This window comes from Loxodonta africana, chromosome 10 (assembly GCF_030014295.1).
Source record: "Loxodonta africana isolate mLoxAfr1 chromosome 10, mLoxAfr1.hap2, whole genome shotgun sequence".
Taxonomy (NCBI): Eukaryota; Metazoa; Chordata; class Mammalia; order Proboscidea; family Elephantidae; genus Loxodonta; species Loxodonta africana.
Window position 1 is genome coordinate 22,344,686 of NC_087351.1, and position 72,089 is coordinate 22,416,774.

At 41.0% G+C, this 72,089-nt stretch overlaps 1 protein-coding gene across 1 annotated transcript; it reads right to left on the reverse strand.

Moving 5' to 3' along the window:
* Positions 1-30,325: 30,325 nt before the first annotated feature.
* LOC100664018 (transmembrane and coiled-coil domain-containing protein 5B-like) lies at positions 30,326-42,229 on the reverse strand. The gene is given in 12 exon segments (XM_003418727.3): positions 30,326-30,590; positions 31,255-31,298; positions 31,605-31,680; positions 31,968-32,113; positions 35,297-35,359; positions 35,963-36,022; positions 36,803-36,859; positions 38,299-38,367; positions 39,029-39,079; positions 39,621-39,735; positions 40,021-40,170; positions 40,860-42,229. Coding segments are annotated over 12 exon segments (1,065 nt in total). The 5' UTR covers positions 40,895-42,229; the 3' UTR covers positions 30,326-30,391.
* Positions 42,230-72,089: the final 29,860 nt, after the last annotated feature.

The following is a 72,089-nucleotide window of genomic DNA, read 5'->3' on the forward strand; positions in this document are numbered from 1 at the left end:
GTTCCCAATATTTTCCCTCCATAAGCCAATTGACTTATCTTTTTTTTTTTATTAACTTTTATTCAGCTTCAAGTGAACGTTTACAAATCCAATCAGTCTGTCACATATAAGTTTACATACATCTCACTCCTTACTCCCACTTGCTCTCCCCTTCTTGAGTCAGCCCTTTCAGTCTCTCCTTTCGTGACAATTTTGCCGGCTTCTCTCTCTCTCTATCCTCCCATCCCCCCTCCAGACAAGAGTTGCCAACACAATCTCAAGTGTCCACCTGATATAATTAGCTCACTCTTCATCAGCGTCTCTCTCCCACCCGCTGACCAGTCCCTTTCATGTCTGATGAATTGTCCTCGGGGATGGTTCCTGTCCTGTGCCAACAGAAGGTCTGGGGACCATGGCCGCCAGGATTCCTCTAGTCTCAGTCAGACCATTAAGTTTGGTCTTTTTATGAGAATTTGGGGTCTGTATCCCACTGACCTCCTGCTCCCTCAGGGGTCCTCTGCTGTGCTCCCTGTCAGGGCAGTCATCAATTGTGGCCGGGCACCAACTAGTTCTTCTGGTCTCAGGATGATGTAGGTCTCTGGTTCACGTGGCCCTTTCTGTCTCTTGGCCTCTTAGTTGTCGTGTGGCCTTGGTGTTCTTCATTTTCCTTTGCTCCAGGTGGGTCGAGACCAATTGATGCATCTTAGATGGCCGCTTGTTAGCATTTAAGACCCCAGACGCCACATTTCAAAGTGGGATGCAGAATGATTTCATAATAGAATTATTTTGCCAATTGACTTAGAAGTCCCCGCAAACCATGTTCCCCAGACCCCCGCACTTGCTCCGCTGACCTTTGAAGCATTCATTTTATCCCGGAAACTTCTTTGCTTTTGGTCCAGTCCAATTGAGCTGACCTTCCATGTATTGAGTGTTGTCTTTCCCTTCACCTAAAGCATTTCTTATCTACTGATTAATCAATAAAAAACCCTCTCCCACCCTCCCTCCCTCCCCCCCTCGTAACCGCAAAAGTATGTGTTCTTCTCAGGTTTACTATTACTCAAGATCTTATAATAGTGGTCTTATACAATATTTGTCCTTTTGCCTCTGACTAATTTCGCTCAGCATAATGCCTTCCAGGTTCCTCCATGTTATGAAATGTTTCAGAGATTCGTCACTGTTCTTTATCGACGCGTAGCATTCCATTGTGTGAATATACCACAATTTATTTACCCATTCATCCGTTGATGGACACCTTGGTTGCTTCCAGCTTTTTGCTATTGTAAACAGAGCTGCAATAAACATGGGTGTGCATATATCTGTTTGTGTGAAGCCTCTTGTATCTCTAGGGTATATTCCGAGGAGTGGGATTTCTGGGTTGTATGGTAGTTCTATTTCTAACTGTTTAAGATAACGCCAGATAGATTTCCAAAGTGGTTGTACCATTTTACATTCCCACCAGCAGTGTATAAGAGTTCCAACCTCTCCACAGCCTCTCCAACATTTATTATTTTGTGTTTTTTGGATTAATGGCAGCCTTGCCGGTGTGAGATGGAATCTCATCGTAGTTTTAATTTGCATTTCTCTAATGGCTAATGATCGTGAGCATTTTCTCATGTATCTGTTGGCTCCCTGAATATCTTCTTTAGTGAAATGTGTGTTCATATCCTTTGCCCACTTTTTGATTGGGTTGTTTGTCTTTTTGTGGTTGAGTTTTGACAGAATTATGTAGATTTTAGAGATCAGGCGCTGGTCGGAGATGTCATAGCTGAAAATTCTTTCCCAGTCTGTAGGTGGTCTTTTTACTCTTTTGGTGAAGTCTTTAGATGAGCATAGGTGTTTGATTTTTAGGAGCTGCCAGTTATCGGGTTTCTCTTTGTCATTTTTGGTAATGTTTTGTATTCTGTTTATGCCTTGTATTAGGGCTCCTAGGGTTGTCCCAATTTTTTCTTCCATGATCTTTATCGTTTTAGTCTTTATGTTTAGGTCTTTGATCCACTTGGAGTTAGTTTTTGTGCATGGTGTAAGGTATGGGTCCTGTTTCATTTTTTTGCAAATGAATATCCAGTTATGCCAGCACCATTTGTTAAAAAGGCTTTCTTTTCCCCAATTAATTGACACTGGTCCTTTGTCAAATATCAGCTGCTCATACGTGGATGGATCTATGTCCGGGTTCTCAATTCTGTTCCATTGGTCTATGTGCCTGTTGTTGTACCAGTACCAGGCTGCTTTGACTACTGTGGCTGTATAATAGGTTCTGAAGTCAGGTAAAGTGAGGCCTCCCACTTTCTTCTTCTTTTTCAGTAGTGCTTTGCTTATCCGGGGCTTCTTTCCCTTCCATATGAAATTGGTGATTGGTTTCTCTATCCCCTTAAAATATGACATTGGAATTTGGATCGGAAGTGCATTAAATGTATAGATGGCTTTTGGTAGAATAGACATTTTTACTATGTTAAGTCTTCCTATCCATGAGCAAGGTATGTTTTTCCACTTAAGTATGTCCTTTTGAATTTCTTGTAGTAGAGCTTTGTAGTTTTCTTTGTATAGGTCTTTTACATCCTTGGTAAGATTTATTCCTAAGTATCTTATCTTCTTGGGGGCTACTGTGAATGGTATTGATTTGGTGATTTCCTCTTCGGTGTTCTTTTTGTTGATGTAGAGGAATCCAAGTGATTTTTGTATGTTTATTTTATAACCTGAGACTCTGCCAAACTCTTCTATTAGTTTCAGTAGTTTTCTGGAGGATTCCTTAGGGTTTTCTGTGTATATAATCATGTCATCTGCAAATAGTGATAACTTTACTTTTTCCTTGCCAATCTGGATACCTTTTATTTCTTTGTCTAGCCTAATTGCCCTGGCTAGGACTTCCAGCACGATGTTGAATAAGAGCGGTGATAAAGGGCATCCTTGTCTGGTTCCCGTTCTCAAGGGAAATGCTTTCAGGTTCTCTCCATTTAGAGTGATATTGGCTGTTGGCTTTGCATAGATGCCCTTTATTATGTTGAGGAATTTTCCTTCAATTCCTATTTTGGTAAGAGTTTTTATCATAAATGGGTGTTGGACTTTGTCAAATGCCTTTCCTGCATCTATTGATAAGATCATGTGGTTTTTGTCTTTTGTTTTATTTATGTGATGGATTACATTAATGGTTTTTCTGATATTAAACCAGCCTTGCATACCTGGTATAAATCCCACTTGATCATGGTGAATTATTTTTTTGATGTGTTGTTGGATTCTATTGGCTAGAATTTTGTTGAGGATTTTTGCATCAATGTTCATGAGGGATATAGGTCTATAATTTTCTTTTTTTGTAATGTCTTTACCTGGTTTTGGTATCAGGGAGATGGTGGCTTCATAGAATGAATTGGGTAGCATTCCGTCATTGTCTATGCTTTGGAATACCTTCAGAAATAGTGGTGTTAACTCTTCTCTGAAAGTTTGGTAGAACTCTGCAGTGAAGCCGTCCGGGCCAGGGCTTTTTTTTGCTGGGAGTTTTTTGATTACCGTTTCAATCTCTTTTTTTGTTATGGGTCTATTTAGTTGTTCTACTTCTGAATGTGTTAGTTTAGGTAGGTAGTGTTTTTCCAGGAATTCATCCATTTCTTCTAGGTTTGCAAATTTGTTAGAGTACAATTTTTCATAATAATCTGAAATGATTCTTTTAATTTCATTTGGTTCTGTTGTGATGTGGTCCTTCTCATTTCTTATTTGGGTTATTTGTTTCCTTTCCTGTATTTCTTTAGTCAGTCTAGCCAATGGTTTATCAATTTTGTTAATTTTTTCAAAGAAGCAGCTTTTGGCTTTGTTAATTCTTTCAATTGTTTTTCTGTTCTCTAATTCATTTAGTTCAGCTCTAATTTTTATTATTTGTTTTCTTCTGGTGCCTGATGGATTCTTTTGTTGCTCACTTTCTATTTGTTCAAGTTGTAGGGACATTTCTCTGATTTTGACTCTTTCTTCTTTTTGTATGTGTGCATTTATCGATATAAATTGGCCTCTGAGCACTGCTTTTGCTGTGTCCCAGAGGTTTTGATAGGAAGTATTTTCATTCTCGTTGCTTTCTAAGAATTTCCTTATTCCCTCCTTGATGTCTTCTATAACCCAGTCTTTTTTCAGGAGGGTATGGTTCATTTTCCAAGTATTTGATTTCTTTTCCCTAGTTTTTCTGTTATTGATCTCTAGTTTTATTGCCTTGTGGTCTGAGAAGATGCTTTGTAATATTTCGATGTTTTGGACTCTGCAAAGGTTTGTTTTATGACCTAATATGTGGTCTATTCTAGAGAATGTTCCATGTGCGCTAGAAAAAAAAGTATATTTTGCAGCAGTTGGGTGGAGAGTTCTGTATAAGTCAATGAGGTCAAGTTGGTTGATTGTTGTAATTAGATCTTCCGTGTCTCTATTGAGCTTCTTACTGGATGTCCTGTCCTTCTCCGAAAGTGGTGTGTTGAAGTCTCCTACTATAATTGTGGAGGTATCTATCTCACTTTTCAATTCTGTTAAAGTTTGATTTATGTATCTTGCAGCCCTGTCATTGGGTGCATAAATATTTAATATGGTTATGTCTTCCTGATCAATTGTCCCTCTTATCATTATATAGTGTCCTTCTTTATCCTTTGTGGTGGATTTAAGTCTAAAGTCTATTTTGTCAGAAATTAATATTGCTACTCCTCTTCTTTTTTGCTTACTGTTTGCTTGATATATTTTTTTCCATCTTTTGAGTTTTAGTTTGTTTGTGTCTCTAAGTCTAAGGTGTGTCTCTTGTAGGCAGCATATAGATGGATCGTGTTTCTTTATCCAGTCTGTGACTCTCTGTCTCTTTATTGGTGCATTTAGTCCATTTACATTCAGCGTAATTATAGATAAATAAGTTTTTAGTGCTGTCATTTTGATGCCTTTTTATGTGTGTTGTTGACAATTTCATTTTTCCACATACTTTTTTGTGCTGAGGCGTTTTTCTTAGTAAATTGTGAGATCCTCATTTTCATAGTGTTTCACTTTATGTTAGTTGAGTCGTTACATTTTTCTTGGCTTTTATCTTGAGTTATAGAGTTGTTATACCTTTTTGTGGTTACCTTATTATTTACCCCTATTTTTCTAAGTAAAAACTTAACTTGTATTGTTCTATATCGCCTTGTATCACTCTCCATATGGCAGTTCAATGCCTCCTGTATTTAGTCCCTCTTTTTGATTATTGTGATCTTTTACCTATTGACTTCCATAATTCCCTGTTATGTGTATTTTTTTTAATTAATCTTAATTTGTTTGTTTTTGTGATTTCCCTATTTGAGTTGCTATCAGGACGTTCTGTTTTGTGACCTTGTGTTGTGCTGATATCTGATATTATTGGTTCTCTGACCAAACAATATCCTTTAGTATTTCTTGTAGCTTTGGTTTGGTTTTTGCAAATTCTCTAAACTTGTGTTTATCTGCAAATATCTTAATTTCGCCTTCATATTTCAGAGAGAGTTTTGCCGGATATATGATCCTTGGCTGGCAGTTTTTCTCCTTCAGTGTTCTGTATATGTCGTCCCATTCCCTTCTTGCCTGCATGGTTTCTGCTGAGTAGTCTGAACTTATTCTTATTGATTCTCCCTTGAAGGAAACCTTTCTTTTCTCCCTGGCTGCTTTTAAAATTTTCTCTTTATCTTTGGTTTTGGTGAGTTTGATGATAATATGTCTTGGTGTTTTTCTTTTTGGATCAGTCTTAAATGGGGTTCGATGAGCATCTTGGATAGATATCCTTTCATCTTTCATGATGTCAGGGAAGTTTTCTGTCAGGAGTTCTTCAACTATTTTCTCTGTGTTTTCTGTCCCCCCTCCCTGTTCTGGGACTCCAATCACCCGCAGGTTATCCTTCTTGATAGAGTCCCACATGATTCTTAGGGTTTCTTCATTTTTTTAAATTCTTTTATCTGATTTTTTTTCAGCTATGTTGGTGTTGATTCCCTGGTCCTCCAGATGTCCCAGTCTGCATTCTAATTGCTCGAGTCTGCTCCTCTGACTTCCTATTGCATTGTCTAATTCTGTAATTTTATTGTTAATCTTTTGGATTTCTACATGCTGTCTCTCTATGGATTCTTGCAACTTATTAATTTTTCCATTATGTTCTTGAATAATCTTTTTGAGCTCTTCAACAGTTTTATCAGTGTGTTGCTTGGCTTTTTCTGTAGTTTGCCTTATTTCATTTGTGATGTCTTGAAGTATTCTGTAAATTAGTTTTTTATATTCTGTATCTGATAATTCCAGGACTGTATCTTCATTTGGGAGAGATTTTGATTCTTTTGTTTGCGGGGTTGGAGAAGCTGTCATGGTCTGCTTCTTTAAGTGGTTTGATATGGATTGTTGTCTCCGAGCCATCACTGGGAAACTAGTTTTTCCAGAAAATCCGCTAAAAAAAAAATGCAGTCAGATCCCTATCAGAGTTCTCCCTCTGGCTCAGGCTATTCGGATGTTAATGAAGCCGCCTGGGGAGGGTGGGGGAGGGAACAGAGAGATAGGAGAGTAGCACCTCAGAATATAGCCAGAGTTGCTTGTCTTGCTTGGAATGACTATCATATCTGAGATTCCCGGGGGGCGCGTCGCGGATGTGTGCTGGCTGTGTGGAGATTGCCCCCGGGGGGTCTGGCCCGCTGGAGTCACGGTCAGATCCTCCGCTTCCAGCCCCACGCCCAGCGTCAAGGCTCCCCTACTGGGACGGTGCACTCTCGACTCCAAAATCAGTTGCTGCCTCCTGGGGACTTCTCGTCCCTCCAGCCGCGTTGCCGTGCCGCCTCCGCGAACCAGTTGGGCCGCCTCCCGGGGTTAGTTCAGTTGGGTGGAGCAGGTCCCCGTGCTTGTGCCGTGGCCTAGTGTCCCGGCTGGGACGCTGTTCTCCCCGGTTCAAAACCAGTTGCTGCCTCCCGGGGACTTCTCCTACCGGCTGTGTCCCTTGCCACCCACGGAACCGGCTGGTCCCCCTCCTGGGGTTAGTTCAGGGGGGTGGAGCAGCTCTCTGTGCTTGTGCCGTACCTGACTGGTATGCTGGCTCCAGGCTCTGAAAACAATCGCTGCTTCCCCTTATTAGTTCGTTCTCCGTCTCTAAATCTGTGTTTGTTGTTCAGGGTTCGTAGATTGTTATGTATGTGATCGATTCACTTGTTTTTCCGTGTCTTTGTTGTAAGAGGGATCCGAGGTAGCGTCTGCCTAGTCCGCCATCTTGGCTCCGCCCCCAATTGACTTATCTTTGATGAGATAAAGAGATTACACTATTTTAAAGAGTTGTTGCGATCTGAGTTCTTAGAGGAAATGGGGAGGCTTATCAATTTTTAGAAACCCCAAATAAACAATGACATTTGCATAAAGTTAATAGTAGGCCAAAACTTCTTGTAAATAACCTTTTTTTTATAATGTATATGCGGACAATTAGAACATTTCACCGTTGAATTTTACCACTAGGCAATTTTTATCCTCCTGCATCCTGAATGACTCCTCTTCCTCTCTCTTCATCCTCCTAATGATGATTAAGGGAAGATGCTACACCTCATCTTTGAGCTCTCGGGAACCTAGGATCTGCCTGGTGATAAAACTGGTGAAAGTGCACCCTGGGCCCTAAGGCCTAGGGGATTTAACCGCACCCACAGTCAGTGCCCAACTGAGCTAGCAAATCCAGTTGAAATTTAACTCAGCTGTCCCAGATCCTTAACAAACCAGATCCTAAAGATGGCCTCCATTGGCCTATCTGAAATAGTCACTTGAGTGAAAACCTGCTAGACAAAATAATAAATCAAAGAGGAAAGTTGTGCCACAATTTGACTTATATGGGTGGAGCAAAGTTCATTTCTGTTTTGTTCTTGTGCTTAGGTTTGATTTCTAAACAATCTTAGCTGGGAAGAAAAACCCTGAATAACTTTAGATTAATAATTATGGATTTCACTAAGGTTCGTTGTTGTTAGGTACTGTCAAGTAGGTTCCAACTCATAGTGGCCCTATAGGACAGAGTAGAAGTGCTCCATAGGGTTTCCAAGGAGCTGCTGGTGGGTTTGAACTGCCAACCTTTTGGTTAACAGCCGAGCTCTTAACCACTCTGCCTCCAGGATTCCAGAGCTAAGATTGAGGCACTGAATGTTGTGGTGGGGGTGGGGAAGAGATAATCTCACAGTGTTCCCAAAAGCATTTCCCAGCAACCCTCCAGAAGCAATGTGCTCATCCAGAGAGCCTGAGAAAATAGCCCTTGAATTAAGATTAATATCAGAGCACATAAAGGATAATAGCTTCACTGAGTATTCAATTATAAACCAAACTCCCTCTTTCTAGTTGAGAAAGCCTTCACAATCTCATAAAGATTTTGAGATTAAAGAGTAAGGGACAAGGAGCAGTATAAACTGACAAGTGTATAAAAGTAGAGCATAGAGGATCCTTATTGTCATTGTGAAGCTAAAGACAAAATAAAAGGAAAAGGAGCTGGGGGTCAGGTTCAAAAGTGTTATTTGTGCATTTATATAACATTCAAATTAGATCATAAAAGATCTTATTTTAGGAGTCTAAGGAAGTAATTTAGTCCATTTCCTTGTCTTTGGAATCATACTGGAATTTTTTTCCCCAAGTTTTATATACCCAGTTGTCCTCTTTTCAATTCTTAGGTAAATGACATATGATGTACGACTAGCCTTCCAAGACACATTGCATTTCTCTCTCAGCACCTCACACTTATCCATTATGTTTACAGAACTCTGATTACATTACGATTTACTTTAGCCATTTCATCATGTGTTCTGCTTCCATGTTTTATACATGTATAACATCAGCAAGGGTAATTTTCTATAACAAATTTACTGAAAGCCTTCTAGTTCTTATTTGTTTTGCATTTCATTTCCAAATAAGTCAAATGCTTCAGAGTTTTCATTTTGCTGGAGTTTAATTATCACTAGTAAAATATGTATACCTGTGACTATGGATCTTTGACTGCTCCATTTAGCTCCCCTGAATTTTAACTGCCATTCAACTTAACAATGAATAATAGCATGATCATCAATACAGATAATATTTATTGAAAACCTACAGTCCACAGACACTATGCTAAGCTATTGGAAGAAGCAATCTGCCATCGGCCCTGCGCATCCCTGCATGTTCTTGCAAGGCCCTGACCACCCTTTAACTAGTCCATTCCTCAGGGTTGTGTTTGCAGCAAGTAACATTTAAGGATGAGGTCATGTTTCTCCCTGGACAAAGAGCAGGCTTCACTTACTAAAAAAAGTGGTGAATTTCAAGATTAGTGTTCCTCTCACTATGTCTGCAAGCACCTATCACAGGCCTTGTGTTGCCTGTGTAGATCTCAGGACATAGATAACCAGTGCAAATGAGCATGAAGCTCTGGGTACTGCTTTTGCTGTGAGTAATACAGTCCTTTATCTCTGACCCAGGTGTCTTGTGTCTTTGGCCAGCATCTCATGCAGGCTAACTTGTTAGTTTGAAAGTAGGGTAAAATCACAGACCCTGCACAGTTCCTGACCAAGTTTTGCACACTAATTATCATATCTAATTCTTCAAAAATCTCTATAGGAGAACGCTTATCCTCCACTTTTCTAAAGTTATCAACACCCTATTGATCCCACTTTCCTTCATTACTAAGTCTGAATTCCATTGTCAATTCTTGGTCAGCACCCTCAACTCCATATGCTTCCCCTGCAACCACCAGGTAAACCCCATAAAGCTGATCCAGTTTCAGTTCAACTTGTGTACACCTGTGCTGTTGAGAGCAATCCTGTGTCTGCAGTCACCAAGATTTGCAACATCCAACCTCAGCTGAGCTTCAAATGCCCTGTATCCTTCCTTTACTTGTCTTTGAACAGCTCCTGCCCCCATTCTTCTCAGAGGCCAGAACTTCACTCTTTCTTGAAAGCCCCTCCTCTAACTCCTAGACCCAACATCCTATTTCACAGAAAGCATGAACTTTCACAGGAAATAACTCTACCAACTCTCCCACGTGCAGATTTTAGATTACACCTATGAACATTGCCCCTCATAACCTACTTCCTTAAAAAGCCAAGCTGTTCAAGTCAAATGCTGACTCCATGCTTTTGATCTAGCCTCTTCCTATCCATCACTATGTTCTTCCACTCAGCCTATAAACATTTCAAGTCTCTCCAGTCTGAAAACAAAAACCTTTAGTCAAGATTCCTTTCTCAGAACAACTTCTCCAACTTTTCTTCTTTTCACAGCTAAGGTTATCCCTCCCTCTTTCCTCACTGCCCAGTCCTCTACCATGCTTCCATCCCATTGCTCACAGAAGTGTTCTAATGAAACTCAGCTAGAAGCTCCTAACTGCCCAGTCCAGTGGACCTTTTCGCAACATACCTAGGCCACAGGGGTAAGAGGAGGGGTAGATTACCAGAACCTGGGAGGAGCAGGGTCACATTTATTTGAGGAACACAATTATCCATAGACTCTGTAAATAAGAACATTTTGTTGAGGGTTGAGCTGGAGGCCACATCACAAGGAGTGGCCTGAGAATAAATATCCTGATCTCACTCTCTTCTCTCCTTCTTATCTTTTGCTGGGTTCCCCACTGACAGAACCCAGCTGGAAGCAAAGGAGTCCTATTTCTGCAGTCCATACAAGTCAACCATCAGGGCCAGGACAAATAGGGTGGAAAAGAGTGAGAGTTGACTGGGAAGGCAAATGGAAGCTACATAGCACAGCCATGTCTTATATATCTCAGATCTCCCTAAGCACAGCACAACACACTGCATGAGAAGGTATTAGCAATTTTTTTTTTCAATTCTTTAACAAACAATCTGAATTCTTCTTGTCTCTGAAGACAAGAAAAAGGGAAGGCCACATGAGGCTATGTGGGCAGCTCCTGCCTGGAGGGGAAATGAGAAGTCAGAGGGGCACAGAAGCTGGCTGAATGGACACAGAAATACAGGGTGGAGAGATGGAGTGAGCTATTTCATTAAGGGGAGAGAAACTGGGAGTATTAGCAAGGTATACATAAATTTTTATATGAGAGACTGACTTGATTTGTAAACTTTCACTTAAAACACACTAAAATTTTTTTTAAAAGATGGGGGAGGCAACATATGTGGTAATCAAAACATGGCACAGGACCTAAAACTATAGATCAAAATAAATGACTAGACTTTCTGTATTAACACAGACAAATGTACCAGTTAAATGTCTAACATGATTTCCAGCCAAGTAACTGTAATATTAGTCTAAAGTGTATGGAGTTGACATTTAAAGAGGCTAAAGGGAGCCCTGTTGGCACAGTGGTTAAGAGCTTGGCTACTAACCTAAAATTTGGCAGTTTGAATTCACCCACTGCTCTTTGGAAACTCTGTGGGGCAGTTCTACTCCATCCTATAGGGTCACTATGAGTTGGAATCAACTTGACAGCAATGGGTTTGGTTTTTAGTTAATGAGCTAATAGATTACTTATAATAAATGACCTTCAAACAGGACTTGTTGGGTAACTTGTTATGTAGAGAAGAGAATGACTGAAAATGTTTTTCAGTTTGGAGTTAACTTTGATCTATTTTGAATACTATTTTCATCATGTGCTTGTCTCTCTTGAAGTAGCATGTAGCATACCCATCACTGTTGTTAATTTTCTTAGAAACTTAGATGTTCATCTTAAAGTGCAAGGGTCAGATGTTCCTTGACCTCATGACTTTCCTTTGCTGTACCCTGTATTTAATCACTTGAAAACCCCCTCTCTTATATGCCATGAGCAGATATAAAATGTGAGAGTGGAAAGGATCTTGAAGATAACTGAGTTTAACACCAACATTTTATAGATTAAGCTAAGGCCCAGAGATGGTACAGGAATCCCCCAAGACAAGGCAGCAGTTATTAGGAGAAAGAAGACAAAAATTCAGGGTCCCATTACACTTAACAAAAAATCTGCTGCTGTTTATACTTCCCTTGAATTTGCAACGGGAAGCTCAAAATGTGGAGCAAATATTTAAATATTGTTCCATCACCAAGACATTTCTTCAACTGGAAGCAACACAGAGCAGTACCTGCTGGGCAGCAGTGAGCATTCAGAAATCTGTATTAGAACTCAGGCTCTAACACCAACAGCATGTGTGTCCTTGGGAAAACCCTTTTATCTAGCTGGGCCTTAATTTCCCCTTCTTTAAAAATGGAGGTAGAACAAAAAATTCCTAAGGTCTTGTTCATATCTAATTTTGCACAAGTACGTAAACTAAAACCTGAATTACTGCTGTGGGAATTTGTTTTATGGAAATAATGATGCGGGTGTCCTATATCTGGAGGGCATTTTAAATCTCTCTACAGATTTTCAAGGAAATTTCTCAGAGTTACAACTTAACACCTAAGTAGATTATATTCCTGTTTCTCAGAGAGGGATTCTTGGTGAACTTTAATAACTTCAGATCAGAATTGCCAAAGGTATTATATGTCCACTTCCAAAGTAAGCAGATTTTCACCCAAAGATTTTAGTGATCCCAAGGACTAAGACAAAAGTAATTGGTCATGAAGTAATTATGACTATATTCTTGTTCAGAAATTTGGGGAAAAACAGTAGAAAGATTTTTATGTCCAGGTTCTCCAAAAAGCAGACACCAAGACGTGGTTAAATGTGCAAAGATTTTACTGCTTACGTGAGAAAATGAGGACGGAGCCAGGAACAGCTGGGAGAGTCATCGTACTAGCATACCAGTCTGACCACAATTTAAGGATAGAGAGAAAGAAGGTTAAGTGGAAGCTCCCACAAGAACAGTGGTAGGGGGTTGGGAATGGCCTTGAAGTAAATGTGGCAATGAATTTCAGAGAATGGGGGCTCCTGGTCGGTTTATCTTCCTTTATTAAAATCTTTGAGGTACGTTCTCAAAGCCTCCACAATTTGCTATTCCTTTGACTTTTTAATATATTGGGAAGTCTTTGCCCTATGTCCCAGTTATTTTACAGACCCTGTCCTAAAAGTGATTCATAAAAAGATGAATATGAATTCTAATTCTTCTGGAATTAATTAACTTTCTCCATGCATAATGCTGGCTTTCCTCATTGACCTGTCTTTTAAAAAAAAATTACTAATAAACATTATTGGAAAGCATCTTATAGAAAAGATCATAATAATTGGTTGGGGTACAGAAATTGCCACAAACATATTCTCATTTATTCAGTGGTTTAGAAGGTTGTGGAGTATTGAGATAGTATTTTCCTTTGTGTCTTGAGGGCTGGGTCTGGCCTGGTCTTTGTCCTCAAACCCAAGTCATAGGAGCCACAGTGAAGATAGTGAAGACTCACGGGGGTAGTTGGAAAGGACACACCGTCACGTGTATATACTTCTGAAGGCCCAGCCCTCCAAATGTCAATTAGCCTTGCGAAAGAAACCTTGTCTACAGGGTGTTAGGTCCTCTTATCTAGATCTTTACAGTTCTTCTTCCACACCCCTCCTGTTCTGGGTGGACTTTCCTTTATATTGAACACCTTTATTACTAATTGCAGAAAATATGTATCCTCTAATGTCATGGTTCAGATTTTAAACCTAGAGTCCTCATCAATTATTTTTAGAGAAAGTTGCTTTCTTCCAGCGTTCTCTGTTAAATACCTGCTGCTGGTTTACTGTCTCTCTGGGAATATGTTGATAATGAACGTAAACCAATTTGCTCACACACACTTTCTCAGGTACTTTTGAACAAAGTATGGTAGTCGCTGAGACGTTTAAATTGGCTGAGGGTTAACATCCCCCTGGCAACCTTCCTACCAGATTTTAAAGAAAGTGAGTTTCAGACCAAATTCTGCCACACGTACATTTATTGAACAAAGCTGTTTTTACAAACAAGTAAAAACCACTTCATACAATCTGTTCTGTAAACCTGATAAAGTCCCAGCTCTTTGTTTTTTTAGGTGTTTTGACCACAGCTTAAGTGACCCTGTTCCAGAGACAGGATTCTATTACCCTTAGGGTCAGCATTAGGGAAAGAACAATCCTCTGTGGCTGGAAATAGGATCAATTTGGGACCAAGCCTGGGTTCCATTTATAAGGTACAAGCTGCCTATCTCACTGGATTCTTATTATCCACCCACATTCCTGCATTAGTGGAGCAATTTAAAATATTTTAGCCAGTTCACAAAATTGCATGTCTTTAATTTTACCACTAAGGAGCCCTGGTGGTGCAATGGTTAAGCACTCAGCTGCTAACCGAAAAGCCGGCAGTTTGAACCCACCAGAGCCTCCTCGGGAGAAAAAACCTGGTGATCGGCCCCCATGAAGATTACAGCCTAGGAAACCCTATGGGGCAGCTCTACTCTGTCCTATAGGGTTGCTATGAGTTGGAATGGACAGTACACAACAATCACAATTTTACCATTAAAAGCCAAATTCCTAATATTTAAGTGTATTAACTAGCTATTAATTTCGAAATTCATCTTATTAGCAGTGCCTCTGGTGTTAAGGAGTAATCAATACAAAAAGTGCTTGTAGTGGTTGCCTTTATAGTATGGGCTTCCTAAGGAGGATGCTAGCTAATCATCTCAGCTAGCTGCATTCATAATCAGAATACCAGCTGAAGCTGAGTTGTAGTTTAACCTAATCTAATGTAGACACATAATATTGCACATGTTGAAGTATCTCAAGGAAATTCAGATGTAATCAGATGACTCATCTTTTCCCTTAATGGGATCCTAACCAAAACCAAACCAAACCTATTGCCACCAAGTCAGTTCTGACTCATGGTAAACCCATGTGTTATACAGTAGAACTGCTCCAAAGGGTTTGCTTGGCTGTAATTTTTTTTTAATCTTTATAGAAGTAGATTGCCAGGGCTTTTTTTCATGGTACAATTGGTGGGTTCAAACAGCCAACCTTTGGGTTAGTAGTCGAGCACAAATTATTCACACCTTCCAGGGATTTCTTTATTCTTTCTATCAGCACTTCTGGCCTATGTGGGAATGCGAGCTGACTTTTATGCACTACTCCTTTTGACAAGAAGTGCCTCCTCTCCCTTCCAACTTCATTTCCCACCCATTTCTCCCTTACTCACAGCCTCACTGCTCCTCCCACCCAACCAGTTCTTTCCAGGCCTTTGCCCTTGCTGTTCCCTCTTCTTGGAGTGCTTTCTCCTGGCCCCTTGCCTAACACTTTCTTACCCTTTAATTCTCACCTCGAATATCACCTTATAGAGTAACCTTTATAGTTTTCTCCATTTAATTTGAAGGAACTTTCTACCAGTTACTTTTTATAATATCACCCAGATTGTTTTCTACATATCACCTTTCATATCTGTAAATATTTTGTTTTGTCTTATTTATTTTAAGGGCCAAGAAATCAGGTACAATATCTATCTTATTTACTATTGTCTCCTTGGTGCCTAGACTAGTGCTGTACCTAGTTAAGTGCTCATTAAAAATTGGCAAAAGAACATATATGGTCCCACCCACTGGGCAAGAGACATGGACTTTATGATCCTTCTTATATAACACTATCAAACACTTCTGACAGCAGCCAGAATTCTCCTGTTTATTCATTTCAGGATATGAAGTCTTTGGAGTTTTCAAAAATGTTTTTTCACACACCACTTCATCCTTCACTCCCAACAAACTGTCTGCGAGAGCAGAATTGCTCAGCCTACCACTTATGGCTCATACAGGTATTTTAAGTACAGGTATTTAAGTCCTTGTGCCAGTTACAGATTTTTTGCCTCTGGGTGCCAGATTCACCCATTTTGTCTCCTCTATGAAAATGTATCTCAGCCCATTACGTATCTTTCCTTTGCCAGGTAGCCGAGTACCAAGTTCTGTCAAGAGAGGGCGCTGGAGAGACGTTGCAGGAGGAAAGGTTTGCTTCCTGGTTTGGTGTGCTAGCTTGACAGACTCCTTCAGAGCCCCACTGGCAGCTGCTGCAGCACCAGGCTCCTGCAGTGCACAGTGGTGGCCAGCTGTACCCAGCAACCAGCAGCTTCCCCCAGGGCTCCCTTGCAGATTTGTAGCAGACTACATCTGGAGGTTGGCAGTTCGAATCTGCCAGGCACTCCTTGGAAACTCTTTAGGACAGTTCTACTCTATTCTGTAGGGTCACTATGAGTCACAATCGACTCAACGGCAGTGAGTTTGTTTTTTGGGTATCAACACAGCCATGCTTGTTCATTTACATATTGGTCCTTTACAGAAAAAGTTTGCTGACCCCTGTTACATAATATTATATCTGCTATTACATATTACGTATATCTACTATTCATATATTCCTTAAAGGATCCCCGGCCATGCAGTGGTTCGAGTGCTCTGCTGCTTCCTGAAAAATTGGTGATTTGAACCTACCAGCCTTTCTCCAGGAGAAAGGTATGACAGTCTGCTTCCATAAAGATTACAGCCTAGGAAACCCTGTGGAACAGTTCGACTGTCCTGTAGGGTTGCTATGAGTCAGAAGCAATTTGACAGCTTCGGTACAATGAATTACTTAATAATGGCCCTTCTAGCCATGGTCTTTGTGACTTACACACAATGACAAGTGGGACTATGCAAATAAGGTATATGGAATCTGTGATGGTTGGGGTTATGTGTCAACTTGACTAAGCCATGATTCCCAGTATTGTGTGGTTGTCCTCCATCTTATGTGTTGTGGATTCTGACTTCTACTTGGTGATGAGGCAGGATTGGTGTAAGTGATCAAAGTTAACATTACCAGTAATGGGACAAACAGATATTATGTGCCTCTTGATATGGCGCACTGTGAAGGATACAATATCACTTCTGTACTATGTCTACCAAAAACCCAAACCCTAAAGCTCATCAGTAGGAAACAGTAAAAAAAAAAAAAAAAAAAAAAGAAGAAGCAGTAGACATACCCAAATTTAGAGATAGTCTAAAAATATCTGGTCTATAATCCTCAAAAGTTTCAAAAAAGTCTACAGAACTGTCCCAGATTAAAGGAGACTAATGGAACATGATAACTAAATGTAACGTGATCTTTTATTGGATCTTGGACAAGATTTTTTTTTTTTTCTTTTTGCAGTAAAGGTCATTAGTAGTCTAATTGGCAAAATTTGAATAAGGGCTGTATTATATTATACTATGTTTTATATCATACCATTGTTAATGCCCTGAAGTATTTGGGGGCAAAGAGCTCTGTGTGTGCAAATGTGGAGTCTAGGTAAAGGATGTGCAGGGATTATTTTGTTCTATTTTTTAAAATTTTCTGTATCTCTGAAATTATTTCAAAATGTTTTTTTTAAAAGGGAAGAACACTAAGCTGAGAATGAAAAAACTGGACCCTAAATCAGGTTTTTTCTTTACCAGTTAATGTATTGTCCTTGGACGAGTTACTTTATTTTTCTGAGCCTTAATTTTTCTGCCTAAAAAACAGGGAAATTAATACAGATCTCACAAATTTTTGTGTAAGGGATAAACAAAGTACTATATCATAGGACTTAAAACTTTCAATAAATATTTGCTAAATCCAAACCATAGAAATTCCTGTTTTGGCCTCTGTTAGCAATAGGCTGTCTCACAATTAACTTGTCTTTTTGAGCAGCTTTGCTATCTCACAATGTAAAAATGGTGTGTGTTGCAGGGGTGGTCATTTGACCCCCTCTAACTTCACAACAGGGGAGGGAGAATCAAGATTCACAGCCCAAGGCCAGTTCCTGTGAGGTGGAAGTCAGACATGCCTCCTCTCTCCGCCATCTTTACCAGTTCTGACACCAACTGTCCTCGCAGCACTCTCTACTTCTCTGCTGAGTTTAATAATTCATTGCAATGGCTGCACAGAACTCACAGAACATACTCAAAATTATGGAGCTTATTAGGGACGTAACAGTTTACAATTCAGGTTCAGAAACCCTCAGGATACAGTTCTTCCATCAGGACAGCCTCTTCCCAGACATGCTCACAGGCAGGTCTCCCCCTGGTCCTCGGCCTCTGTCCTGCTGAGGCAAGTGTTACAAAGCTTTTTTAGCTCTGCTGATGAGTGCCCAGAGGCATCCCACTCCGCCAGTAGGCCTCAGCCCGAAGGCACTCAGCTCTCTCTCCGTGGGCTGCAAACCTGGCTCCACCAAGTGCCTGGAGGCACCCTATGCCACCAGCAAGCCTCATCTTTCTCACTCCCTGGGCTGAGAAGCCCACTGTGCCATCTCCTGCTCCCAGTCTTTCCTGCCGCCATTTCTCTGCCACCACTTCTCTGCCACTGCTTCTTGCTATTTTCCATGTTACAGTTCTTATTTCTCTCTCTGTGGCTCTGTCTCCTGGCTCTAGGAGCTTCTCGGCACAGGGTTCCCGGATTCAAATGACACTCTCTGCTCTTGGCTCTCCTTCCTCAGTGGTGGTGGGATCCTCTCTTTCCTACCTCTGGGGTGGCTTATTTCAGGCCCAGCAGGTGGCAAAACTGACCAATCCCCTTGGTGGGCCACAATTACCTTATTTGCACAGTTCCACCCAGTCACTTGGGTGGGAGTTACAAACTACGGCAAGAAAGGCCACATAAAAGTGATCCATCCCACTGCACACAGATTCACTAGATCTAGTCACCTTGTTGAATGCTTACCCCAAGGCTGTTGACAGGATGGCACTGGATAAATATTACAGTAGAATAATGATGTATTCCTAGTCTTAAATTCTAGAGTAAGAGTTTAGCAACTCAACAGAGCTGTTTTGTACGTATGCTTGACCTTGTGCCAAATCATTCGTTAACAAAGTTTTTTCCAACTTGTCAAAACATATTGATGTTGCAGCAGAGAATCTGTGACCCTGTTTCTTTTAAAAATGGTGCAATATATAAACAACTCAGAGAGGCAAAATCCATTAAAAAGGAATTTATTGAGAGCTTCTTTGTAATAAACCTTTCAATAGAGACTACAAAAGAATAGGAACTAAATCAAAGTAACATAGCAAGTGCAAAGTGACAGATTTTTTAAAATGAATACCTGGATGAGCATCTTGCCTGGATGCTTTCCACTCTCAACAATATCTTTACACACACACACACGCACACACCCACACACACACTGAGTTTTGTAGATTTTGTGAGGATTATCCTTTTTCCTCAGAAAAAAAGATACAAAATAGTTCCATAACTCCAGAATTATGCTGTTTTACTGTGCGTCTCAAAGTAGATTACCCACACGTGGCTGGCTAGTGGCTGCAGTACGGGGCAGCACAGTGTTAAGGGCTCCAAACAAATAGAAATGTTTTAAAGTAGAAACATTTTGAAGAATTTGCTATCTTTCTCCAAAGCAATATAAGAGTTATCATTTGAGAAATTGGATGTCTTCATTTATTTCACAGTGTTTGAATTAGAAATGGTGTGTGGTGTGTATGTGTATGGCTGTATATAATTCTAACCTTCTCAGTGCTTAGAGCCTCAAGAGGTCTTAACCCATCCCAGTTGCAATTCTGGCTGTGTCATTACTAGCTAATTTTGAATGTGTTATGGTAGTCATTAATTCTGATATAGCTATTTTTTCATATTTAAACACTTAAAAATGACAACATCGATGACATATCATAGTTTAGTTAGCAGTGTCTTTTTTTCTTAGTGACATATAATATAATGGTCCATCTCATAATGAGTGACATTTTAGAGTGTGTGAAATACAAGACTTAACTCTCAGAGTCTCTAGTTCTTCCTGCATAAAATGGGGTCAATAAAATGATCTATGCAATAGAGTTTTTGTGAAAATTAAATAAGGTCAGACCAAAAAAAAAAGAACTCATTGCCATTGAGTCTATTTTGATTCACAGCAACCCTACAGGACAGAGTAAAACTGCACTCACAGGATTTCTGAGGCTGTTTTAATCTTTAGAGAAGCAGACTGCCACATCTTTCTCCTCTGGAGTGGCTGGTGGGTTTGAACCACCAATCTTTCAGTTAGCAGCTAAGTACTTTAACTACTGTGCCACCAGGGCTCCTTACTGTATTAAGTGCCCAATAAATATTAGCTATTACTACTTTGGGGGCCCTGGTGGCACAGTGATTAAGAGTTATGGCTGCTAACCAAAAGGTTGGCAGTTTGAATCCATCAGGAGCTCCTTGGAAACTCTATGGGGCAGTTCTACTCTGTCCTATAGGGTCGCTATGAGTCAGAATTGACTTGACAGCAGTGGGTTTGATTTTTGGTTTATTGCTATTTTTATTCATTCACCATTTACCTCTAACCTTTGATATATTAGTTTCATGTTGCTGCTGTAACAAGTCACCATAAATTTAATGGCATAAAACAACACAAATGTATTATCATATAGTTCTGGAAGTCAGAAGTCCACAATGGGTTTCATAGGGCTAAAATTAAGGTGTCTGCAGGGCTTTTTCCAGCCTCTAGAGGCTGCTTGCATTCCTTAGCTCATGGCCCTCTTCCGTCTTCAAAGCCAGAATTACGTCATTCAGACCTCTGCTCTGTCATCACGTCTCCTCTAACTCTGCCTCTGAATTTCCTCTTTCATCTATGAGAACCCTTGTGATTACAGTTGGTCCACCTAGGTCATCTAGGATAATCTCCCCACTTCAAGATCCTTCACTTAATCACATCTGCCAAGTCCCTTTTCCCATGTAAATTCACATATCCATGGGTTCTGGGACTAGGGGTGAGCCTCTTTGGGGGACCATTGTTCAGCCTGCCACATCATTGCTTTACCCTGTTCTCTGTAGTCACCCCACAGCCTGGAAAGGACCCAGTTTGTTAAAAAAAAAAACTGATAATCAATGTAATGTAAGGTAGGTAGTAGCAAATGTGGACCCAGTTGGAATTCTTCATGACAAGCAACTAACTATGAACGGAGAATGATCAGGAAGGGTAGCTTCATATTGAGGTCAACTTTCTCTCCCTTCCTCTTTTCCCAATTTGGAATTAGCTCTCTCACCCTTAAGGAGACTAGAGGTTGCCATAGTGTTTTTAGACAGGGCTTTGAACTGGTTTGGTCTGGTTCAAACCTCTGCTGAGAATTTGCATTTCTAACAAGTTCCCAGGCCATGCTAATACTGCTGGTTAGGGACCAATTCTGAGAACCACTAGTAGAGCACCGGTTCTTGAAATTTATTATACATAAGAATCACCTGGGGATCTTGTTAAACTGTAGATTCTGATTCAGTATATCTGGTTTAAACTGGTTCGAAGCCCTGCTTTTAGGGTAATGGTTTGCAACTTTGGCTGTGCATTGGAATCACCTAGGAGGCTTTCCAAAAATAACAATGCCCCCCCAATGAAATTAGGATATCTGGGGTTGGGGGCCAGGTACCAATATTTCTAAATATTCCCAGGTGATTCTAACATGTTACTAGGGTTGAGAATGTCTGGTATAAGGGAAGTAACTGCATTCCTCTTCCATAGGCCCACAAAGTGTTCTTTTCCCTTTTCTTTTCATTACTAAATAATGTTTCTCTTTGGTCTGGTTATCCCTGGTAATCAGTGGCCTTGAAGGTTTAAGAATTTAGAAAGTTCAACCTGGAAGGGCCCTCAGGATTATCTGGTGCATTTTCCTTCCAGTCATGTCAATACCTAATCCATTGGAGACAAAGGTCTATTGATTCTCTTTTGAGCTCTTTCTTGCATACCAAATGTAAGTGAATAATTAATAAAGTCTCATGAACAAGTAGTAATGAGGCAAGCTGCTGTTAAAAGAGTTTTTGGTGCTGGGAGAATTTTCTTTCAATATCCAAAAGATTAGTGAAGCTCCAGCCTCTCTCAGGGCAGCTTAGATTAGTTCCTTTAAAAGCCTCAGGGAGTATTTGGCTCTCCATCCCCCATTTTCCCTCAGTTAGAAGGTTTTTCCTCCTCCATCTCCATGGGATGAAATCCCATCTCTCTTTCAATGCCCGTATCACGTAACACCCCCTCCGTTAGCTATTTCCTGTTCTAGATGTAACCTTTTTCCTTTGAGCCTCCTTGTTACTCAGGTTCTATTATTGGTACTTCCCTCACTCTTTGTATTATGGCTATTTAGTACTTTGCATTTTCCTCACTAGTAGATTATAAACTCTTTCAGGGTAAGAATCACATAATAAAATACACAATCCTGTTGGCCCCATCTTTCTTAGAACAGTAATTTGCAAGTAGCTAAAATATGAAAATTTGTTGAATCAAGATTTTCTCCTGTAAGATCGGTCAGTGGTGACCTGCCCAGGGCAAAGTCTTGGGGACAGGATGAGTTGCCCATGACACAGGTAGTCACTGGTACACTAGGGGTGAGGCCATGTTGACTTACCAATTTCCTAGACCAGAGCTACTCAGACCATTCCCGGAGAGGCAATTGGACCATTCAGCTTCTAATGGCAGATTTACTTCTTCTCTCCAGACTGCAGTACTGAATGTGAACTGCATAGGGTTTAAACTGCCATGTGGTTTTAGGTAAAGCTCACTGCAATTGTAGCTCAGGTTTAGCTGTTCTAGGAGGTAGGGAATTTCCTAACCACCTACATTTGCATCACGGAAATTCTAGCAAAGGGATGAATCCACATCCTGGAAGTCCATTCTCTTTCCCATCAGACCCTCTTGGACATTCCCCACCCCCCTAGCTGCCCTAGCTCTCACCCCCACCCAATCTTCCCACCCCCTGGATTATAACTTTCTCAAAGATTGCTGAAAGCCACTGCTAGAGTTCCTTTCACTCTTCTGTGTCTTAGCTCATTGAGACTGAGAAATACAGGATCTGAAAAGTCTCAGGTTAGACCTAGGCTGAACCAACCCTTCAACAAACCTCTCAGAAGAAAAATAAATACCACACTCCAAGCAGGGTGTCAGGCTCCCATGGACTCCTGGAAAATCACCCCTCTGCTATAGGGTCCCTATGAGTCGGAATTGACTCGACGGCACTGGGTTGGGTTTGGCTTGGTTGGCTGGCAGAGGTTAAATGGCCACCCGCAGGGGCAGCTTTGCTGGCTGAGAGCCATGAAAACAGCAGCCCAAATCCTTCCACCAGCACAGGCAAGTGGAGCAAGAAGTGTCTGCCCATTCCTCATCCTGCCACAGAGCCAGTGGAGCCCTCCAGGTATCAAACTCATTGAACCCCAGAGGGGACAGCTGAGGCTGTTCTTTTAAGCTGGCACCCACACACAGGGGATGATGACCAGGGCATAAAGGCCAGCATTTTGGAGGAGCTGAGGAAATCCTAACTGGTGAGCATATATGGAGCATGGGACAAAGACCCACCATGAGTATTTCAACTGGGCCTTGCAAGAGAGCAGCCCGCAGGGGATAATGCCACCTCTGAAGTGGGCTGGGCTCCCTCCAAGTCTAATTATTTTTATACTAAAAGCTAGAACATCAGAGTGACATGGGTATGTGTGAGAACTAAAGCTTTTACGAGCCCCCCAGGGTTGGTTCAGGCAAAGCTGCTCTCCGTGGATTCACCATTCTAATGATCACTTCCGTTTCTCCATTACTCCCCCCAACCCCCGTGATTCAACACCCTCACACACTTTCAGGTGACAGTGACCTCAATTATTTCCTATAGGTCCCTTCTATAAAATCCAGCTCTCACACCTTTAATTCATACTAAGGTATGGTCATAATGCCTTAAAAAGTATTTATCCAAGGCATCTTTTTTTAATGGAAATTGTCAAACTAGAAGAATAATAAAGCTCCAAAGTAAAATTTAAGACAGTGGACGCAATGGTTTTGGACCTCTCCCTGGTGGTGGAATGGTTAAGAGCTTGGCTGCTAACCAAAAGGTCAACAGTTCGAATCCACCAGATGCTCCTTGGAAACCCTGGGGGGCAGTTCTACTCTGTCCAATAGGGTCGCTATGAGTCAGAATTGACTCGACAGCAATGGGTTTGGATATTTTTACACTAACTTTAAACAAAGTTTATATAGGGGAGAAAGAGAAATAGCTGATGGAAAATAACGGATTACAATTACTGATTCAATAGTTGTACTGATTTGCAGACTAAGTTGGGTTTGCAGATGACTTCAAAGGTCTTTATTACATTAGAAACATGAAAAACATGTGTCCTGGGAGAGTCTAGAGGTGGGCGTGTGAGCCCTGGCCCTGCCACTTACTAGCTGGGTAATCTCAGGGTCTTCATCAAATTCAAATCCGCCAGGCTCTCCTTGGAAACTCTGTGGGCAGCTCTACTCTGTCCTATAGGGTCGCTATGAGTCGGAATCGACTCGACAGCACTGGGTTTCTGGGTTGATCAAATTATAAAGTGGAAGCCAAAGTACTTGGCATTCTAGTGTCTGAAAAAGATGACATATGAAAGTATCCAATGCAATGTCTGCAGTTCAGTTGATGACCAATGAATGTTGTGGTTATTGATAGTTCTGAGCCCTCATCACGCCAGCATTTATACCTCAGAAAAGTTTCATAGTCCCCTCTAACCTTGATGTTGAAGGATGGGATTTGCACATAATTGAGAGTCTTTAAGGGCAGGACTAATTGCTTATTTTTTTAACTGTTCCCCTCCCCAAGCCCCCCCCCCCACCCACCCCTGCATGTCATTGTACAGTTAAGCCTGGCCCATAAAACCAAAGCCAAAAAAACTCATTGCCATTGAGCTGATGCCGACTCATGATGACCCCATGTGTTTTAGAGTAGAACTGCTCCACAGAGTTTCCCCGACCACAGTCTTTATGATAGGAGCACTGGTGGCGCAGTGGTTAAGAGCTCGACTGCTAACTGATAGGTTGGCAGGTCAAACCCATCCAGTGGCCCCACAGGAGCAAGACCTAACAATCGGCCCTGGTAATGATTACAGCCTAGAAAGCCCCATGGGGCAGTTCTACTCTGTCACACGGGGTCTCTACGAGTCAAAAAATCAACTCGACTACACCTAAGAACAACAACAATCTTTATGAAAGCAGATCACCAGGCCTTTCTTCTGAAGCACATAGTAGGACTCAATACATGCTTGTTGAACCGAGCCTTTAAACTGAACTGCTTAGCCCATTCTTAAGAAATGCTATTTCTTCTAAGGAAGATAGGAATTATAGGCGCATCGCCTGCTGAACTCCTAACAAGGACAAGTGGTGGCAGCACTTCTGGTCCTTCCAGGGGAATCCTTTGGGAAAGAGGTGAGGCAGGGCAAGAGCTAAGACCGCTGGGAGGGCTGGAGCCTGACAGGCTTGAAGAATGATTCAAAGAGGGTTGTTCTCATTCACAGAAGGCCTGAATGGACTAGTTCACAGAGTCAAATAGTATCAGCAGTAATGATCTTAGAAATCACGTGGAAATCAACCCCAGGTCCAGAGAGGAGTGTGGCTTGCATAAAGTGAGATAAATAGCAAAAGAGCTGAGACCAGGATCCAAGGGTTGACTCCTTGTTCAGTGCTCTTTTCAAGACAACACTGGGGCTTACAAAAGCTATTATAAGTACAATTTTTTAAGACACTTTTTTAAAAAATGTTATTTTATTCTGTTTTTTCATGAAAGCTTACACACAAAATTAGGTTCCCTTTTAACAATTTCTATGCGTATTGTTCAGTGATATTGGCTACATTTTTCGTAAGGTGTCAATATTCTTATTATTTCCACTTTGGTTGTTCAGTTTCCATTAATCTTTTCATAATTGTTTCCCTGTACCCCCCTTACCTTCTCATCCTTTTTTTTTTATTGTGCTTTAAGTGAAAGTTTACAAATCAAGTCATTCTCTCGTACAAATTTATATACACCTTGCTATACACTCCCAGTTGCTCTCCCCCTAATGAGACAACACATTCCTCCTCTCCACTCTCTCTTTTTGTGTCCATTTGGCCAGCTTCTGACCCCCTCTGCCGTCTCATCTCCCCTCCAGACAGGAGCTGCCCACATAGTCTCATGTGTCTGCTTGATCCAAGAAGCTCATTCCTCATCAGCATCATTTTCTATAAAAATAAAAAAATTAAAAAAAATCCCATAGTCCAGTCCAATCCCTGTCTGAAGAGTTGGCTTTAGGAATGGTTCCAGTCTTTGACTAAGAGAGGGTCTGGGGACCATGACCTCTGGGGTCCTTCTAGTCTCAGTCAGATCATTAAGTCTGGTCTTTTTACAAGAATTTGAGGTCTACATTCCACTGCTCTCCTGCTCCCTCAGGGGTTCTCTGTTGTGTTCCCTGTTAGGGTAGTCATCGGCTGTAGCCGGGCCCATCTAGTTCTTCTGGTCTCAGGCTGATGTAGTCTCTGGTTTATGTGGCCCTTCCTGTCACTTGGGCTCATAATTACCTTGTGTCTTTGGTGTTATTCATGCTCCTTTGATCCAGGTGAGCTGAGACCAATTGATGCATCTTACATGGCCACTTGCTAGAGCTTAATTTTAAGACTCTGGACACCACTCTCCAAAGTGAGATGCAGAATGTTTTCTTAATAGATTTTATTATGCCAATTGACCTAGATCTCCCCTGAAACCATGGTCCCTAAACCCCCGCCTCTGCTACGCTGGCCTTTAAGACACTTTTGATGCTGTTTGGAACAAGGAGAAATGAAAGGGATAGGCCGCTCCTTAGGGCATAGGGTATAATGATGATAGATAAGAGTCCTGTTTCACATCAGCCTTCTCTATCAAGGAAACTGATCTTCAGCAGATAAAAACGATAGCTCAAAAATAGTTAACACGTAATTAAGTCTTAAGATAGATGAGAAGATAGAGAGTTCCTAATCCACTTAATTGAATTAAAGCCTACAGACCCAAAGAAATTCCACTGCAGAATTCTGACAGAGCTTTCAGCTTTGGCCACACTCCCCCTGCCGGGGACAGCATTATTAACCACTTTAAAGGAAGGGTTAGCAAGCTGCCTGAGGTCACACAATTATTACCAGGGGACTTCCCACCCAAGCCTCTCTGCAACCAAAGTTCAGCAGTTTCCACTCACTCAGGTGTCTGGTCACTAGTCAGCCAGTTAATTCCTTCACGGCATTGGTGTTTTGAAAGATTGCAACAGACCAAAAGGAACTCAAACCCACAAAATGAAATTTAACAGAACAAACGGAAAGTCCTGACTTTAGGATTTTTTTTTTTTCAGTCTGCACAAATACAAAACAGAAGAGAGGTAGATAAAGAACAGTTCAAGTTCAAAAGGGTTAGGATTCTTGATATACTCCAAGCTTAGTGTATCTGTGTGATTCAGTTGCCAAAATGGCTAACGAAACCGTAGGCAGCATTCATAAAGGCATAGTGTTCAGAATAATAGAATAGGGCTATCGTACTTGGCCAGTTTGACCTCGTCTGTAGTGCCCTCTTCAGTTTGGTTGATGTCTGGGAAGGGTAACCAAGATAACACAAGATCTAGAATGCTGTCATGTGAGAGCTGGTTAAAGGACTTGGGAATGTTTGTCTTGGAGAACAGGCTTTTCAGTATTCTTGACTAAAATATGAAGGAGGAAGTCATTTTTCTGTGTTACCACATAGGACAGAACTAAGATTAATTAGTAGATGAAGGTGAGCTTTTATTTAACATAAGACAGAGGGAACTAGTGTTGGTTGAATACCCACACATGCCTCTTGTTGTGCTAGGTACTTTCTGTTATTTTATTAAAACCTTGCGGAAACTGGGGACTATTTGAGGAGATGGTGAGCTCCGTTACCGAAAGATGTCCAGCCCAGCACTGTTTTTTTATAGCAGTGATAACTCCTTGTCTGCTTCAAAGACTTGGCAATGCCACTCAGGTCCTTCCAGAGCCAGCTTTCTACTCGAAGGTAGGCTCCCTGGGGGCAGCAAAGGGGACTGTTGCTTCTGCAACCTGGATTTCCAACACGGCTTCAAGGTTCCTCTGCCCCACTGGATCACCTACTGCAAGTGAGGGGCTGACTAGTCCATATTTTCCCAACTGATATTTCCTAGCCAATCTTCAGTGTTGACATGAGGCCATGTGTGTCTGTGGATGTGTCTGTGGTAAGGGCTGGTTGGTGGAGGAGAGCCTAGGAGATCTATAGGTTTCTGAGGGATTGTATGGCAGGAGAAGGGATTGAGTCAGGAAATACTGTTTACACACTTGTTGGCCAGTTGCATCCCTTTTCCTCACATACACCTGCAGTCTTACGTACACCTTCACCCAAGTCCTGAAACCCTTTAGCTTAAGGAATGATCTGGCCAGTGAACAGTGTATCTATCAGTCAGGGTCCTGGCAGGAAACAGAACTCAACTCAGATGGTTCAGATGAAGAGACTTAAATGAAGGGGCCATTACCAAGGTGAGAGCAAGAAATCAGCAAAGAACCTCAGATGCACCAGGCACACTCTACCTACCCTCAAGACTATCCCACTATCTGTGCACCACCCTGCTTGGTACCCACGTGGCTCCTTTCTCTCATTCAGGTCTTTCTTCTAATGCCACCTTCTCAGGAACATTATGACTGTTTCTCCTCAGCAGTCCCTCCCTGCCTTTCTTTTTTATGCCACTTAACATGGGCTGGTATTTGTGCAATTCAGTGGTCTATTTATTGTCCAGCTCTGTCCACTAGAATGTGGGCAGAGGTTATTGGTTTGTTTGTTGCTGTAATCTCAGCACGTAGAGCACTGCGTGGCCCAAAGAAGGTGATCAGTAAATATTTGTTGAGTGAGTGAAGACTAAGTGGACCTAGTAAAGCTCATAAAGCAATTTGCAGAGAAGTGACACCTAGTCCATCCTCCCTGCTTCAACTTGCTGATCACACAGCCTTTTGGGTGAAGCCATCTGAATGCAAAGAGCATTCATTTGGCCACAAGAGGGTGGTGTTGATCGGTTTTTCATTTTTTAGTAGCCTTTTTCTGAGACTACCCTCTCCCTTGCCCCCCAGAAAGAAATCATGGGACAGGGCAGCATCCAAGGTCAAGGCAACATACAGTATGCCCCTTCCACCTGACACTTGTCCACATGAAACTCAGTTAAAACCAATATCAAGAACAGTCTGGAAAGGAGAAAGGTCACCAGAAAGCAAGAGCCTGAGGAATGTGTAGGAGGGTACCTCTACCACTTAGCTTCAGTAACCATGGAGATGCCACCAGCTGGCCAGATGCCCTAACGCCTTGTGCCACATTTGCCTGTCTCCCTTCCTCTGCACCACCAATGTCCAGTTGACTGTACTGCAAAGTGTGAGATCTCACAAGACAGGCTCTAGGCTCATTGTCCCAAATTATCACCCTTCAGATACTCTGAAAAGAAATACCAACTATCCAAGAAATTATTCCCTCTTTTACTAAGTATCTCATGAACACACTCTGCTAGGGAGCCACATGGGATGATACAGAAATAAGGGATCATAAGACCCGCAGCCAAGGAACACAGTAATGACACTGCAAGACAGAGTGGGCAGGGCAGAAAGGGAAGCCTCGGAGGGTGCTAGGAGCATTCGGAAGAAGGGGAGGGAGGCTGTCTCCAGAGGGTAGGGATCACAGCAGGCATTATACAAGGAGATGCCATTTGAATAGGGATTTGAGCTATAGGTGGGGCGCGAAATTATGTTTGGCTAAATCTAAAGCACTTTCTGATTTCACACACTACCTTTTATACGGCAATTGAATTTTAGGGTGATTGAGTTTCTTTTGTGACTGAGTGTAAGTAACCATCTGTGTACATGGAAAAGGTCAGCTTTTCAGGCCATCCTACTCCTATAAAAAAAATCCTACTCCTATAAGACAACATAATACAAAAAGAGCTATCGGGGACATAATGTGTTATGAAGATAGTAGAAAGGAACAAGCCTTACGTACACCCAAATGGTTCCACAATTGAATGTCCTTTGTGTCCCTGCTAGGTAACTAGAGGATCTAACAAATGAACACATTTTTTTTTTTTTCTTTTTAACACGAAATGGGCTAGAAGTCCTCATGGAGGTTTACGGATTCAATTGTGTTCCCCCAAAAGTTGTTGAAATCCTAACCACTGGTACCTATGAATGTCATCTTGTTTGGAAATAGGGTCTTTAAATATGTTATTAGATGACATGAGGTCAGACTGGAGTAGGTTGGGTCCTAATCCTATAAGACTGGTGTTCCTTATAAAAGAGAAGATGAACAGAGATAGACAGAGAAAGGATGACCATGTGAAGGTGCATCTCCAAGCCAAGGAATGCCTGGAACTCCCAGAAGCCAGGACAGAGAAGAAAGGACCTTCTGCTACAGTCTTTGGAAAGAATGTGATGTGACCAATATGTTGATTTGGGCTTCTAGCCTCCAGAATTGTGAGACAATACATTTCTGTTGTTTAAAGCCACCCAGTTTGTGGAATTTTGTTAGAGCAGCACTAGGAAATTAATATAAAGAGTGTTTTGTTAGCCCACAACTTTTCTCAACAGCGCAGGCAGGAACCTGTAAGTGCCTCATCTCTGAGCTTCCTCATTTGGCTGAGGCTCCAGGACTCACAGGCCAAATTCATAGACCAAAACAATGGACTCTGGTCAAACATACATATATATATATTTTTTATTTCAAAGAGACACACTCCAGAGGGAAAACAAGGAAAGAGAATGAAATGAAGATGAAAACATAGTAACAACTGAAGGCTCCACTCCCTTCCTGGCCCATACCTCCATGTGGGGCCATAGCCATACTTCCTCCACTCCCATGTGGTGTGCGGACCCCAGGCCACCAGAGACTAGTGCGGCAGAACTTCCTCCACCTCCAGAGTGAGGAAGGGGAAAAGGAAGTCCCGCAACCTCTTCAAGGTGCCCCTGCTCATTACCACGGGCAGGATGTCCACAAGAAGGTGACAGTTTATGTACTGTATGTGGAAAAGCACACAATCCAACAACCTAATGAAGATCGTGATCATGAAGACAAGACACCGAAAATGCCTGCAAAGAGACTTTCATTAGCGTGGGGGAGAGAGACAGCTCAGCGCAGCAAACCTCACACTTACAAATGTCTGGGGTGGGAATTGCTATGGTCTCCAGCTTTCTTCAGACAAAACTGGTGGGATGCATGGGATGGAGGTAACAGAGGATAAGGGTAGAGGACAGGTGATAACAAAAAACAAACAAAGTGTTGTAGTGGAATTGAATACAGCTGTCCTGACATTTAAGTCCTCCAACAGAACAGACCTCATTATAGAGAAGTTGGAGGTACAAAAACATAAAGACTTTCCAATCACTGTATATGGGGCAAGCTTTTTGGATGCTGTCATAAAACGCCCAGGACCATCACACTTGAGAACATGTGACCAGTGGCCCTCTTCAAGTCCTCTATAGCAAGCAATTCTAGAATTTTACCAAGGCTGAGCCATCTCTGACATTAAAATCTAGGTAAAATGACTAGGATGGACTTTTTTCTAAACATCAAGTGTGGGAAGATACCAACCCAAACAATAAAAGGTGTGTGTGTGGGTTGTGTGCTGCCTGATGTTTTCTGGGTGGTAGATGCATTTATTCTTATTCCTTCTGCCCTTCTGCATCAGGTCACCTGCTTCTAGTGAGTGAATGTAGGCTAGACTAGGTAAAAAGCCAAGATTACACCACTTACCTGTGCCCAAAGATCCTTCTCTGTTCCTTAATGATGGTCTTCTCCTGTGGGAAGCAATAAAAGCCACAACTAAGCCTGTCCATGTGCTCACAGAGAAACAGTACAGTGGGGTGGCCAAGAGCACAGACCCTGGAGTCTGGCTGCCCAGGTTGGAATCCTCCCTCTGCCACTTCTTAGTGGCTGTGGTGTGGGGCAAGATGCTGAGGCTTATTTCTTTCCCTAACCCTAGAGTTATTATAAGGGTTAAGAGATTGGGGTGGGGGGGAGGGTAGAGAGACGAGAAGGAAAGAAAAAATCCAGGGGAGGGAAAGCATGGAGGAAAACCCCCAACTGGGGCAGGGAAGACTTACCACGTTGGTTTGGATGGTCTCCAGCAAAACTGATCCAGGTTTCACTATTTGGAAGGTGTCGTTCTGGGCTTTGGATCTGCTAAAAAAAGGTTAGACCAAGGTCTGTGTAACATAATTTAAGGGGTTGAGGAAAGGGCTTTTCTAAGTCATGTAACAGCTATGAGCTATTTCCTAAGCTTTTGACAAAATTGACAACGTTCAGCGTTCAAAATTGCTCAACATACAAAGAATCAGGAATGTGTAACCCATTCTCAAGAGACAAGAAAATCAATGGAGATCAACCCTGATGTAACCCAGATGCTGGATTCAAACTGCAAAGTCTTGGTGGCAGCTGACACTTCAGGTCAGATCTTAGTTCCTGGCCTGTGCTGCTCACAGACTTCCTTGAGGTTGCAGGGTTTGGCGTCATCCAGATATTTGGGGAGAGTTACAGACACAGAATTTCGGACTCTCCATCTCTGACTCTCAATTTTCTTTCCAGCAGCTTTGGTTGTCTCAAACTCTGCCCTCTGTTGTTTTAGCCCAGAAAGACTCAGGTTTTTTGTTTTTTTTGTTTTTTGTTTTTTCTGGGTTTTCACTTTACCTCACAGCACCTAGCTTGGCCTGGCCTCAGGCCAAAAGTGATAAAAATGGGAAAATACATCCCTTCTTCCAAGTGTCAACTTCCCTCCAGAATCTGCCTACTTTTACTCCTCTCTTAGTGCCTTCTAGGCATGGTTTGTTCATTCACTTTGTTGTATTTTTTTGTCCAGATGGACCCTGCGGTGGGTCAGATCCAGTAAAGTCTCACTCAGCCTTTTTGTGAGAATTTCTTTTTGTAATCATCAAATAAAGGAGAAAAGGGAAAAATAGAACAGACTTCTGGTTCTGATATTGTAAACTCATGATGGAGCAGCTTATATCAGACTAGCCCACCTCCAAAGTCAACTATAAAAACTAGACAAAATACATAAAACAGCAATTTGAATGTATTGGAGAATAGAGTGAAAAGATGAGAGGGTACAAGCACTCTCAACTGTGAGAAGTAAAGCACACTGAGGTGAGCTCCTCATTCATCCAGGCTTTTTCCCAAGGGCATTTGCCAATTTTTTGTGCAAAGGAATAGAGTCCAAGCAACAAGCGGCAGCACCAATTGGCTGAGGAGGTAGAATATGGCATTCAGGACTGTTAAATTTACTATGCCTCAAGCAGAAAAACAAGAGAGGAGGAAACCATATAGAAGTGAGTCCAAATGCCTACAGAGGTTTTCTTCTCAAGGTGATAGCTGTCTCCTACACTGTACGCGTGTACATCAAGATTCTAAAACATCCACTATCCCTGTACCTAGCTAATAGTATACTAAAAGTTGTAGCTAATCCAATAAGGCGAGAAAAATAAATAAAAAGTATGAAGGTTGAAATAGAAGAGATATAATTATCATTATTCACTGTTGAAACTCTAAAAGAATCTACAGATTACTAGAATAAGTGGCTTTAACAAGGATGATGGATACAAGTTCAATTTATAGAAGTCAATTACATTTAAATACACTAGTAATGAACAATTAAAAAACCAAATTAATAAACATGTCATTTATAATAGCATCAAAACTATCAAATACTTAGGAGTAAATCTGATGAAAGACGTACAAGAACACTGCACAGAAAACTAAGAGAAAGTAAAGACCTAAATAAGTGGAGAGATATATTATATTCATGGATTGGAAAGCTCAATGTTGGTTAGATATCAACTATCCCCCAAATTGATCTACAGATTCCATGTAATTCCAATAAAAATCTCAGTATTTTTTTGTGAAAATTGAAAAATTGATTCTGAAATGTATGTGGAAATTCAAAGGGCCAAAAATAGCCAAGATAATCTTGAAGAAGAACAAAATTGCAGAACTTAAACTATCACACACCATGACTAATTATAAAGCTACTTTAATTCAAACAGGGTGGTATTAGCACAAGGATGGACACACAGACCAATGGTACAGAATAAAGTATACTGAAACAGGCTCACAAATATATGGTAATCTGACTTATAAAAAAAAAGCTTGGATGTATGGTCTCGTCAATAAATGGTACTGGGTTAGTTGGCTATCTATATACGGGAAAAAATGAATATTCATCACTACCTCACACCATAAAAAAGATAAATTCTAGATGGAAGGCAAACTAAACGTAAAAGGTAAAACAATAAAAAAAAATTCTGCAAGAAAGCATAGCATAGTTTTATAGCCTAAGGAAAGCAATAGCCAAAAAAAAAAAAGAAAAGACTGGTAAATGTGATGAATTATATTTATTTAAAATTAACATGGTTGCTTATTGAAAGATGTCATTAAGAGAGTTAAAAAGGTAAGCAATAGAATAGACCGTAATACATATATCTGACTAAGAACCGTATCAAGAAAATATACGGAACTCCTATAAATCAGCAAGTAAGAAAAAGACTGACAACTCTTCAAATGCAGGCAAAAGACACTTCAGGAAAGAGGATACCCAAGTTTCCAATAAGCATTTGAAAAGATACACAATGTCATTAGTCATCGGTGAAATGTATTGTCAAAAACCAAAGTTAGCTTACCACTACGCACCTGCCAAAATGGCTAAAATTAAAAGGGATTGGAAGTACCAGTTGTCAGTGGGAAGGCAGAATAACTAGAACTCTCATACATTGCTCGTGTGAATGTAGAACGGTTTTATCTAATAAAGCTAAAGATATGTGTACCTTATGTCCCAGCAATTGCACTCCTAGGTACATACCCAAAGGACATAAGTGTATCTGTCCATCAAAAGAAGTGACCAAGAATATTCATAGCAGCTTTATTTTTAATGGGCCCAAATTATAATTAACAAAAATATTCATCATCAGTATAATAAATTGTGCCATATTCATACAATGAAAAACTATGCAGCCATAAAAAAGAACAAACTGCAGCTGTATGCAGCCACGTGGATGAATCTCAGTAAAAGATGTCATACTCAAAAGAGGATACACTGAACAATTTCATTTATATTTATAATCTCATTTATAATTTCAGGAAGATAAGAAACTAAAAAATGATAGCAGTCATATAGGATCAGAGAGAATTTACCTTTATAAGGAGGGGGCAGTTTTGGGGTGCTCAAAATATTCTGTGTCTAAATCTGGGTAATGTTCACATGTGAGTATACATGTATGAAAATTCATCAAGTTATGCACTCTGTATTGCATCATATACATAATGCAAGAAAAAAGTATAAACAGACAAAAAGGAAAGTGTGTTAAGTCCTAAGACATACAAGTCTATGGATACGGAGCATCAAATCACATCACTGGGGCTCCCACTCAGTCTGGTGGGTCCCCCATGTCCTGGGGAAGGGGACAGCACGCACATGTGGAGAGACATTTCTGGACTCGTTGCTCTCTTTTTACGAGGATACTTCCTCTCTGAACATAGCCTGAATCAGTTTTCAGGAATGACACTCAACTCAGGGCACATGAAAAGAACACACAAAAAGAGATCTTTTTTAAACACCAATTGCTGAGAAAGGCAGGGAGAAGCTTGATTTTTTGGTCTGGGACATGGAGCAGAGGCTGATAGGGACGACTTGGTGGGACCCATTTAACACAGGGATAGAAACTGCTCTGAAAAGTACTCCACCCTTCAAAGATGTCCTGGGACTGTCACTTCAGCCCCCTGAGGAGGTCATTTTGAAAACTTAAACTTCTTTTTCAAGAAGCACCATCTCCTTTTCCTTTTCCACCTTTCTCAGAATTTCCTGGTATTTCTTTCCATAAAAATAAAATATATATATATATATGTTTGTCATAATTGAGAATTTCTGTGCATTGTATTACAATGGCATTGATTAAAATATATAACAAATTTGTCTTCTAAGACTAACTTTTAATATTCCAAACAGTAGAGGTGTGTGTGCGTGTACCTGTGAGTGTGTACACACAGGCGGGGAGGTGTTCTCATAGAAAATTAGGAGAGCTTAGTGACCAGAATGGATATACGTGAAAAAAGGGCTTCTCACTGCCTCTGCTTGTGTTCAAATCCCAGCTCTGCCACTTACTAGCTGTGTTTCCCAGGGTATGCTCCCAACTCTTCCAAACCTCAGTTTCCCCATGATCATGACAGTATCATCCTCAGAGAGTTACTGGGCAAATTGATTTGAGAAAAAAGTACCACATGTCCAGTACTTAGCACAGTGCCTTGCACAACATAAATCCTTAACTAAAGTCTGTTTTGTTATTGTTGTTCTGTAAAAGGCACTTTACCCCGGCAGCAGATTTCAGCCTAACAAGAGGCCAAGGGACCCCTTGTCCAGTCACGGCCTTGGAGAAATTCTGCCTCTACTCTGATTTTTTCCCCAGAAACATTGTACCTTTATGTAGTGGGCCTTGTCCTCACAGAGCTGATGCACAGATTGGTAGTCGTTTTCTGTCTAGAAAGAAAAGAAAATGAACAAATCCATGCCTTAAATCAGAACCACGAAAACATCTGTCTCCACCCAAGCCTAGGCTGTTCCCTGGGGCCCCCTCACTGGTGCACTGGACATTTGGCCAGTTCCCTAGCAACTCCTGACCTGAGGGGAAGCAACCACATCACAAAGCAGTGATCTCATCATTCAGGCTCAGGGTCTAATTTTAAGCAAAGGAAATTGTTTCCCAAGGTTGTGATATGCCTCTCAAGTGAAGCATCAGGGGGCTGTTTCAGGACACCTGGGTTTGTGATTCAACAATATATCTGAGGTTGCTATGAGTCGGGATGGATTCGACAGCAACAGGCTTGGTTTTTTGGTTTGGGTGTTGTTGTTAGGTGAGAGTCGATTTTGACTCTTAGTGACCCCACATGACAGCAGAACTGCCCCACAGAGTTTTCTTGGCTGTAATCTTTACAGAAGCAGATCTCCGTGTCTTTCTCATTTGGAACTGCTGGGTGGGTTCGAACCGCTGACCTTTCAGTTAGCAGCTAAGTGCTTTAACCATTGTGCTACCAGGGCTCCTTATATTTGAGGTAAGAGAATGTTTAAGAAATATTAAGACTAGTACTTTTAATATAAGCTTTCTTTCCCTTCACCTGCATGTGAATCAGAGATTCATTTGCCAAGTATTTTTGCTCCTCCAGTGCCTAAGCCTCAAGCAATTCTGTTTCTGAGATCTTTGGGATTCTCTCCTATTTGTATCCTGGGCTAGACCCTCAGTGGAAGGAGTATTGCCTCTACCTTGACCAGCTTTTTTTCTTGCTTTGCACAGGACTCTGTTGCCTTTTGTAGTCTCAACTGCGGAAGACAGGGACAGGGGAAAGTTAGTAACATTCTTTTGTGGAAGATAAAAAGGCACTTTTCACCCAGCAGAGTGCATGATAATGATGGCTGTCATATAGCGAAGACATGTGATAATAACAATCTAATTTTATTTTCACAACAATCCTATCAGGTGGGCACTATCATTACCCCCATTTTACAGATGAGGAAACATAGACATGGAGAATTTAAGTAATTTGCTTAAAAGTCACAGTGGCGGAGCCGTGGTAGTGTAGTGGTTAAAAGCTACATCTGCTAACCAAATGGTCAGCAGTTCGAATCTACCGGCCACTCCTTGGAAACCCTATGGGGAAGTTATATTCTGTCCTATAGGGTCACTATGAGTTGTAAACGACTAAACGACAATTGTTTTTTGTTTTTTTAATCTGACTCCTTAGTCCCTGGCCTAACCATCCCCCTTCCTCTAATCCTACTAACTCACCAGCCTCTTTCTCCCACTCATATTCTATAGGTGTACTGGCATACCCTCTGAATCACAGAGGGAGCAAAAGAGAAATTTCATTGCTCTTTTTTTTAGAGAGAAAAACAGGATGGTGGGGCTACTGTATTCTGGAATCAGCGAAATAGCCATATTCTTCACATAAATCTGCAGAGGGCTTCCCCAAAGGGTTTTGCCTCCTACTGGACATCCATTGGAAACCCTGGTGGAGTAGCCGTTAAGAGCTCCAGCTGCTAACCAAAAGGTCAGCAGTTTGAATGAACCAGGAGCTCTTTGGAAATCATATGAGACAGTTCTACTCTGTCCTGTAGGGTCACTATGAGTTGGAATCAACTCGATGCCAATGGGTTTTGGTTTGGCTGGGCATCCATTAATGCATTCAGCAAATATTTATTGGGTATCTTCTAGTGCCAGGCACTGTTCTAGGCCCTGGGGAAATAGCAGTGAACAACACAGGCAAAAATTCATGCTCTCACTGGGTTTATCTTCAGATAGAGGAAAAAGATAAAAACAAAATTTCCTTGGCCTATGAGCCATGGGTTGGAAAATCAGATAAGATCATTGCCATATCCCTGTATGATCATGGAAGGTAGTATTTGCTTTGTGCTTGAATATCGGTATTTGTGTACCCTTCTCATTTAGATATAAACTTGGGAGCCAGTGCACATGGGCATTCAGAATGTGTGTTATATTGACTGATAGGTGGTGAGGTCCCTAGAGCAAGTCCCCTCCACTCTAATGCCATTGCAGTTGTCTCTGTTACTAGCATGACACGTATGTTCTAAGCGCTCTGTGGTCCGTGGAGCTAACTACAGGGAACAAACGAGGTCCGCCCACCTTGGACAAACACAGAAATGTACTAACCTAGGACAGTCCTTGAAGACTTTCCCCCTCCTGGGACCTAAAATTGACAAAACGTCTCCCAGAAAATCTCTAGATTTGCTTTTCTACTCACCTTCAAGTCTGTCAACATCTGCCTTAAGGTTTCTTTATCAAGGCCAACATCATTAAATTTCCTCAAAATCTGAAATTCCATTCCAAAAGTCATGAACTAAGTAAGGCACAGAAACACGAACACCTGGAACAATACCAGACTTGGGGAACCCAGGGCTGCAGAATAGTGGGTGGGGGTGACTTATTCAGGTCCCAGATGGAAGCTAGCTTGATGAAAGCGTGTCTCCCTTCCCTCTGGAAGCTGTGTGACTCCATGCTAGATGGACAGACCTTTTTGCTCCCTTAGCCAATGCAACCTGTGGTACACAATGAGGAGAGGGAGGAAAGAATGGGCAGAGTGGCTGGGGGTAGGAAGGGCAAATCTTTTCTCCTTCTACAGTCCGTGAACTCTCTCGACACAAGCCTGTAACTCCCAGTGGTGTTATGGGCTGGGAAATTTAGAAGATGGCAGGGGAGAGGGAGCAGACAGGTTGTGCAGGTTTCTCCCTCTCCAGTCTTTCTGGCTGGAGTGTTCAGGAAGACACTGAATCGTTGGGATTCCTAGGAAATGACCCTTGTTTCAAGAATGATCATTATGGGGTTGAAAACAGCCCTTCCACAAGTGTGTATGTATTTCTTCATTCTGAAAGTAACCAGTCCCTCTCTCTCATGCTCCCAGCCCACCCCTACCACCCTTTCGCTTGTGAAGACCATGTTCTGCGGATCCTGGGAACCTCGAAACCCCACCTTACCTTCTTCTGAAGCTCCAGCACACTCTTGGTTAGAATCTTATTATTTTTTTCCTGCAGAAAGAAGGAAGTAAGGGGACAAAACTGCACTACTCCTACATCCTCCCCCTTGCTGGGCCACTGAAATTACATCTGGGTATAAGTGTATAGGAGTCCCTAGGTGCTTCAAATGGTTAAGTGTTCAGCTGCTAGCAGAAAGGTTGGAGGTTAGAGTCTACCCAGAGGAGCCTTGGAAGAAAGGTCTTGCAGTCTACTTCTGAAAAATCAGCCATTGAAAACCTTATGGAATACATTTCTATTCACACATGGGTTACCATGAGCCGCAGTCAACTCAATGGCAGTTTTTAAAAATATCTGCATATGTGTGTGTGTGTGTGTGTGTGAAGTGGGAAAATTGCACTCTGGCCCCACACAGCAGACCTGGGAACAGAGCCCCTATACCCAGAGCCTTAGTCACGGAGCATAATCTTCAATGGCTGCAGCTTCTACAGACATGGTTACAGAAGAAATGAATGTATGACAATCCCCTGGGGAAGAGAGAGTGCAGATTTCGAGCAAAATGCGTCAGATGCTCCTTTCCTAGACACCTCCGTACCAGTTTTGCTGTCTCTAATTCCAAGTCCCTCAGGGCTTCCTCCTCAGATACACTGTCATTCAGCTACTCCTTCGCCTTGGCTAGTTCTAGTGACAGGGCAAGCTCTCTTTCTAGACTGAAATATGAAGTCAGTAAGCATGGATCAGTCTAAGGAAGCTGCAACAGCACTGGGTCCTCAGCTGGGGAAACTACAGTCAAAGGTCTCGGGGGCCTGAAGTGACTACCAAATGCAGTGGCAATAAAATGTCGACCGAAAGTGGAAATTTAATAACGAAAGCCTTTGAGGGCATGTTTCAGGATTTAAATGACACACCAAGGTTCACCGGTAGGTGAACCTCCCTCCTACCTTCTCTCCATCCTATGAGGAGGAGCCCTTCTCTCACCCACTGCAATGTCTGACCTTTCAATAGCTTCTTCTTTCTCTTGAATTTTTCTCAGACAAACCTGATTTACCTCATCCAGCCTCTGCAGGTCCTTTTCAAGGTAGGAGTTCAGGTAGTCAAGGTTCTGTTTTGTGACTTCTAATTTTGGTATTTCCATCATATCATACCTACAGGAAAATCATCTTTATACTAAACAGGATAGGAAAACATGAGCCCTAAAAAGACTCCACCCCATAAGCTCATTCATTCTTCTGTCTTTGATTGTTTTTATACTTAACTCAGCCTATACTTTTTTCCCTTTCTATGACACAATGATTTCTACAGTTTGCATGAAATAAATTCCTGGAGTCGTATTACATTTTAATTTTAAGTATTATAAGTGGAACTCACTGAAACCCAACTCTTTTGAAATCTTTTACAAAGCGAAAGCAACCTTTTTTGTATGAGTAATTATATTCTAACTTACTTGTTTTCAAAAAATTTTTATGTGGAGTATGTGTGACTCCAGTCACACATATAAAGCATTTAAAGATTTGCAAAGGAGAGGGATGTCTTCAGTCTCTGTTAACTGCTTAAATATCTTCTAACTCAGTTAGGGAGGTGCAGGGGCCAGGTGAAACGGGGGAAGTGGGTTTTTTCTCCAAACAAGATGGATTGGCTGCTTGAGACATTAGGTATATCTGAAAATCCCACCATTAGTCTGTAATAAAAGAAATGTAACCAAAGGCTTTTCTCCCCAGGAAGCCTCCCCAGGCTTGAGGAGATAATGTCCTCCACAATCAATACAATTCTTCCTTACCACTTGGATACAGAGACTATTATTCTACTGAAATCTTCTATCATTCTCATGACTTACACATTATCCGATGGGTCCTGTCCAACTTCTTTCATGGTCAATTTCCTACAATGTTAATACACACAGTTGTTATGGAAATAAAGCCTCTACTGACTAATGAGTAATGGGCCAAGGAAGGAGCAGCCAAAAGTTAGACTTTTTGTTCAGGCAAGACAGCCAAGAGGATGCCTCCTGTAGTCTCTCACTTTCCAGGATCAATTGCAGTATTTTGCATGAACTAAATTTCAACAAGTCAAATCCAGGGCGCTCCTGAGAAACCCTATGGGGCAGTTCTACTCTACCCTATAGGGTTTCCATGTCAGAATCGACTTGGTGGCAACAGGGGTTTTTTTGTTTGTTTTTGTTTTTTTAATTCTCCTAACTTAGTTATTCTCAAAATATTTCACACTTTGCTACCTTTCCTCTTCCTTGACAGCATTTGCTCAGCTATGGCTAAATGCTAAGTGGATGCAAGTGTTTGTCTATTGGCAAATGCATTCACTAACCCAAGCCCTCAGGGAAACTTAGGGGAAAAAATGGAAGAGGCAGAAGTTATCAAAAAAGTCAGCTACCTGATACCGTCATCCTACTTTCTAACAAACTCCAGGTATTACAGGCTAAGCTGTTGTTGAGTAGCGACATAAATAGCAGCCTGGACAAAAGGATACAACTTCTGGAAAGAAGGAGCAGATGTCAGGCTTTCAGGGCTGGCATCTCCTAACCACTGTACCAAAATCAAAGTTCAGGACCAAATCCAATTTAAGAAAAGTAGAATCCCAAAACTCCCTTCTACTTTCACATTCCATCTCTACTTTTCTCTTTCCCTTGAAGCTTTTTGTTTTCATTGCTTTCTCAATTCCTTCTCCCAACTCTTTTCATCACTCTTCCTTCGGTTTTCTTTTCTTTCTATTCTTTTTACACACAAGTTATCTCAGCCTATGATGATATCATCTGAGCTCACCCTTCTCTTTCCTGGCACTCCTCCCAACCAAGACTTCCAACTGAACATCAGAACTTTCAGAAAAGGCATCTCCTTGCTGATTGAGTTTTCATATATAGCTAGACCTATCCTCTCTGGCTGGGTGGGGCAGCATGTCACAGTGGGTGGGGTTGATGGGGTGCTGACAACTCATGGTCATCTCTGTAGGCAGAGCGGAAGCAGGGTTCAGAACTTTAGGGCAATTCAGATCTCTTTTGAAGCAGTGATAAGATCTATGGGACAATTTCCTGGACATAGTTTAAATCTGTTCTGAAACAACAATCCACTCTACGGAATATATTTTTCCCCCCAAATCTAAGGCCTGATAGTAGTGAAGGTAACTTTCATCCCTCTTCCATGATCTTTGTTGTAATATGCGTGCAAGCTGCTCCACCCACATCCAAACCACACATCTCTATTCAATACACCCAAGAGGCATGGGGTAGGAATGCATGAGACCAGGACATGAAAAAATATGAGTGATGTCTTGTCTACGAGGCAAGAAAGCCCTCACCAAGTTGTATTCTTAGAACTGCAAAACTCCTTTATTTTCCCTGAGTTGACGGCACAGGCCAGTTGTTGGAAAGGAAAGGTATGATGTCTCAAACATGGAAAGAATATGTGGGGGTGGAGAAAGAAGGAGGAAAGAGTGTTAGGTCCAGGGACCCGATCCTACTGCTTAGACCTTTATAATTCCCACTTCATTTTTTGAGGTCTTAAATTACTGGAACGATAGCTGGAACTTTTACATGTTATGTCACTCTACTAAGAATGCTTGGATTCCTCTCTTTTGACTAGTAAGATGAGGCAAGAAACAGAATTGGAGAGACATCAATAAAGGTATGTGCTTGGACTTGTTAGTCTGTCCATTTCTGTCCCCTACACTCAATTCTCTCCTCTAAGTCTAACCTTTTCCAGCTAAATTTTACTATGTTCAAGTCCCTGGAAAGGCCTGATAGAACACACAACTGTCTCCCTGGAACGTCTCTTCCATGCAACAATAGCTGTCATAATCTTCTCCATGCTTCTCAGCTCAGTTCAAATGCTGTTTCTCCTACACCTTCTCAGATGCCAAGCCCCCACTCCAGGAAAATTAATCCCCCCAACCTGTTATCCTGTTTTGGCATTTTATATTGTTTTGATTCTGCAATTAGGCCATAAGCCCCTTGAGAGCAGGTGTTTTCATCAAAGCTATTTTGATTCTCCTCCTCCTCATCTCCATTGTTCTCCAGGGGGCACCATTTACATAGAATGCAATAAGGACGATGCTTCTGTGTCACGGATTGAATTGTGTCCCCTCAAAATATGTATCAACTTGGCTAGGCCATGATTCTCACTATTGTGTGATTGTCTGCCATTTTGTCATCTGATGTGATTTTCCTATGTATTATGAATCCTGCTTCTGTGATGTAATGAGGCAAGATTAGAGGCAGTTATATTAATGTGGCAGGACCCAATCTATAAGATTAGATTGTGTCTTAAGTCAATTTCTTTTGAGATATAAAAGAGAGAAGAAAACAGAGAGACTGGGGGACCTCATACCACTAAGAAAGTATTGCCAGGAGCAGAGTGTGACCTTTGGACCCAGGATCACTGCACTAAGAAGGTCCTAGACCAGGGAAAGATTGATGATGAGGGCTTTTCTTCAGAGCTGACAGAGAGAGAAAGCTTTCCCCTAAAGCTGGTGCCCTGAATTTGAACTTCTAGCCTACTAGACTGTGAGAGAATAAAGTTCTGTTTGTTAAAGCCATTCACTTGTGGCATTTCTGTTATAGCAGCACTAGGTAACTAAGATGTTTTTGGAGTTGTCCAAGAGGAGAATGGCCCTGAAAATGGAGAGTGGAAGTAGGCTTGGTAAGATACAGAACGCGCCAGTTTCTGTTTCAATCCTAGTACTTCCTATTTGTGTTACACTGAGCAAGATAAAATCCCTGAGCCCCTGACCTGTGAAAGGAGCTGTCTTTGGCTGGGTTCTCTAGAAAAACAAAACCAGTAAAGAGAATAAATATATGTATATATATACAGAGAGAGAGAGAGAGATTTATACCAAGGAAATAGCTCACACGATTGTAGAGACTGAAATGTCCTAAGTCCATGGATTAGGACAGAGGCTTCTCCTATTCATGTTGCTGCAGGGGCTGGCAAACCCAAGACTGGCAGGTCAGGTTGCTGACAGGCTGTGAAGATCGAGGAATCCCAAGATCAGCAGGTAAGCTACTAGCTCAAGTCCCAAGACCGGAGATCAGACAAACAACAGACAGCTATAGGATCCAGAACAACCCAAGAACCTTGGCAAGGCAAGCAGGAAAGAAGTAGGTGGCAGACAGCAGAGAGATGAAGGCTGAGGGGACAGTGTGCTGCCACAGGTCCCGCCTCCACTGGTACCACTCAGCAGATTCCACCGTGGGGTAATCACGTATCAAATTTCAACACGGAAGTGATCGCAACATTATACAACTGCCAAAACACTGAGAATCGTAGCTCAGCCAAATTGACACACAATCTTAACCATGACAGGAGCATTATACCTACTTCGCAAAGTTTTTGTGGAAATTAGATGATATAATATTAAAGCCCAGCACAGTGCCTGACACACAGTGGTGCCTGAGTCTTATCAATTCTCCGACACAATACTTTTTAAATTTTTCTATCTCGTATTGTCTCAGAATGAGTATTACACATGGCATATACTAATTGCTTTTAGAATGGCTGAATGAATAAATGACTTATTCTATGCCTCTTATCCAGAACAGGTATTCTCCTTCCAACACACCTGAGAGACTCTCACCAGCACCCACTTATTAGTAGACTGTCATTAGCAACGAAGTGTACCATGGCAGCAGAGTTCTCAACAGAAGCCCAGTGCCCCAGCAGATTTACTCAAAATCAGAGGTAGGGGTCTCTGTAATATGAAGGTCTTTGCCAGATGATTCTGGTAAATGACACCAGGTAGTAGATGCCTCTGGTTGAGAATCACTGATAAAGAACATATTCTCTCCATGAAACTGCACCCTTCCTCTCCCTCAAAACACTGGAAATCCATTCTCTCCATAAAATCTTCCAAAATGAGCCATTCTTAGTTTAATGCCCCTGCTAGACAATGTCATCTTTGAAACTGACCATTTTTTTCCCTCTTTCCCTTGACATTAGGAAGCTCAAAACCAGATATGAAGCTTTAAATTTTTTTCCATTTTTAATATTTATTTTTATAATTGTTTTCAATAGTTTATTTGTTCAACAACATTATCCTCTTGTTAATGTAATTTATTTTTATAATTTATTTTACATTGTTGTTAAGAATACACACAGCAGAACATACACCAATTCAACAATTTCTGCATGTATGATTCAGTGACATTGACTACATTCTTCAAGTTGTGCAACAATTCTCACCCTCCTTTTCCAAAATTTTTATGACTGTACTGGATATTATGGCCTGTATGGCTTTCCTTTAGTCTTATTCTTCTATTTATATTTTACCTAGTCCTGATTTTTTTATTTTTCCACTACTTTGCATTAGGCCTAGAGATAAAGACTGAGACAGAGACAAAGATAGAAATGAGTAGGGAAGTAGAATGTAATGGGCAAGAACATAGACTTTGGACTCGGATGAAACTGACTGAATCCCTGCTCCACCATTTCCCAGCTGTGAGGGCTTGGACAACTTACTCAAGCTTTTTAATCCTAATTTTTCTAGTATATAAAATGGAGATCATGTGCACCCATCTCATAAAGTTATTGTGAGCTTTAAAAAAAAAAAAAAATCACAATGCCTGACAAAATAAATGTTCAATAATGGTAATTATGATTATCATCATTATTATAAACATCCAAAGTAGCTCAACACCGTTAATAACTCCCTCCACTTCCATCACCTCAGCAAATCCCCCCAGGCTGTCTTCCCCAACCATTCTAAGCCTTATGCTCTACTCCAATAGCTCCAGTATCCTTCCTTTTCCACATTCTTCTTTCTTTTCTACTTTGCTGTCTAGCCCTCTTAGCTTCACTTTTTGTTGTGGTTTCTTGTTAAGGATAGACACAGCAAAATGTATCAATTCAACAATTTCTACATGTACAATTCAGTGACGCTGATTACATTCTTCTAGCTGTACATCCACTCTCAGCCTCCTTTTCTACGTTGTTCCTCCCCCATTAACATAAACTCACTGCCCCTTATGTTTCCTAACTAATCTTTCAAATTGTTTTTGTCAGTTTGACCCCTTAGAGATAGGTCTTAAAAAAAACACAGTGCTCAAGGTGGACGTTCTTTACTAGTTAATCTATTGTTTGGTTTTAAGAACACTTCAAGGGATATTTTTGGTTTAAGGTTTAAAGATTACCTCAGGGCAATAGTTTCTGGGGCTCGTTCAGCCTCCAAGGCTCCAGAAAGTCTAGAGTCCATGAGAATTTAAAATTCTATTCTGCATTTTCTCCTTTTTTACCAAGATTCTTCTACAGAATCTTTGATCAAAATGTTCAGTTACAGTAGCCGGGCACCATGTAATTCTTCTGGTCTGAGAGCAAAGAAGGCAATTACACATGGAGGCAATTAGCCAGACATTCCATTTCTTCCTCCTATTCCTGACTCTTGTATTTCTTCTGTTGCTCACTTTTTTGATGCCACAGCTTACTTGACCCTAGATATTCTGACTTTTCTCCTGGATACCCTACTTGGGCTCCTCCTGGGTTTCAATCTCTGCCACCCATAAATCGTCCTCTCCAGCCCTGTATCCAGCTGAGTACCTGGAACTATGAGTCCCTATTTATTTAGATGGGGTATTATGGCCATCGGATGCTTCAAGTCTTTTGTGATGGTAAAGGAAATATGATGACTACAACAGTGGTCAGCACAGTGAGCCCTGAGTTGATTTACTTGCCAGGGAATGGGACATACGGTAGTAAACAAATTCACTGAGTGGCTGACTGAGGGGGATTTATTGCTAGAAACAGTTTTGGGTAGGTTATGCTAATTAAGAGTTGTGCTATTATGTTAATTAATTCAATTAATTAAATGGAAAGTTTGCAGTCTGGGTAGGGAGGAATGAATCCATATATTTGCACTGGATGGATTAAAATCAAGTGTCATTGTTCATTGGTCAGGAAAGAGTTTTCAATTTGATTCAGTAAGAGTCTGGCATACTGGGACCTCCCAAGTTCTTAGTTATTTGTCATCTTCATCTGGCGGGTTGCTTGAAAATCATAGTCTTTTAATTTTGTTTTGTTTTGAAATAATTATAGATTTATAGGAAGTTGCAAAAATAGTATCAAGGGGTCCTATGTACCTTTCACCCAATTCCCCCCAAACATTTCATACCTATAGTACAACTTCAGAACCATAAAACTGACATTGGTCCAAAGTGTGTATATAGTTTTATGCTACTTTATTACATGCGTACATTTATGTAACTATTACCCCAATCAACATATAAAGTTATTCCATTACTACAAAGATTCCTGTGCTACCCCTTTATAGTCATACCCACGCCCTCCCCTCCACTATTCCTAACCCCTGGAAGCCATTGAGCTATTCTCCATCTCTCTCACTTTTCCACTTCGAGAATGTTATATTGTGGAATAATATAGTATGTAGACTTTTGAGACTGGGTTTTTTTGTTGTTGTTTTTTCATGTTTTCACCCCTGAGATCCATCCAAGTTGTTTCATTTATCAATAGTTCGTTCTTCTTTGTTGCTGAGTAATATTCCATGGTATGGATGTACTACTGTTTGTTTAATCATTCACCAATTGAAAGACATTTTGGTTGTTCCCAGGTTTGGCTACTACAAATCACGTTGTTATGAACATTTGTGTACAAATTTTTGCATAGATATAAATGTTCATTTCTCAGGGATAAGTGTTCAGGAGTACAATTCTTGGATCATAGCATGAATTTATATCTAGTTTTTTTAAGAAACTGCCAAAGAATTTCCCAGATTGCTTGTACCATTTTACATTACCACTAGCAATGTATGAAAGATCCAGTTTATCTATATCCTCTGTAGTGTTTGGTATGGATGCTATTTTATTATTATAGCTGTTCTAATAAATTTGTAGCAGTATCTCAGCATGGTCTTAATTTGTATTTACATTAATGGCTAATGATGTTGAATTTTTTTTTAATGTATTTATTTGAAACCCATATATCCTCTTTGGTGAAATGTCTCTCCATGTTCTTTGCTCATTTTCTAATTGGATTACTTGGTTTTTTACTATTGAGTATTGAGGATTCTTTATATATTCTATATATGAATCTTTTGTCAGATATGTGGTTTGCAACTGTTTTCTCCCAGTCTGCAGTCAGTCTCTTCATCCTCGTAACAGTTTTTACATAATACCTCTTTTTAATTTTAAAATCCAGTTTGTGTAGTTTTTTTCTTTTATGGATCATGCTCTTAGCGTCATATCTAGAACACCTCACCAAGCCCTACGTCCTGAAGAATTTCTCCTATGTTTTCTTGTAGTTTTATGGTTTCATGTTTTATATTTAAATCTGTGATCCATTTTCAGTTAATTTCGTGTAAGGTGTGAGAATTAGGTTGATTTCACTTTTTTTTTTTTTTTCTGCTATGGATGTTCAATTGCTCCAGCACCGTTTGTCGAAAAGGCTATCCTTTCTCCATTGAATTACTTCCGCACCTTTGTCAAAAATCGGACGGCCAGATCGTGGGCTTTTAACAGCGTCAGCTGGTTAGAACAAGTTGTCGTGATACATTTGGTTTCAGTATTTCCTAGGCAAATGCGGTTGTAAATGATTTTTTTTTTCTTTTTCAGTAATATAGGCAGAGTAGAAATATATAATTAAATGCATTATTTGCAGCTTCTTAACTAAATAGCCCTTAGCTACTTCATATGTATGACTAATTAGTAAAGTCTAATTAGCTCTTTCTAAGGCACATGCATATTTTGAAGTTGTCATTGTTATCAGGCACATCGAGTGGATTCCGACTCCTGTGACAGAGTACAACTACCCCGTAGTTTTTTAGACTGTAATCTTTACAAGGGCAGACCCACAGGTCTTTTCTCCTGTGGAGATGCTAGGTGGGTTTGGACTGCCAACCTTTCAGTTAGCAGCCAAGTGCTTAACCATCGCTCCACCAGAGCTCTTTTTCGAAGCCATAGGTTCCTGCAAATAAACTTCCAAGAATTTGAATCATGTGTTCTTTTTTCTTGATTCTTCTTTTTTTTTTTTTTTAAATCACTGCACAGTATATAATCCATGAATATGAATCATGTGCTGTGGCTATGTCTCTAAATGCTCACCTCCTTTACATAGTGTCATTCATGTCACCCTAACGAACGGAAAGACTGTAGCTGCTGTATCAAGACGGAAAAGATCTTTTAACACCTTGATTTTTTAGATGAGCCTAAAAACAATCAGCTCACTGGACTCTCCACAGTCCTCCCAACACCCAGCAGTGTATTTGTAGTGATGCACCAAGGAGCTCTAAGCTGTAGCAGTTTAGGAAGACAAAGAACTGAAGGCTCCTATTGAAGTTTTGAGTTCTGATTTTGTATTCTCAACACTTCCTTTCATTTGGTACTGCTCCTGTTTTGTTCCACTACCTGAAGCTATAGAGAAGGTCTATGCTAACTGCGTGGCTGCAGAATACAGTTCTAACCTTTTTGTTAGCAATCCCACAAGTCAGAAGGGTTTGTGTTATGCTGTTTTAGTTTTCACCGAATATCACATGATGGCAAGACAAATTGCTGCGGTGTCAGAAATCAGTTCTGTCTTCTGATCAAGAAGAATTAATTTTCAGCCCCTGGATCGTATACCTGGAAGAAGATAAAAAATGTAGATTGAATACTTGTTTCAAAATACCTCGCATTTCCCACTTTACATGCAAATATGTGAAAAACTAAATCTTTTGAGAGTTAGAAAAGATCCACTTATTTTGTATTTTGTATAACTTTTCATAACCTTAATGCTAAGTTGTCAATCAAAACTGATAGAACAAAATAAAAATTTTCTCAATCACTAAGAGGGAGTTGTTCACCTAGCAATAGTTGCACAAATTATAGTAAAAGTTTTTATTGCCAGGATGCAAATATAATGGCTTCATCACCAAATAGGACAAATCTCCTTCTAATCCATCATGATAACAAGCTTTTCTCATACTATTCTTGATATTTGGGAAGGATCTATGCTCTAAGAACCCCAGAAGTATAATTAGGACAATGGGATTGTTCAAGGTCAAAAGAAAAGCTTGATGAGGGCTGTAGTATATTCAGAAGGTTCCATGAAGGAAGTGGGTCTTGATTTGGACCCTGAAGGCTGGGTAGGACTTGGATAGACACAGCACAGAGCGCCAGGAACTTTATAAACAGAATTTCTGACTGTGGCAGATTACATTTTCCAAAGATGGCCACAATAATAACACCTGTTCTATATGAACTTCTAGAACTTTGATGAGGGGTCCAAGCCCCTTCCCCTTGAATCTGGGTGGACTTGTGACTTTTTCCATAAATGAAAAGTGGTAGAAGTGACACTGACTGACTTCTGAGGCTAGGTTTGAAAAGGCTACTCAGCTTCTGCCTGGTTCTCTTGGGACTCAACCACCATATTTTAAGGAAGCTCAAGCAGCTGATGGAGAGGCCCACATGAAGAAAAATCAAGATACTAGGCCCTCAGGCCTGCCCGAGATCCTTGGCAGCAGCTGGTACTAATTTGCCAGCTATTGAGTAAGAAATCTTGAAGGTAGGTCCTCCAGCCCTCAACTGAACAGCCCCAGTCAACACTATATGGAGAAGAGAGTAGCTGTCCCTACTGAGCCCTGCCCAAGTTGTATATTTATGATTAGAAAATAATAATTGGAATTATTTTAAGCCACTAGGTTTTGCATGTGGTTTGTTTCTACAGAGCAGTAGATAACCAGAATCTTGCCTAATCCTCATGTATCACATGAGGAGGAAAGAACAAGGAAATCAGGGGTGAGATGCTGAAAGAATCCTTCAGGTACCCTTGTCTGAACAACAACAAACAAATGTTTTCCAGTTATTGTTGTTAGCTACTGTGAAGTCAGCCCCCAACTCATGGTGACCCCATGCACAACAGAACAAAATGCTTCCAGGTCCTGTGTCATCCCCATGATTATTGCAGGTCAGACCATCGTGATCCATAGGGTTTTCTTTCACTGGCTGATTTTCAAAGTAGATCACCTGACTTTCTTCCTAGCTCATCTTAGACTGGAAGTTCCACTAAAAACTGTTCAGCATCATAGCCTACTAAAACTGAAGGAACCTGATCAGAAGAAGTAAGACAGAGCCCTTCACCTCTACTGAATCTCATAGGCAAGAAAGAGCAGTTATGCCTGAAAGGCTCCAGCCTTAAAAACTTGGCTAATACCCCAAGGCTCAAAGCACTGGCTCCAAGAAGCATTGCTGCCTTAGCCCTTCAACCCCAGTATTCCTTTTTAGTCATTCATACTAAAGACTTTGTCCTGTTTCTCTGATTTATAGTGACAGTTTTCCAGCCGCTCACTGCTTAGCCCTGGGTGCTTAACTCCAGGTAATTGAAACTGGGACGCTTGATAATACGAAGTGTTCAGTAAGAACCTCTACAGTATAGACCTAAACTCAATCAATGCTGTCATGGTCATCATGCCCAAGAGACCTTAAACCCAACCCAGATAATGTTTGCTGAATTGCTGCATGAGAAACCCAGGTCCTGAGACTGTCTCAGGAAAGTAAAAGCTACCATATGATGAAGACTTTCCAAACACAGGGTAGGGTTTTCTCCCATAGGTCCATAGGGGCCCCTTGACAGCCACTGAAAGAGCTTTCAATCTTTCCTAGAATTTATTAGCAACTCTTTTTCCTTTTCTAAAGTACATCTAGGGAATGGTTTGAAAAGTTAATTGCAATTGATAAGCTGTAATTAGGGACTTAGAATTTCCCTAGAGTTTAGGGCCGATGGCTACAGAATCTTATTAGAGAATTTAATTAATGTATTTCCATTACGTGTTACTGACTAGGAAACCAGTACAGTGATGAAAGCCTTTCCATAGAAAGGAAAAAGAGTTAGATAAATTACCATTTTCTTAAACCTCATTACAAAAGAAAAACACTTTTAATTCAACCTTGTTTCCCTAAATGAGTAAAAATGCTCCTCTGTGCTTTTTTCTTTTAATTGTCATTCTTCTTGCTCGTTTTAGAACAAATTAATATTCAAAAGGATTTTTCACCTTTCGGTGAAATCTGTTTGTCATGACTTGGGGAAAATACCATCTTGGTTATAAGGGGTAAATAGAACTAAAATTATCTTGGCTAAGAAACAGTTTAAAGAGTAACAACACTAGCTACTGATTACTCAGAGAAGCGAAAATATTTTACACAGTCCATGCTGCTAGAGTAGACGTTAAAGTTACTGTACTAAAGTATATACCCACCAATATTCCAAAATATTCTGCAAAGAAAGATTCATTACCTTGCACTAAGGCATTTTGCGTGTAGGATTAACCTGTGAAAATATTACTCCTGAAAAGAGCACTGTATCAGTTATGATCAGTTATTAAGCTTTTACTTTGGGCCTTTTGAAATAAAGAATTATTGCCTTGGAAAGAGAAAGCAAATGTCCCAAGTGAAGGAGAATGCAGGACAAATACATTTGACACGAAAAGGAGTCCAGTAGCTTTTCAGGAGACTTGGTCTTTGTGTCTTCGAGTTGAAATAGATGCATAAAGTCGAAGCTGAACAGGAGTCTCCTTCCCATCGTTCTTGAGGGCTGGGCCTCACCTGTGGTAGTAAAACTCAGGGCAAATTAGATTATAATTATTTAAAAATAACTCCTGAACAAAACGTAATGAAGGCTAAACCCCTCTATGTTTTTCCACTTCATATGAAGGTTCTTCTATACTTCGTTCCCTAATAAACTTCTGGTCTTTTTTCTCAAGGCTTAGCTTATACCTCACTTCCTCTGTGACCTTCTGTGAACCACTCCAGCCCCTAAACCAATTAATTACCCCGTTTTCTTTAATCTCACAGCATTTCGGATACGCCTCCATTACAAATATATAACTCCTGCTAGAATATGAGCTCTTAGAATTTCGATGGTTTCTAAACAGCATAAGGACATCTAATGGTTATTAGGTAAAAGAAGAATTGTGGCACTTGTAATTTCTGTGCAATGGGGAAATTCTTTTTCGGTTCAAATGCAACCCATATGAGAGAGACAGACAGAAAGTATCAGCAATGTGCAAATCGAGAAACTATTCCCAATTAAAGAGTGGATATTGGCAAGTGTTTTGCCAGGCTTACTTAACAAAGCAAACCTCCTAAGCAATAAAGTTAATAGGAGCCCTGTTATATAATGTCTGAACCTGTACATTTATAAACCGAAAAAAAAAAAAAACCTTAGAATTCCCTGCAATTAGCAACAAGTGTCCTGACATACGAGCACAGCCATTTAAACCCAGATCAACATGGAGCAGAAATAGCATGAGGCCCCAAAAAGAGGTTCAGTAGAATCTGAGGGAGGACACAGAGGTCCAGAACAGAAGAGAAATAATCCACTACTTTGTACTAAGGAGGGATTGGAAGTTAATATCCAAACACTATGGTGCAGTATTTTTAGTTTTTCTCTCAGGGAATTCTGGTGGTGCAGTGGTTAAGAGCTACATCTGCTAACAAAAAGGTCAGCAGTTTGAATCTACCAGGTACTACTTGCAAACTCTAAGGGGGAGTTCTACTCTGTCCTATAAGGTCACTATGAGTTGAAATCCCCTCGACGGCAACTGATTTGGTTTCGGTTATCTCTATCTCTTTATCAATTAGCCATGCTGAGAATGATGAACTCTGAGTTCAGATATCCTCAGTCCTTTGATTAACTTTTCAAAGATTAGAAATAACTTCTCAAGTATTATTATAGATATTTATCTGAATCAATTCAACCTATCAAAGTATTGCAAATATACTCAAGATTTTGGTACTCAGAGTAAGTCTACCAAGTAAGCATTTTTCCTTACAGAATTTGCCTTAATAAGGCACATTTCTGTCTGTGTGTGCTATATATTCCTGAGCATGCTTTCTCACTAATTTTTGTCTTTTCAGTTACTAGTACAGTAACTGACACATAGTACACAATCAATAAATATTTGTTGTATGAATAAATGAGTAAAAGACATCCGTCACTCCTTTCAGTTAAATCCCAAAAGTGAAGTAGTTGAGCATCCTAATAGTGGGTACATAATCTATCAGGCTAATGAGAATAAATGTCATATAATCAAATTACTGGTATAACAATGACATCCATTAAATACAGTTGGATTTTGCTTGTGTCTTCACATCACACGAGGTCACCATGAGTCAGAATTTACTCAATGGCAATTTTTGTTTGTTTATCTCATCATACAGAACAACTGATGCGTTACCCTTTTGTTTTTTTTGAAGAGTGACTGGGGTTTCTGTAAATGAAAAGAGCACGTTCTTGCAGGGCACATGAAGCCTAGAGATCCAAATGGGGTCAGCTAAAACCTGAGATATTATTTCCTTACTTCCAGTTTAGCTTTGGAATCCAAAAAATAGATGGTAATGAAGAGAAAGAAGTGGATTTTTAGTTCATGCAAAAGAGCATTCTTCTCAGAGGGCCCTTCAGGTCAAGTTTGCACACTTATTTATAGAACTTCAAATGGTGGATCTCTGGACCAAAGTGAGCCAGAACACTCTTTTCCAAACCAAATTTAGATTGATTTGAGTTGACCTCTCAAAAGTACAATCTGAATGGTGTCAGATTTTAGTTAGGTTGCTTTAAGCCATAAAGTATTATCTTTCCTCACACATTTCCCCAAAAAGCAGAAAGCTAGCTATTTCCTTTTCTGATGAAGATTGATGCCCAAGTCCCAATGGCTATTTGAAATGGGGAATGCAGTAGAAAAACCACTTTAATTAATGTTTGGCAGATAGGAGTGAATACACATATTTTTGATTAAAGTATTTGGAACAGACCAAATGTCAACACAACCAGCAGTTGTCACCCTTTTTACTGATGCACCAAGGTAAAATAATTACTCTGGGGACAAGGAAAAGTAATGAATAGTAACAATAAAGGAAAGATTTTTATTACTTGGCAAATTGAGTTATACACAGCAAGCACTTCCCAAATTAAAGACAGAGACCTGCTTCATACAAACATGATCAACTTGAAGGACAAAAAATGCTAAATATCCCAATTCTCTCAAATTTGATTAAAATAGCTTCTTTCATTCCTTAGGAAGGTTCTCAGTCTTTAAGAGATCAAATTTATCATTTTTCATGCAATGCTTCTGTGCAGTGACCCCAAAGAAAAAGCAGTTCTTGAGCCTCAACCAGAACTGTGGTAGTTTGTGGGAAGTCTAAGTGGACTCTGACCAAGAAGCAGAAGAGTCCAGAAATTCTCTGTGAGACGCAGGTGGAGCCTGCAATACTCTCTGACCAGAAGAGAGAGCGTTGGGTCAATTTTCAAATTTTAATTATTGTACTTATTAGTTAGATTATTTTTATTATGTAAAATGAAGGCTGACTCAATAACTGAGTGAATAAAAATATGGCAAATCATAAGGACATACAAGAACCAATACTTAAAACCCTTCAGCTTCTAAAGCAGATCTATAGACCACCTATTTGTTGCTTTCACTCTTGACTGATGGAGTCTGCCTCTCCTGAGATCTTGCTTTACTGGGCATATCTATTTCATCAGCCTGTTTCCTCATTTGTAAATGGAGACTCATTCCTATTGCTTAGGATTGTTGCGAGGGTTAAAAAATCCATTAAGGCAAAGCACTCAGAGCAAGGCTACATTTCTCTAACCCATTTGCCTCTCCCTCCACTCAAAGTACTTCTCTTTCTCCAAAACTCCCACACCTCCTACTCACCATCATTCTCAGCTGATGACTCGCTTCATATTTCACTGAGGCTACAAAAGCAGTCAGAAGAGAATTCTCACAAGCTCCCACCACCACTTCACCCCAGTGACCGGTGTCTGTGCCTGTGTACTCACCCCACCTCCTCTTCCCATAGATGAACTGTCTGTGGGCCTCTCTAAGGCCAGTCCCTCCACTCAGGCATGAGCTCCCCCTCCTCTCTCTTCAACACAAGGACATCATGCTAGGAATGGCCTCTCTCTTTCCTGTATCATTTCCCCCTCTCTATTGGATCATTCCAATCAGCATACAAACATCTACTGTGAAAAAATAAAAAAGCCCCCTCTTGATTTTTACATCCACTTCTATCACCCATTTTTTTCCTTCCCTTTAGAGCAAAATTTGCAGAATTGTCTATCTTGTTTCCAATTCCTCTTCCCCATACTATCTTGAAACCACTCCCATTAGGCTTTTGCCCCCACTGTTCCTCCAAAACTACTGTTGTTGAGACCGTTAATAATTTCCACATTGCCAAGCCCATCTGGTCTCTCTTGGCCCGTCTGCTATGTTTGACACAACTGACTATCCCTTTCTCCTTCACTTTGGCTTCCAGAACATCTCCTGTTCCTGGTTTTCCTCCCACATCACGGGGTTCTCATGCTCAGTTTCATATCCCAGTTTCTCTTCATCTCTCTGATCCCAAAATAGTGGCATGTCCAAGAAACAGTCTTTAGACTTTTTCTCTTCTCTATCTACTCCCTCCCTAGATCATCTTCCATCTCACATGCTGGCAATTCTCAGATATACACCTGCAAGCCACTTATCTCCACTTCTGTGTCTAATAGGCACATCCCACTTAACACGTCCAAGCCAAACATCTGCTCTTCCTTTCACACCCTGCTTCTCTCAAGGTCTTCCTCATCACAAGAAATGGTAACTTGAGTCTTATTCTTCTCTTACACCTGCTTCTAATAGGTTAGCAAATCCTGACAGCCCTATGTTCAAAACATTCTCAAAACTTACCGACCACTTCCCAGCGCTTCCTTTACTACCGCTTTAGTCCAAACCTCCATCACTTTTCACCCATGTTATTATGATATTTCCCATCTTCAGTGGCCCCCCCTCCCCGAGTCTACTCTCCACACAGCATCCAGAGGGATCTTGTTAAAAGGGAAATCAAATTATGTCAGCCTTCTACTTCCCACACACAGGGGCTTTCCATTTCACTTTAGAGTAAAAGTTAAAGTCATTAAAGTGGGCCATAAGCAAGGCCCAACACAAACTGGCCCATTCCTCCCTCTACCCATTAACCTCTGACTTCTTCTGCTCTCCTCCTTAGGCCCACACTCCAATCCAGCCATTCTAGCTACTTGGGACTTTGGCCTAAATTGTTCTACCTAGCATGCTTCTCCTTCCTGGAATACTCTTCACCCATGTCCATATGGCTCACTCTTCACCACCTTCAGGTGTTCATTCAAATACCACCTTCTCCATGAAGCCTTCCCTGACCATCATGTTTATGACTGTACATGCCTCCAGCCTGTCCTCCTTTCTTGCCTTATTATTCTTCATAGCAAGTATCACCGTTTAACACTGTGTTTATTTTACTTGTTTAGAAAATTCCCTGTCTGCCCACATGAGAATGGAAGCTTCATGGGAGCAGGATTTTTTTTTTTTTTTTTGGTCTATTTTGTTTACTACTATATCTCCATTAGGGTCGCTATGAGTCGGAATTGACTCGATGGCACTGGGTATGGGTATATCTCCATTACGTAGAAAAATAATTGGAACAAAATAAGCACTCAATAAATATTTGAGCAATGGTTGGCACATGGTAAACACTCAATAAATAGCAGTGATTATTATCATCCAGCTCTCAGAAGATCAATCTTCTGTATAGTTATATGTCTAAATCATGGAGGGAGTTGGTTTGTCTGGTTTGACTAATTACCATCTCCCCTGTGGGCAGAATCCTTCTGCTAGGCGTTTCTTGATATCAGCCACCATATGAATCGCAACATTTGAGGTAGTTGTCCATTCTGAACTAATTAGGGGGCTCTCCTTGGGCACGGAACAGGTCAGTTCTGTTCCCCTAAACAGAGGGCAGTGGGTGGGGCAATTTCGGCTAGAATGGGTTATGGGTGAAGCAAATTGTGTTCTTCTTGTGGAACACACTGCTGCCATCTTAAAAAGAGAGAAAAGCTGTCCTTGAGTTGACTCCAACTCATGGCAACTCCATGTGTGACAGAGTGGAACTGTGCTCTACAGGGTTTTCAATGGCTGATTTTTAGGAAGTAGATTGCCAGGCTTACTTTCTTCCAAGGCTCCTTGGGTGGACCCAAACTTCCAACATTTCGCTTAGCAGCCTAATTAATGTGTTAACCATTTGCAGCACCCAGGGACTCAATTGCCATCCTAGCACATCTGAATTCCTCCCCTGAGAAGGTGCTAAGCTGTGTAGTTGGCTTGTCCCTTCTGCTCTATTCCCAATTCCTCACCCAGAGCTGGGACCCATGCCTTAGTAGAAGGTGGGAGGGGCCAAGCTCACAAAAGATCATAACAATACTTGACGGAAGCAGAAGAGTCTAGAAGATCAACCAGGATGTTAATAGTGATTGTCCCTGGGAGGGATTTTTTTTTTTTTTTTTGTGTGTGTGTGTGTGTGTGTATTTTGCTTGTCTAATTTTTCTGGAACAAAAAAATAGAAGGAAAAGATTTGAAAATTTTAGAGAATCTTATGCTAGCCATGTGTTTCCAAAATATCCAAGGCAGAATATACACCACCCCGAAAGTAGGACCTACTGACTCAGGCAGCACCTGAGTCCCTGGAGAGGGGCTGAAATGCATCCATCTCAGCAACCATGGGTATTAGGATCAACAGACAAGTTTCGCTTCTGTAATGCCTCATTTGCCAAGCTAGGTTCTGGCAATAACTGAGTCCCCGAAAAATTGCCTACAGGTGGAGTGTACACTTACTCAACACAAACATCTATCCCCCCTGAGAGTTACATTTTCATTAAAAATTAATATATTAGCTGTCTGGTTTACATCTTTTTGTTTTTAAAATGATTTTTCCCTTCCAGATCTCAGCTAAGAACAACCTACTCTCAAAGTTATCCCATTCAAAAGTCCTATTTCAGTCTGGCTAAAGGGTTTTTTTTGTTTGTTTGTTTGTTTGTTTTTCAAAGGGTTTGCCCTAGTATGTTCTGAGGTGGATTCTGGGCTCTGCTTCTCACCCGGTAATGAGAAATTGATCTGAATTTCAACTATCCAACTGTGACCAATTATTGGGGCCTTGCAGAAGATAAAATATTTCGTTGAAATGATGGCAGAGAATAGAAGACTCTCTACGGAGTCACTATGAGTTGGAACAGATTCAACAGCAACAGGTACGCTATGGGTACTGAGCAAAGCAAACCCTCCTATAAGGACGGTGAAGTAACTAAACCTCCCTTTGGTGGAGGGCTGCATGTGAAACATTTATTTCAGCAAATTTTAATTTTCTTCTTCTCAGTAAGTGGTGAGTGAACCACAGATTTATGGCAGGCAGTGCTCTACAACTTTGTTTCCATGAAAATCACCTGCAGGAGCTTATTTAAATCAGAATGCCAGCCCCTACTCTCAGACCCTCTTATTCTGACTAGCACCCACAGAGCATGGCCCTGACCAGGCCTTGTTTGACTTCTCTGTTTTGCACTTTCGGATCCAGTAAGGCTTTGCCCCACTGCTCTCTGATTTTTCTCAGTAAATTTCTGCCCTTCTTGCCTGTTGATCTCTGGCCTATTTGATTTGCAGCTTCCTGCGTCTGATGTTTGTTAAGCTGCCTTTGGCACTGAGCTCTGGCTTCCTTCTTTGGTCCATCTTTCTCCTGGCAGCGCATGGTTTGTGGTGGGCTGAATTTAGGCTCATGCCAGAATCAGAATAGTGGTTGTGAACCATTGCCTCAGAGTCCAAGATATACATAAAAAAAAAAAAAAGTTGCCAAGGAGTTGATCTGACTCATGGCAATGCCCTGTGCTGCAAACCAGAACTGACCCATAGGCTTTTCAAGGCTGTGGCCTTTTGGAAGCAGATCTTTCCTCTGAGGTGCCTCTGGGTGGATTCAAACCATCAAACTTTCAGTTAGTAGTCAAGAACTTAACAATTTGCACCACTCAGGGACTTCTGGAGATAAAGGTCTCAAAATCTTCATTTGAAGATAAGAACTCTAAAAACCAAACCAAACCCAGTGCCGTCCAGTCGAATCCGACTCCTAGCAACCCTGTAGGACAGAGTAGAACGGTCCCATAGAGTTTCCAAGGAGCGCCTGGCGGATTTGAACTGCTGACCCTTTGGTTAGCAGCCGTAGCACTTAACCACTATGCCACCAGGGTTTCCGGAAAGAACTTTAGAAGGCTATAATTTAGGGGTTTTTTTTTGGATCACACTGTGAAACATTTGTTAAAACAGTATATATTTTTCAAACTATAGGTCATAATCCACTAGTGGGTCATGAAATAAATTTACTTAGTCTTCACCAGCTTTTTTTTTTTAATGGACTAGAACAAAACTGATCAGAGGGTAACACAGGGGAAGAAATATATCTCTTACTATGCATTACAGCATTAAAAAAAAAAAAAAGGAAAGATGGCTTTAAAGGATAACCTCAGGAAGCATTAACATGAAGATTCATTGCTAAAGGTTGATTTTGCTTTCCACACTGGAAAACCACTTGATTTTCTTCCGTCTTTCTCATGACCATTATTATGGATTGAGTTATGTCCCTCAAAAAATATGTGTTGTAAATCCTAACCCCTATGTCTGTGGTTGGAGCCCTGCTGGCACAGCAGTTAAGTGTTCCACTACTAACCAAAAGGCCAGCCATTTGAATCCATCAGGCACTCCTCGGAAACCCTACGGGGCAGTCCTACTCTGTCCTATAGGGTCGCTACTAGTCAGAATCGACTCAATGGCAACGCGTTTGTTCTTTTTTTTTTTGGTTCCTGGTGATTCTGATATTGAGTCTGCCCAGTTGCAATCCCCTAATGAATTAGGCATTCTTTATTTTCTAAGCTTGATTTGAGATTTAGTTAGGCAGGATACAGACCTTTCTTCCTTTAAATAGCATTTATTTAAAGATTATCTTGTAGCATTTTTAATCTCACAGTGAGTAGGGAGAAGTGCAACAGTGGGGAGAAATAGAAACCTATGCAACTAATTATAATTACTCTCCTGATCATTCAAGAGGATTTACAGCTGATCAAAGAGCCCATTGAGCCTTTTTGTTAAGGGAGATGGAAATCTTGGGAACAGGTAAGGGCGATGGTTGAACAACATGATGAACGTAAGTTAATGTCACTGAACTATACGTGTGAAGAATGTGGAAATGGCAAATGTTCTGTTACATCTATATTTAAACCAGTAACTAAATCTGTTGCCATAGAGTCAATTTCGACTAGTAGTGACCCTACAGGTCAGGGTTGAACTGCCCCATAGGGTTTCCAAGGCCCTAATTTTTACAGGAGCAGGCTATCACATCTTTCTTCCACAGGGTGGCTGGTGGGTTTGAACTGCTGACCTTTTGGTTAAAGGTCAGTAGTTGAGCACTTTAACCGCAGCGCCACCAGGGCTCCTTGATCCAGTAACCAATTGTCATCAGGTTGATTCCAACTCACGGCGACCCCATGTGCGTCAGAGTAGAACTGTGCTTCATAGTGTTTTCAATGGCCACTTTTCCAAAGTAGGTTGCCAGGCCTTTCTTCCAAGACACCTACAGCCTTTCAGTTAGCAGCCAAGTATGTGGACTGTTCGTAAAAGCACACAAAATCTGCATTTTCCATCTTAGCCTTCGGGCTGCAGCAGAGGGAAGGAAATGGGTAGTGAACTTTGTCTTACTAGTTAGCTGGTGGGATAACTTCAACTACCCCAATTCATTCCCTACCACTGATAGGAGTGAGCAGATGGGGAGGGGTTCCATCCTCAACCCTTTTGCAATGGGGCTAGTTAAAAAATACATACTAAATTGATTTATTTTTCCTTTTTAAGGCATCTTACCATGTTCCTGCAGTGGGTGTCCTCTCCCAAGAGGTCTTTGCTATAGGATGGGTCGTCTGATCTGCATCTTTAACTGATGATTACTGTGGTGTGGCTAGTCCCAAATGGCACTCTGAGGTGGCATGTTGGTACCCGTGCCTAGAGTCTGCAGTTCCAGCCACCTGCTCCTTCATGAAGACCCCTCTCATGAGCCTCTTCATCTGGACCAGGCTCTGCTGGGGCCCTGGCTTCCTATTCTTTCAGCGGGTCACACGGGAATCTCTGGAAGCAAGAAGGCCAAGGGGTAGTCAAGAGCAGTGCCCCAGGCTTACCTGTCCAATCAGCTCCCTCTGCCAAGCTGCTCCATCACTCTGACACCACATTGGACATGATGTCAAGCAGAATGCCAGGGATCCCTAAGAGGCTGCAGCCCCCTCCAGGGGCACCATCTAGTTCTTCTGATCTCAGGCTGGTGGAGTCTTTGGTTCATGTGGTCCTTTAGTGCTTCAAGCTAATATTTTCCTTGTGTCCTTGGTTTTCTTCATTCTCCTTTGCTCCAGGTGGGATAGGACCAATAAAGGTATCTTAGATGGCTGTTCACAAGCTTTTAAGACCCCAGATGCTACTTACCAAAGCGGGATGTAGAACATTTTCTTTAAGAACTATGTTATGCCAGTTGACCTAGATGTTCCCCAAGTCTATGGTTCCCAGGCCCCAGCCCAAGTCACTAGGTCTCTCAAAGTGTTTGGATGTGTCTAGGAAGTTCTATGCTTCTGCTTTGGTCCAGATGTGCTGATTTCCTCTATATTGTGTGTAGTCTTTTCTTAATAACTCTTAGTCGTCTTGATGAACCTACAACATTAGAGCTGGAGACAACATTAGAGACCATGTTGATTACCTTCCTTGTTTACAGATGAGGAAACTGTGACCCAAACAGGCTCTAGGACCAGCTTAAGTACATACAGAAATTAATGACCTATAGGCTCCTAATTACTAGCCTAACAAACTGTTACATACTGACATCTCTCCTCTTCTAACATTCTCTGACCTTATATACAAAACTGGAACAATTGACCTGCCATCAGCGATGACTTTAAGCCATTTTGATTATGCAGAAAGATACCCTTTGATCCAGAGCTGAAAGAGGATTCTTCCACACAAGCCTTTGTTTGGGGAAATGTTTTGGCTCAATATCGCTTCTTAATCCCTCTGGGATCATCTAGTGCTGATTCTGCTTTAGGTGGGCGACACCTCCATATATAGAAATAGTCCTGTTTGTGACTAGTGACATGACTCTTTTAGAGAGCCCAGAGTGGAGGTACGGGGGAGACATTCCAGTAGAGGGAATGGCCGGTGCAAACTCATGAAGATTGATGATAACTCAGTTTCCATGACTTAAGAAAATGAAAGAGTTCTGCTTTGGTGTTCGCAAATGTTCAACACAGTACATCCCACGCCCACCCATTTATGCCAGGAAGTGAAATATGTAGTGCTTGTCATTCAACTGAACAGAATATCACTGATGATACATTTTACTAATACTGAAACCAAAACCAGTTACCACCAAGTCGATTCCAATTCATGGCAACCCCATGTGTTTCAGAATAGAACTGTGCTCCATAAGGTTTCCAACGGCTGAGTTTCAGAAGTAGATCATCAGGCTTTCTTCCAGTTAGCAGCCAAGCACGTTAACTGTTTGCACGGCCCAGGGACTTCTGCTTATTGACACTTACCACCAGTAACTGGAGCGTCCCTCCTCACCAATAAAACAATTATATTGAGATAGTTTAATGTTGGCTTTCTAAAAAATTGCAGTAATGACTTTGGTCTCCTTTACTCTAGAGATGTCCTACGGTGGGTAGAGATATTTGCCACTGGACTTTTTGTTTTTTCTGATTTCTCATTTTTGTAGATTTTTGTCTCCTCTCTTGCTGTTGGAACGTCCTCCTCTCAGCTGACGCTTCTCACTGATATTGGTGACCCTAGACAGAGCACTCCTCCTGCAATCAGATGTGAGCTTGGAAACCATAGAATTATGTTTGTTAAAAGTGTATATGATATAGTTTCACCACAATAAAAAAGAATGTGTATAAGAATTGATGCCTTTGAATTGTGGTGTTGGCAAAGAATACTGAATATTGAATATACCGTGGACTGCTAAAAGAATGAACAAATCTCTCTTGGAAGAAGCTCCTTAGAAGCAAGGATGGCGAGACTACATCTTACATACTTGGACATATTATCAGAAGGGATCAGTCCCTGGAGAAGGACATCATGATTGGTAGAGGGTCAGTGGAAAAGAGGGAGACCTCAATGAGATGGATTGACACAGTGGCTGCAACAATGGGCTCAAGCATAACAACAATTGTGAGGATGGCACAGAACCAAGCAGTGTTTCATTCTGTTGTATACAGGGTCTCTGTGAGTACGAATCGACTCAGTGGCACCTAAGAATCCAACAACATATGCAATATAAAAGCATAAAGTTTTTAGTGAGGAACTTTCCCCTGGGTAATACATTTCTCCCCTTGGGCATGAACTTTGGACATTTACGATTTTGATTATTTCAGATTTTTCATTACTTTTCTGTTCTGTTCTTAAGAGGTAAGCTTTCTAAATAGCTGAATTTCACAGAGGTGAGGCCCACTGTATTTTAAATACTCTTACCTCATGTCTGTTTCCTATTCTGTGGGTTTGTAAACACCCAGTGGGAATATAAATACCAGGGAATAGCCATGATGGGTCAGAGTTGTAGGTGGGGTGACCAGAAACCATATGATACATGGAATAAGGGTGGTTTATATGAGGAGACTAGAAAAGACAGAGTTCTTTTTGGAAGAAGACTTCATAAGCATCAGACCCAAGGGGTGAGTAAAGAGCTACAAATCAAATAGGCAAGAGGCTGGTAGTTATTCATCACTTTTTGTTGTGATAATGTGTGACAAATCCCACAACTCACTGATTTATAACAATAAACATTTATTTCTTTGTCAGATATCTTTATGTCAGCTGTACCTCCATTTAGCCTGGCTGGGATTGGAAAGAACTCTCCTGAAGGAGTAGCCATTAGCTAGAGCATGTGGTTCTCATGAGAGAGGACAGGAGTACAGAAGGGCCAGGCAGAAATAGGGGATGCCTCTGCTCAGAACTTGTACCTGTCATTTCCTTCATATCCCATTGGTCATATGGCCCAGTCCAAAGTCAAAGAGGTGGGAAAAAGGGTTGTGAACAAATAGTATGTGCTACCACAATAGTTGATAAGAGAAGAAACTTGTTGGGAAAAGCAGAGAAAAGAGGGTGGAGGCTTAACTTTTCTATATATCAAAGTGCTGACAAGAGTGTGCAGGCAAGCCCTGGCCAAAAGAGGACTCTTTTATTGGGCCCCGGTCACATAAGTGGCCTGGTAAGTGAGAGATACAGAGCTGATCGGGACACTAAGCTCCATAAGGAGGCCTGTGGGTCATAGAGGATGGCTCACTCAGCCGAGCACCTGTACTCTTCAGAAAGCTTATCTCACAACTATAGGACTTGTTTTTTTAACCTTTCAGCTTTTGGCACTCTTTTCATCTCTATTGGGAACTGAGACAATTGTTTTCTGGCTGATTGCAAAATAAAAATTTGCCAGCTGGACCTCAATTAAATTGAATTGGATACTTTAACAACAACAATAAAAATCTTCAACATGCCTATTAAGTGTTTCATGATTCTAGTCTTAGACCCTGTTATTTCATCATGCCTCTTTCCTGAAATTACAGTTTTCCTTTTGACCTCTCATCAGTACCTCTGTACCACAATTGTTAAGTAAACTTTCCCAGCTATAAAGACAATGCTGTTCTCTTGGTCACCTTGACTTGAAACCTCCGAGTCATTCCAGCTCCTCTAGCTTATATATTCAATTTGCCAAGTATTAGTGGCTTTTCCTCTGGAATGTGTGTTGCTGCCACCACCTGGCACTTACTACTTCTCGATTGGCCTCTCGGGAGCCTCCCAGTCAGTCTCTACACCACACTCCACCGCTGCATGATGTGTTATTGTTTTCTTTTAACTTTGTTTTTTACACATTTTTAGACTACAGAAAAGTTACAAGAAAAATACAAAAGAATTCCAGAATATCCTTCACCCAGATAATTCCCCATATGTTAACATTTTATCTCATTTGCTTTTTCGTTCCCTCTTTATATGTATATACCTGTATATATTTTATATATATACATATGAGTATATATAGAGAGAGAGATAGAGAGAGAATGAGTGTATACATGTATATATGTTTCAGGAGTCCACAAGACCACCTCCAGTCTGATGCCTACTGTAAGTTCATGGGTCCCCAAGACAACCTTCAGTTTCACTAACTTGGTAGAAGGGTTCACAGAACTGAGAAGAACCATTACACTCATAGTTACAGTGTATTACAGCTAAAGGATACAAATTAAAATCAAAAAGGGAAGAGGTACATAGGACAAAGTCCAGAAGACACAAAGGTATAGAGCTTCCAGTTGTCCTCTCCCAGCAGAGTCATGTGGACAGTGCCTATTTCTTTCAGCAATGATATACACAGAGTATTGCCAACCAGGGAAGCTCTCCTAAGCCTTGATCTCCAGAGTTTTTATTGGGGTTCAGTCACATAGACATGATTGACTGCCTGCATGGCTGATCTTAGTCTCCAGTTTCTCTAGCAGTTGAGCTGATATTGTATGCCCCAAGGCCTCCCATCATAAATCACATTGTTAGCATAGACTATCTGGTATGACCCAAGACCCTCAGATAAACAAAAGTACTCTTAATCATGCAGGATGTTTCAAGGGTTTAGAGGTTACTTCCCAGGAGCTGAGGGCAAAAGCCAAATCTTTTATCTCATAAGGTTAAACCTGTACATACATATACATATATATGCACACACACATATATGTAAAACATACATGTGTTGTTATTGTTGTGTGCTGTCGATTCTGACTCATAGCGACCCTATAGGACAGAGCAGAACTGCCTTATAGGGTTTCCTAGGCTGAAATCTTTACAGGAGCAGATTGCCAGCTTTTTCTCCCACATGTATGTGTAGTTGAGGTATAGCTAGCTAGCTAGCTGGATAAAAAAAATACACACATATCTGTATACGTGTATATATGTGTATAAATAAGTATACCTGTGTATGTATATTTCTGAACCATTTGATAGTTGCAGATATGATGAGCCTTTACCTTCAGCATACGTTTCCTGAAATAAGGACATCCTCTTACACAACCACAGTACAACTATCAAAATCAGGAATTATATTGAGATAATATTATATATAATTTAAAGACCTTATTCAGATTTTTCCAATTGTCCCCAAAATGTCTCTTATAGCTAAAGAAAACCCCAGATCACATGTTGCATTCAGTTGTCATGGATATTTAGCTTCCTTTAATATGTAGCAGTTTCTTTGTCTTTCACGGCATTGATATTTTTAGATAGATATTTTTGTTGTTGTGTGCAATCAAGAATAGAACTTCCCCATAGGGTTTCCTAGGCTGAAACCTTTATAGGTGCAATCACCAGGTCTTTTCTCCCACAGAGCCACTGGTGGGTTCAAACCACCAACATTTTGGATGTAAGCTGAATGCTCAACCCTTGTGCTAGTACAGGTCAGTTATTTTATAAAGTGCCCCTCATTTTGGGTTTGTCGGAAGTTTTCTTACGATTAACATCACTCTTTTTAAAGCTCCTCTCTGGCCAGAAAATACCTTCAGTGACTACCCATTACATCTCATGAAAAATTCATATGCTCTGGCCTCAAAGATCTGACCCTATCTGCCTTTCTAGTTTCATATTTTATACTCCAGCAAAACTGGAGTATACATCTACAATCCTCTCTGACTCTTCTTAAGGTATTCCCTCACACTGGAGCACACTCGCCACTCTCACCTCCACCAGTGGAAACCTACTCATTATCCTTCAAGGGTAAATGCAAAGACCACATGAAACTATCCATATTTTCTCTCCCTTTACTGAACCCCTTTCATCTTTGTTTAAAGTTTCATGTTGATTCCCAGCAAAATTATAAGGGATTATGAAACTCAAGGTGCCAAGCACTGAAAAAAAGGAAGCAGTAATCACTAGTATCCAGCCTCCCACAGCGAGAGCTGGCTCCATCAACATAATCTCATTTCCTTTTGTGATCAGGCTGTAAGACCGAAGGATCAGGGAAATAACAGAGGCATCTCCAGCTGAGCTAGGCTTGTGACCATGTCTTACAGAGAGGACCAGGTTTAGAAATCTGAGCTACTTGTTACTGTTGACAGGCAGATTCCTGGCTCCCAGAATCCTCCTCTTTCAATTCCTGAAGCTACTGATTCCCCATGTGCAGGCATGGCCTCACCCTCTCTCCGGGCAAGAAAGTATCAGGTGTTCTGACCAGGTCATGCTTCTGCTCAGTCCAGGTCTGACTCAGTGTCCATTTTTAGACTGTTTTCTGTCTCCTGAAATTAAGTCCCCACTTAATATGTTAGTTAATCTAGTTAGTTCCAGTAACTAGATTTAGTTCCCCCTTGGTCCTCTATGACCTAGTGTTCATCTTTGTTGTATCCTTGATTTTCTCTTACCTTCAAGGCCATGCTTTGATTTTACTATTTCTTCACCTGGAAATTGGAGTCCTTCCCATAAGCTTGACTATCATCTGGAGCTCTACTAGATCATAGATTTTCTTTTTTTTTTTTCCCTGATGTCAAATGTCCCCCTGTATTCCCAAATGTCTGTCCCTGTATTCCTATCACTGTGCCCCACTCACATTCTGGAACAAGTCCACTACTTTATGTAACCCTCATTCTCTACCTTCCCCAGTCACCCACTTGCTGGTTGTTTGTTCCCATAATTTCCAGGTGGCTGTTGGACTCTGTTCCCACCAGTGTTTCCATGTGGATCTGTTTTCCTGATGCCTAGCCTCCCTTTGGCAGGTGAGGTTTCATATCTGGGTCCCTTCCAAGTTTTCCTAGCATGCCATTCCCAGTCATGGGTAGCCATCCTACCTTCTGTTACTGCAGAGTGTTAGCTAATTAAATAACCATATGTGTGGGCTGTCGATTGCTGGATCGATGTCAATTTGGCAGAAGATCACTAGAGAATACTGAAGGGCTCTGGACTCAGCTTTGTGCTGTTCAACCTTTTTACCAAGGACTAAAAGGAAGCTGGAGGAAGTGTTTATGAAATTTTCAGATGATCTGTACCTCGAAGAGAGCAAATATAGTCCTTTTATACTTTGAGAATGTTCTGAGACTACTATGAAGGGATGAAACAAGTAAGATAAATATTTAAATTAATAAATGTAGAGATCTTTTTTACTTAGGTTCTAAACATAACTTCTCGAGCAGAGAAAGGAGAGATCTGACTTATTATAAATGATTCATACTTGACGATCTGGCGACACTGAGCTCCATGTAGCTTCTTTTTACATTCCCCAGGCCTTGACTTGTCTCTTCAGTCTAGAAAGGCCTTCCTCATTTCTTTCACCTCCACTTAGGCAACGGTCTCCCCCAGAGGCCTTTCTGCACAACCCATGCAGCTTCTGCTGTGTCATTTGCCCCTTCTCCATGGTCTCTGTATGTTTGTCCATCACTGTACTGAACACATTATGCAGTAGTCAATGTCCTGTGTCCATCTCCACGGGAAGCTGTGAGAACTCTAAAGTCTAGGACTGGATCTTTTCACCTTTTACATCTATTGCTTAGCTGAAGGCCTGATACACAGCAAATGCTGAGTAAGTGTCTGAAGATGCTAGAGGGAGCTTGATCACCTTAACAGCTTAGAAGATCTAAGGTTGCTTCAAGTTACCTTTCCAGGTTTTACCTCTGAAACCTGCTTTTCATCCTTCCTGTCCCTTATTAAAGTCATTGCACTTTGGATCCTTTTTATTTTCTAATCTCAGTTTACTTCTTGGATATTAAGTTTCTAACTTACCTTATTTTCTGACCTGTCCTCAGCCAGGGTTTCCTTTTCTATTTTCTCCTTTATCTAGGCCCCTCTAGCCCAAGACCAGCCTTGTGACTCCTCTGTCCACATGTCTACCTCTTGAGACCCAGCATATGTAAGAGGCATTTCCTTAACTAACACCCCCACCCCATCCCACATACCTCCCCTCCCAACATATATGCCACACTTCTGGTGGCTAGGATGATGGCTAGGATAGCAAGATCTGGGGCTTTGGTTGACTTCAAGTATAAGACAAACCATCAATGTGCTATAGCTGATAAAACGGCAGATGTTTTTGTATAATTCATTAGTAGACTTATAACAAATATCAAGAGGTAAACTGGCCCCATTACAGTCTAAATAGATCGAATCCAATCTGAATTATGTGGTTCAATCTGGGCATCACATTTAAGAAGAACGATACAAATTTAGGCCTTCCAGAGGAGGTAAACCAGAATATGAAAAGATTTCTAGCCTCTCTCTTCTGGAAAACAGACAACTTAGTGGAATATGGGTTCAATATTAGAATATCTGCCATGGGAAAAAGTTTTTAGAAATAGTCTGCATAGCTTTCTAAGAATTAAGTGAAATTTTTTGTTCAATGTCAGGGGAAACTTTCTGTAAATTAGAACTGTTTGAACATAGAATGAACTATTTTCATAGGTTGTGGATTCTACATCTACCTGTATCTGTATCTCTGTATATGAATATGTCTACCTCTATCTCTCTGTTTCTCTCTATCTGTTTCTCTCTCTCTCTATATATATATATAAAGTGTTAAGAAAAGAGCTTGAAACCAAAAAACTCACTGCTGTGGAGTTAATTTTGACTCATAGTAACCCTATAGGACAGAGTAGAACTGTCACATAAGGTTTCCAAGGATATAAACATTTACAGAAGCAGTCTACCACATCTTTCTACTGCGGAGCAGTGGTGGTTTTGAACCACATACCTTTTGGTTGGCAGATGAGCCCTTTAACCACTGCACCATTAGGGCTCCTCAAGAAAAGGCTCTAGGTACCAGATATTCTGCAGGGAATTCGTGCACTGTGAGAAAAGTTGAACTGCATAATTTCTAAGGTTCCTTCAGCTTCTGAAATTCCAATTCTGGGAAATTCTAAAGCTCCCATTTCACCCTATTTTCTATACTACTTATCTACATAATTGTCTTATTGACGCTACTGTATTGAGAGCTCCTTGAATATAGGGATATTGCATCTTTTTCACCTTTGCCATCCTTATAGTCCATAATATGCAGACTTGCTCAGTGGATATGTGATGAATGAATAAGTGAATGGATCGGATCAAAAAAAGTGTGAACTCTCCCAGGCATTTTTCAGTGATCTTGAGATATTCATCAATTTTTTCCCTGATTTATAAAATTAACATTAACTCATGATCCTATCACTGGCAGCATTAGAGGAAATAGCTAATGTATGAATTTAAAGACACTGGAACCTTAAAAATGATAACAATAACTTAACAATGATAAAAGTATTTTGTCAATGATCTTTGCTCCTGTCTCGAGTCCTTCTATTAAAATTTTACTTTTTTTCTAATTATGGAGTTTTATAGCAGACATTTAAGGCTCAGTTGCATTTTAATCTAAGAATTTTTTTTTTTACTGTGCCATATTCCTTGTAAGAAATCATTACAAAGCCATAAAACCTTTCTGTGGCATGGGTTAAAAAAAAAAAGAACACTACAGCTTTAGTCACACTAAATAAATTCAAAGTGATAAATAAAAAACACCTACTTCCTTATTAATTATCAATAGTAGCAGCAGGAGCAGCAGCATAAAAGCATACTTACCAAGGTTCAAAGCATGAGATTACTCGCTTTTCTCAGACAGATAGGAATTTGCCCTTGCAATGGACATCTATTGGGTTATCTGACTACAGTGCAACAAATTACTTAATATGGCCCTTCAATCCGTAGTCTTTGTGACTCACACACATTGATGCAATGGGACTGTACAAATAAGGTATATGGAGCCCTAAGAAAGGGGTTGGTCAGCTTTGCCCTCCCGTTAGGCTTAAAATGAGGTGGAAAGAGAAGATCTCACCACCACCAACAAAGAAGAGCCAGGAGTTGGGCTCATCCCTTACACCAGGGATCCCTGCACTGAGAAGCTCCTGGAACCAGGAGTTGGACAGAAAGAGAGAGAGACCTGCAACACTGAAGATGGTGAGAAGCAGTGACCGAGAAATGGCAGCAGGAGAGACTGGCAAGAGACAGCACAGTGGGCTCCCAGCTCACAGAAGAAGAAAGCTGAGTGCCTTCAGAAAGAAGGCTTGCTGGTGGAGTGGGGTGCCTTTAGGCATTATTAGCAGAACTAACAGAGGTTTGTAACACTTGCCTGAGCAGGGCACAGGTCCTGGGCCAGAGAGAAGTGTGCCTGCGGTCTTGGCTGAGAAGAGGCTTTCCCGACCAAAGAACCCTGTCTTGAGTGCTCCTTAACCTGAATTGTAACCTGTTACTT